At 40.6% G+C, this 72,089-nt stretch overlaps 1 protein-coding gene across 1 annotated transcript in view; it reads right to left on the bottom strand.

Annotated features, from left to right (window-relative positions):
- Positions 1-1,066, bottom strand: part of LOC111920429 (uncharacterized) — a 1,802-nt gene extending 736 nt beyond the window's left edge. The window contains exon 1 of the mRNA XM_042898409.1: positions 1-1,066. This exon is cut by the window's left edge and continues 624 nt beyond it. Coding sequence (XP_042754343.1) covers positions 1-1,066 — 1,066 coding nt within the window.
- Between the last annotated feature and the right edge of the window lie 71,023 nt (positions 1,067-72,089).

The following is a 72,089-nucleotide window of genomic DNA, read 5'->3' as shown; positions in this document are numbered from 1 at the left end:
TGCCTCTCTTATAGGTCTCCTCTAGCCAATAAAATTCCTTCGCCAAGTCCTTAAAAATGAGATTTAAGGTGTGCACGCAACATGGGGACCAAAAAATATGTTTGTGTATCCTTTCGATCTCCCGCCCGGCAGCCTTGCAATTAGCCGCGTTATCGGTTACAACTTGTAATACATTACTTGGTCCAATATTATCGATGGCTCCAACTAGAAACTTTGAAATTTCTACCCCCGATTTTTCAACCCCCGAAAAGTCTTCCGCGTACATGAATGTTGCACCACGGGAATTAACCGTAAGGACATTGATGAGTGGATTATGTTTCACATTAGACCACCCATCTGAGACTATTGAGACTCTTTGTGTGATCCACGTGTCCTTAATCGGTGTAAGCTCCTTCTCAACGTCCCTAACACATTCATCAAGTAATACAGTTCTCGCTTTTTCACACGATGGGGGTTTGTATCCATCCGGTGCATTCTTGATGGCGCTAATCATTTCAAGGAATTGCGGGTTACGTAAAATATTGAAAGGGATTCCATTGGCACATAATCCTCGAACTATCTTCAAGTCCACCACGTTCCTCTCTAATATTCCAAATGATTCTTCAATGCGTTTCCTTGAAGATGCATTTTTAGAGAGAACGGAATTCTTCAAACACTTTGCAACTCCACTGTTTTCTGCTTCTGTAACCTTCTTCCTAAGACTTTCTCTTTTCCGTTGATCTTTAACCATGATAGGACATCTTCTAATATCGGCGGTTTTCCCTACAGCAGGTCCAAAAAAATGGACATGGATTCGGGTGTACGAGCTGGTAAACTTGCCTTTACAATGGTTACAAACCCACTGTTTAGAACCTCTAGCATTTTTACTGTTTCCTGCACCACAGAATGTAACTTCTTCTAAAAGTGGTCTGCTTGCATCCTTTCCTTCAGGGATTGTTGATCTTTGTTGTGTTTGCTGTACTTCATCATCAACATTAATATTGTAATCTGCTTGTGTTTCACTGATGTGGGTGTTGCCTTGTGTTTCACTGTCTGCTGGAGTATTGGCATTTCTTCCAAACGCCATTTTTTCTCAATCGGTGAAACAGTAGAGAAATTGGAGAAGAAGACAAATTGGAGATGAAGAGAAATTGGAACAGATTTTGGATGAGATAATAGAAATCGAGTATCATAATATATTTATATCCATAAATTTGATATCTTGGTACAGAGGATTTGGTTGGAGATCGAGGAGACTTACGACTTTTTCCAAGCGTTTCGTTAATTCCCGCCAAATTAAAGGTTGGCATTGACTTGGCGTCCCAATCGACATCCCAATTGAAGCGATTCACAAAATTCATCGTACCATACGCGAATTGAAGATCGATCGGCCCTTTGCCAAGCATCGATTTGGTACACTGCAATCCCGATTCTGCTCCCGTTCCCAGACCGATTTGGTACGCCTTCGTACCCCGATTCGGTACACAGCGAACCGGTACGAGGTACGCAGCCTTAGGGGCGAATTAGGTAACTATGATCTTGACTATACCATACCATACCATAGTTGGTGCTACTATTTAATTTAACATTTTCTTTTTGGATCCATTCCTTGCAAAAAATCCACTTGCAAAGCAACTTTGAAGAAAGCCGATCACAATGTCGGAGTAGTTGGAAAGGTAAAGCCTATTTCTATTAATTTATTTATTGTCATTTTTATGTTGACCGAAGTATTAGTTTGTTGAACCTTTTAGTCATCTCAAGTGATCTGAAACGCTAATTACCAGATTATTTGTCATTTTTATGCTAGAACTTAAGTTTTTCAATCACAACACAAATTAAATGCACCAGAAATATGAAAGAGATGTAAAGAGAAGATTAGATAGGAACGTATTATTCAAATGTTGTATAGATAAGGTTTATTTGTTTAAGCTTATCTTTGTGTGTGTGTGTGTGTATATATATATATATATATATATATATATATATATATATATATATATCAGATAATAGCCTACGAGTTTTGTATGGCAAATACATATTTTAACTTGGTATCAGAGCTTATTCTAGGGCTCTCGTTTCTATCTCTCTTTCTTTCATCATTGGCCACTGGTTTCCCCTTCCGTTCTCGCCATGTCTACTTCTGCTTCAAACATCAATTCCTCTAAGATCGCCACAACTATCACATGTAAGCTTAACCGATCGAACTTTCTGCTTTGGAAAGCACAGGTGGTGCCCATTCTTAAGGGTGTTCAGCTGTTCGGCTATCTCGATGGTTCAATTGAATCTCCCACTGACAAAGTAACCACATGGGCTGGCGCTGAAGCACGGGAAATAGTCAATCCTGAGTATAACTCATGGATGGTGCAAGACCAAGCGATTATTGGTGGTCTTCTGTCTTTTATGACAGAAGAAGTGTTGGCTCAACTTACCCGATGCACAGATACTTCAAGTCAACTGTGGACTGCTCTCCATACTATGTTCTCAACACAACATAGAGGTAACTCTATACAAATACGCACTCAACTATCAACAACCAGGAAAAGAGATTTAAGTGCAGCTGAATATTATCAAAAAATGACAACACTTGCTGACACGATGGCGAACATTGGCCATCCCATGACTGATGAGGATGTTATTGGCTACATACTAGCCGGCCTAGGACCAGGTCACGGTGATCTTTTCACTGCCATCACAGTCCTCAGTGATCAGCATAAGGTAACTCTACCTGAGTTTTACTCATATCTAATAGCTCATGAAACGCAGGCCACTGCCACTAACAGCATGACTGAGTTCACCTCTTCAGCAAATAGCGTGACTCACCAAGGTTCAAATCAACCGCGACGAACCTCAAATAATCCCAACAATAACCAGCGGTCCAACTACCGTGGAGCAGGATCAAACAGAGGTCGAGGACGTGGCTAAGGCAGGAGTAACGGTAGCCCAAGATGTCAAGTCTGTTTCATACCTGGTCACAGTGCACTCAACTGTCGAAACAGGTTTAATCACGCTTATCAAGCTGATGATTATCGTGGGGGTAATAGTGTCACTACAAGTCCTTACAATGGAGATCCAAATTGGTACATTGACACTGGTGCTACGACATAGTTATCGATAACGAATAGCGGTAAATAGCGACGGGCCACCTATAAGCTACGTAGCGAATAACGGTAAATAGCGACCGCTATTTCATATTTAGCGATAGGTATAAAAGTATTAAAAAATATTTATTATATACCTATTAGACGTATTTAGCAACGTTTATACGTATTTAGGAGGTGGACGCAAGGATTCAGAGCAGAGCAAGTCCAAAGCATAGAGGCGGGAGACGAACGAGACTGGATGTTAGTTAGCGCCAACCCTAATACGTTTATTCCAGTTCTTTTTTTTTTAAAAAAAAAAAACCCTATCGCTAAAAGCCTCGCTTTCTGTCGCTATTTAGTCCATAGCGGTCGATGACCACTTCGCCACGTTATTCGCTATAGTGACCGCTATGGTCGCTATTGACAACTATGGGCTATGGATCATCTCACCAGTGATTTAGATCGACTTTCTGTCCAAGAACATTAAAATGGCAAGGATCAAGTACAGGTTGCAAATGGCATAGGTGTGAACATTTCTCATATTGGTCATTCTAAAGTATCCGGTTTAGGAAAACCTCTTATTCTCAAAAATGTCTTATGTGTCCCAAATATAAACAAACATCTTCTTTCTGCATACAAGCTTGCTTATGATAACAATGTTTTTATTGAATTTCACAACAATGGTTTCTTTGTTAAGGACAAACTCACGAAGAAAATCCTTCTAGTCGGTAAAATCAAGGCTGGTCTCTATCTAGTGCCATTCGAGCAATCTTCAACACCTCATCGTGCTTCATCTAGTGTTCGTGTTTCATCTTCTCAGTGGAACCGGCGGCTTGGTCATCCGTCTTCAGTAGTAGTCAAGTCTATTTTGAGGTCTAATAATTTAGGGTGTTCTTTTGATAGTAATTTCTCTGTTTGTGATGCTTGTCAAAAAGGGAAGAGTCATCAACTCTCGTACAATAATTCTATTCGTGTTACTTCTTTTCCACTTGAGTTGGTTCACACGGATGTTTAGGGACCTGCTCAACTGTCTAGTGGTGGTTTTAAGTATTATGTGAGTTTTGTCGATGATTACAGTCATTATACCTGGATATATTGTAACATCCGGATTCTTAGGGTTATTATGGTGTAGATTAATCTTGTGATTAAAGGAGAGACTCGACGAGTTGAGGATCCAACGCGCCGAGTCGAGTCGGGCTTCTCACGCGGATTTAATGAGTGGAATCAACGAGTCATAGGAGGGACTCACCGAGTAGGTGCTGGACAGAGAAACCCTAATTTCTCGGGTTTGGAACCTATTTAAAGGTCCTTATGGTCTTCATTTGCGGCCATTACACCCTGAGAAACCCTAGAGAGCAGAGAGAAAGCATGTGGTGCAAGAGGAGGGCTAATCCATCATCTTTTAGCGTGTCTTAGCAAAGGGAAGGATGGATTTCGAGCTAGGATGTCCTGTGGGACTCAAATCTTCCATCATTTCATTCAGAGCTGATGTGAGAGGTAAGGATTCATGTCCATCTTCGTTTGGGTGATAGATTTCATGAAGCTAGGGTTTCTTCTCTTCTTTTGGTAAGAGATCTAGAGTATGTGATGCCCTCTTGTGTCTATATCTTTAGATTTGGACCTTAAGAGGTCCAGAGAGTCCCTATACCCTAGCTTTATGCAGTCCTTTATGAATTTGGAGCTAAGGTTATCATTTTAAAGGTTATTTATCCATTTATGGCTATATGTGGGTTGTATGAACGTAAAGTTTGAACCTTTAAGTGTTTATTGAGCTTGGGAAGGTTGGATCTATGGATTAGAGGAACAGATCTGACCTCAGAAGGTTGTTTGAGTATGATCATGAAAGCAACTCGCTGAGTTCATAATTGGACTCGACGAGTCGAGTCAGGTTGCCCAGCGATTCGAATTCAATGGAAACCCTTCTGATGAGTTATTAAACAAACTTGAAGATCGATTAGATCTTTGTAACAGGTAGTGCGAAGAGCATAAAACAATAAACAAGACAAGATTGAATCACAATGTGTCGAATGATTAATTCAAACAATCCTCAGCAGAGCTCGACTAAGAACTTCCGTTGTAGAGGATTTAGGGTTACAAGAACGATAATAAAACTTCTTTGATCAATCTATTCTATTTTTTCTATCGTTAACCTAAGATGCATGCAAGCACCTATATTTATAATAAACCCTACTATACTCACGGATGGTTAGGCCCATACCGGAAATACAAAAACGGACTAACAAACGAGCCCAATAGACGCAACATACAAAACATGACCCAACAATCTCCCCCTTTGCGTCAAATTGGAACGAGACTACTTCTTCTTCTTGCTTGGGCCAGCAGCGAGAACTTTATTTGTGGTGTCAAACAAACGAGTGATTAGCGAAAGAATCGTTTGTCTGAACCGAATGTACCAGTGTATCATGTCATCGAAGTACTTGACATCATCCGCTGAGTTTTGCTTGCATCTGTGGATGATCCCCAAAACATGCTCTAAGCAAGCAGTAGTGTACAGATGTTTGTCAGCCAAGGCAAAAAAACATTTCTGCCCTTCGTTCCTGGTGAACATGACCGAATTCCTTCTCGAGTCAATTTTTCCCATCTGCATTTGGTTCAGATCACTGGTAGAGCCAACAGGAGATATTGTTGGTTTCTTCTTAAATACGCTTGCTATCTCCTGATCCATCAGCGCAACTTCCATGATGTAGCACACGAGCATCCTCTTGAAATGGTCGATGATCGGACCGTATTCAACTTCATTGGTTAGAAGGATGTTGTGCAATATTATCCAATCATGGGGATTGAGGTTCGGAAGATCTGCAAGAGAAATGGCATGTTCAGTTTTGGCAGATCCCCGAAGTACCTTGAACCGAATGTTGATGAAGTTCCCTTCACTGTACGGCTTCAAGACCCGAACGTTTACAATTTTCTGAGCGCTCCAAGTCTGATATTGAGGATGAGCGGCCTTCAGATAAAAATTGATCAAGTCCCGATCAACCTGTGGATAAGGATGAGGGAACTTTGAAACGTTGGCGAAGGCGTGAAAGATGAACGCCTTTCGGGTCAGAGGCATGTCGAATTGAGAGTCGACAGTGTTGGAACAATCAAGTGATATTACAGGTTCCAGCCACAAGATACTTGGAGTGTCGATGGCTTCTTTTATCATCCTCTCGAGAGTCCAAGCAGGAAAAAGAGTTTTCCTACTCTCAAGAAGGTCGTGGGCTTCCTTCTGTTTTCTTTCTGCTTCTTCAGCTTCTCTAGCCACACGAGCACTGATATCAGCATCATCAATTCGACGTTTTCGCTTTAAAAGATCAGCGATAGTCTCTTCATCTTCATCTTCTTCCTCAGCAATGTTCTTGCCTTTATCTTTCACACCGGAACCGGAGGCTTGGCCTACTGGAGGAGGTTCGGTTGTGTGAGTTGCCTTTGAGGATGGAGGTGGTTGAGACATGGAGTCCTTCTCTCCCCCTTGTTTCGGAATGGACACGAAATCAAGTAACCCTTCAAGTTTGCTTAGCAGGTCAAGGGCTGGAGCGGGTTTCTCTACAAGGTCACACCTCACAGTGTAGTTAAGGATGGGATCATGTGCTTCGAGGATGTTGGAGATGGCAGAGTGGACATCCGAAACACACGACTTTATCACCTCCCTTTCAGACCGAAGAGAGTCAATCTCTTGCTGAGAGTGAGAGAGTTGAACACTCTTGACCTTTAGAGCAGTGGTCTTCTTGGCCAGAACATCCATTAAAGAGTTCTCAGTAGCCAAATCTTCTTGTAGCTTCGATAGACGCTCGTCAATGGTTGCACAAAATGCTGAGTTGTCGTTGGAAAGCATTTGACGAAATGAAGCGAAGGACTTCAACTCAGTTGAGACAGACGTTGTCAACTGTTGAACAATTGGTTCCAACGTAGTCTTAGCAACATTTGCACTCTCCTGTAAAGACTGTAACAGGACGGAGGCATCAGAAAATAGTTTATCGACTTTTTCGGTCGCATCCTGACAAGCTTTTGTTGAGTCGTCGATGGCGGAGGTTGCATAAGCAATGGAATCTTGCTGAGCCTTTGAGAAAGCATCAACAATCTTCTGAACTACATCTTCAGAAAGGGATGACTGAGTAGTGGAAGAGGAGGCGATGAGCAAGTCAATCTTATCATGAAGCTCCTTGAGATGTCGCTTGGTTACGGGAGCATCGTCATCGTCATCACTCTGAACTTGAAACAGATTGTAGTAGACCGAGTCAAACATCATATCCTCTCTTCCAAGGAGTAGTTCTTCTCCTTCTGAAGCATGATCAGGAGAGGGTGGGGGTGGTGAAGCTGGTGGAGCTGAAGTGTGAGTAGGTTCGGGGTGGGTTGTTTTGGGCTTTGGTGTAGGTTCGGGTGCTTTTGTGGTTTCGGGTGCTGGAGTAGGTTCGGGTGCATCAGTATGAACCCCCGTATCAGATACGTTGGCTCTAACATCTGTAGTGGATGTTGTGGTTGCTTCGGTGAATATTGGTGTTGGTATGGGGATCGAAGTGGATGGTATTGAAGTAGTGGAAGTTATTGGGGGAATAGAAAAAGGAATGGTTCTAGGTGGAGAATTAATGGGAGAAGTAGAGACATGAACTTCTGGTGTAGGAGATCTGGGTGGAGTGTTGCCACGTGGAGATTCGTCAGAATCCAAACTCTCACCCTCAGACTCGCTTGAGGAGGAAGCGATGATCAGCTTTCGCTTGGGCTGAGTTTTTCGGCGCTTTTGCTGCGGAGACTGAGCAGCCTTGGTTGGTTTCCTCTTCTTTGGAGAAGGGCCTTTAGCCCTTTTCGCCACCTGTTTCCCTTTATCAGCCTTCTTGCCTCTTGGAGCAGGCTTGTCGGCGTCATGAATGGACTTCAACATCTCCGAAGTGAGATCCCTCGGACCAGAACGCTTGAATTCTTTGTATGTTCTGATAATCCGACTATCAGCAGGAACGTCGCCATACATAGTTTACGGAATTGAACCGTTGAATGGAAACTTGGAAGCATCCGAGACAATGATCTTCGTGGTATGGAATGTACCAATCGAAGACATTGGAGCACTAGCGACAATGGGGACGTGGTACTTGTCCATCACTCATTTCGTGATCAAGGTCCAAAACCTAGCGTAAGAAACCTCTGAATGCCTGGAAGTAGAGGAGAGACTCTGGATGAGCTGTTGCCATAGAACAGACCCATAATCTACATTGATGCCATTGTAGATTCCATACATTATTGATAAAAATAACCGACTGGCACCATCAGATCCAGCACTTCTTTCAGAAAGCCCTTTGAATAGAACAGTGAACATCCCGTTCCACTGTGGAGGTAGGGACGACTTCTTGAACTTTGCGACTGAAGTAAGCACCTCCGTATAACCCATATTGTAAAACATGTTGAACAAGTGCCCCAGTGGAATCGTCTCAGGGTTAACCCTCGTAGAATCAGCTTCAAACCCTAACAGGGAGCAAAACCTTTGCTTTGAAATTGAGGCTTTGTGCTGAAAAACATCAAAGAAGATTCTGTCAACAGCCTTGTCATAATGAGCAGTCGCAAAGATTTGCGACAAGAACTCCATCAGAACAGATTCAGCCCTTGTAAGTGCAGGAGCGATCGGAGAAAACTTCAAGCACTCGATAATGGGGAACATGAAGGCATCGTAAGCTTGAGGAGTTAAATCAATGATGAGGCTTTGTTGTGGGCGAATGGATAGTATGTGGGATGTTGCGTGAACAGAAGAAGAATCTGCCATTGCTTGAATAGAGTGGAGAAGATGATGAACATGCAAGTATTAAGGAATTTTTGCTCTCTGGAAATTTTGATTGCGGTAAATAGGTAAATGAAGTATTATGTTGCCTTTTATACTGGGGATTTAGGAGAGAGAAAGATCTTCCCAAATCTTCAATTGAAAATCGAAGAGTTTTCCGGAGTTGACTGATGCGTGACAGTTGGGGTAGCCGATGATCACGCATGAGAGAGAGTGTCAGACCCCTAAAAACACGCCTCCCATCAAGCGCCGTTTGGATATGAACCGTTTCCGATTCACACGCGCCCCTTCTGCGCCATTTGGAGATGAGACGGTTCCAATTCGCACGCTTTCCCTTTTGCGCCGTTTGAAATCAAATCGATTAGACTCCCGCCTGAGTCAGCAAGGCTTCATCTTATCCCTTTAAATTGTAACAACATCTTTTGAAAAATCCCCCACGTGGATTAAAATCAACCACAACCTTTAATCAACCATTAATCCAATGAAAATGCCTGTAATTATTAGAACATGAATTTTGGAAAATCAAAGATTTTCGTGCTAAGAGTGTAAAAGAAAAGAAATAAAGCAATACTTTTTAGGAAAAAATGTGATGTCAATAAAGACACGAAACAAATGATCCCGGGCACGAATCTCTTCCTCCAAAGTCAAGAGAGACCTTAAAGTGTTTGTTTGGTTTCCCGTTGAATAACGATCAAACACTTATTAAGAAGTGTTGAAAGGCTCCTTTTAACTAGGCTTATAAGGGTGGCTTTCGCTTCGATTCAACATTCCTAATCTTGATATAAGATAGAAAGTGAACGAAGTACTTGTGAGACCGGTGTAGTCTGTTGAACAAGTAGGTTGAGAATAATTTAAACTGGCTAGGAATATAAAATCTCAAAAAAAATTAAAACTGGATCCCAAGGGAAGAAATGTTATTGGTTGTAACAATTTCATAGGAATCACACAAAAGAAAAATTTGAGATAGCATTAAGATACGTCCGTCAATTCAATGGTGAAAACTAGAGCAAATTAATTGGTCACCGTCAATTCGTATTGGGTATTGAATTTTGGGTTTCACTTAGCTCGTAGTGGCACGAAACTAAGATCATGAACACAGTTATTGTGTAACCATAAACCTCAGTGGTAATTTCTGAGAGTCTCAAGGGTTACGTTTGTGAAACGAGTGTGATGGAGAAATGAAATGTAGATGGTGTAAGAAATCAAAGTACCTCTGCTGCGAAAAATAGGACCAAGTAGAAAACTCTTATCTTATGTGAGAAGAGAGTTAGGTAGCTCATGATTAGAATAAATATGATAGCCTAATTGGGAAGACAAGGTTTGTGTATACCAAGTCATTAAGGCTATTATTCAGAATCAGGTGAGGCTTTGGACACATACAACAGTATGCTTCTAGGGACACTTAGCTAATGTCAACAATTTCCCCATAAACGAACACACAAATAAAATTAAAGCCAAAAAGAAAATAAAGAATAAAATATTTTTGGAGTTTTTGATAATAATAATAAAAAAAAAGAAATTTATTTTTTTGGAACCGAACCCGAGCGTTCGGTCTATTTCGGTTGTGAAAAACTTTGGAACTAAACCCGAGCGTTCGGTCTATTTCGGGTGAGAAAAATTTTGAAACCGAACCCGAACGTTCGGTCTATTTCGGTTACCAAAGAAAATAGATTTTCAAAAAGAGAATAGTTTTGACAATAAGAGAAATGCATTTGGAACAATGATACAAAAGATTTACAACCAAGAAAACTATCTTTGATTGAGGAGCGAAAACCAGATGATTCAACCGAACCCGAGCGTTCGGTTCATTTCGGTACATTAGTGCAAGAGCCGAACCCGAACGTTCGGTCGATTTCGCTTTTTACGTTTGAGTATGAGTGGTAATTTTTGGTACGGACTCCGATTCCATCATGCCTAGCCCTTGTAGAATTTTGTTAAACGATGCTTCAGGAAGAGCTTTGGTGAAGATGTCAGCCAGTTGATCAGTGGTTCGAACAAAATGAATTTCGACGTTCCCATCTTCCACATGATCTTTAGTGAAGTGATACCTCAGTGCTATGTGCTTGGTCTTGGAGTGTTGCACTGGGTTATGACAGATCCTAATTGCACTTTCAGAGTCACAATATAGTGGGATCTTTTTCATATTGAGTCCATAGTCCCGGAATTGACTTTGGATCCAAATCACTTGAGAAGTACACGAGGCAGCTGCAATGTATTCCGCTTCAGCTGTAGACAAAGACACACAAGTTTGTTTCTTTGATTGCCAGCTAACCAACTTCCCGTCAAGGAATTGGCAGCCTCCCGTGGTGCTTTTCCTGTCTAGTCCACAACCTCCAAGGTCTGCATCTGGGTAGGCTTGAACGAAGAAGCCTGAGTTGGATGGATACCATAGGCCTAAAGAGGTAGTTCGCTTGAGATAACGGAGTATGTTCTTCACTGCAAGCATATGAGGTTCACGTGGATTCGCTTGAAATCTAGCACAATAGCATACAGAGAACATTATATCAGGCCTGCTAGCAGTAAGATACATCAGAGAGCCGATTATCTGGCGATATAGCGTAATATCAACTGCTGGCTTATCCAAGGATGGAGTGAGCTTGGTGCCGAACGCCATTGGAACTTTAACCTTCGAATCTCCCATCATGCCAAATTTTGCAAGGAGAGTCTTTGTGTAAGCCTCCTGATTAATAAAGATGCCTTCGGGTCCCTATCTAATATTTAAACCAAGGAAAAAGTTAATTGGACCCATTGAGCTCATTTCAAATTTAGTCTCCATCAGCTTTTTGAATTCAGCCGTTAAGCTAGGATTCGTTGAGCCAAAGATGATATCATTGACGTAAATTTGAACAATCATAAGGTGGTTACCTTCCTTCTTACGAAAGAAGGTTGGGTCAACCGAACCTTGTTTGAATTTGGACATCTTTAAAAACTTGGTAAGCGTTTCATACCAGGCTCTCGGAGCTTGTTGCAGTCCATATACGGCTTTGTCCAAAATGTAACAATGATTAGGGTACCTTTCATTTATGAATCCAGGAGGTTGCTCCACGTACACGGTTTATTCAAGTTCTCCATTTAGAAATGCACACTTGACATCCATTTGGTAGACTTCAAAGTTTTTATGTACAGCATAGACAAGAAATATTCTAACAGATTCCAGCCTAGCTACAGGAGCAAAAGTTTCTTCATAGTCAATTCCTTCCTCCTGACAGTATCCTTTCACCACCAAACGCGCTTTGTTTCGTATCACGTTGCCTTCCTTGTCCATTTTATTTCTGAAGACCCATTTGAGACCAACAACTGAGGCATCTTGAGGAGTTGGAATGAGGCGCCAAACTTTATTCCTTTCGAATTCATTCAATTCGTCTTGCATAGCTTGAACCCAATCGGAGTGCTCAAGAGCAGTGTTAACTGTCTTTGGTTCAACTTTTGAGACGAAGGAGTTAAACATACAGAATTCTACTTTTGAAAATAAGGAAGTTTGTTTTGCCTTAAGTTGTGATCGGGTCAGAACCTTTTCAGAGACATTACCGACAACCTGGGAGACATGATGATTTCTGGTCCATTTGACAAGAGGAGGGTAATTTGGATCATAGGATGGATCCAATTCAGCGTTTACCAACTCTTCTAGTTCAGGTTGACTGTCATCGTCATAAAGCATATCAACATTCTCCCCCTCAACAGATAAGCTTTCAGATATGTCTTGAGTTTCTTGAGCTACAGGGGTTTTGGGCGGTATCGAGATTTCGGGTGTTGACGCACCTTCGGGTGATGTAGCACTTTCGGGTGTTGTAACACTTTCGGGTATTGTAGCACCTTCGGGTACTGCTGATCGTTCGGGAGTAGCTTGAGAACTGTCCTCCCCCTCAACATGTGAACTGTTCTGTAATGAAGAAGATGGCTCCTCCCCCTCGATTGAAGCATTGTGCTGTAGAGGTTCATTGGAACAAGATCCTCCTTCATTCATTTGTTTGGCAGCATCTTCGATGAGTTGCTTCAAATGATCTACTTTATTGTCTGCTGCACTGACTTCCGAGAGAGTAGCCTTTTCTGGTTCATCAAATAACTCGACAAACTTCTCAAATAGATTTGCGATCGAGGCTGTGACTTGGCCTGTTTGAGGAAAGATTTCTCCAACTGCGTCTTCGTTGGCCTTTAGCTTTTTGACATAGCTATCATCAAAAGTCACGTAATAAGTCTCTTCTATTTTTCTTGATCGCTTGTTTAATACCTTGTACGCTTTAGAAGTGAGAGAATATCCCAGAAATATCCCTTCATCGGCTTTGACATCGAACTTGTTACGGTGTTCTTTAGAATTGAAGATGAAGCACCGTGAGCCGAACACGTGGAAAAATTTGACATTTGGCTTCCTGTTGTTGATGATCTCATAAGGAGTGAGAGTGAATCGCTTATTGAGATATGACCTGTTCTGCGTAAAACAAGCTGCAACAATAGCATCAGCCCAAAAATATAAAGGTAAATAAGCAAATCTTAGCATGGTTCGGGCCGTCTCACACAAAGATCGGTTTCGTCTTTCGACAATCCCGTTTTGTTGAGGAGTGTAGGGAGCTGAGAAGTTATGACTGGTTCCTTTGTCGGCCAAGAATTCTTCGAATTCTTTGTTTTTGAACTCCAGTCCATTGTCGCTCCGGATGTTGCGAACGACTTTCTTCAGCTGTACTTCAACCTGCTTGATGAACACCTTTAGCTTGAGAGTCGCTTCAGATTTATGCTTTAGAAAGAACACCCATGTAAAACGCGAGAAGTCATCAACAATGACAAGAATGTACTTGCTACCGCCGATGCTTTCGATAGATGATGGACCATACAGATCAATGTGAATTAACTCTAGTGGTTCAACAACTTTGGTGTTTATAATAGATGGATGACTTTGACGACTCTGCTTCCCCATTTCACATGCAGCACACAAATGTTCTCTATCGAACTTGAGCAATGGAAGACCTCGAACATGACCTCCAGTGACAAGTTTGTTGATGTCCTTAAAGTTGAGATGAGAGAGCCTTCGGTGCCACAACCAGCTTTCGTCAGATTGTGCTTTGGATAACAGGCAGATAGCTGGATTCCCTTTGATGGGTTTGAGGTTCAGGGGAAACATTTCGCCTTTGCGCTCCGATTTGAGAATGACTCTTTTCGTTTTCTTCTCAATTATTTCCGAACCCTCATCATCGAATGAAACCTTGAGACCGGTACCTCCAACAAGCTGAGATACACTGATGAGGCTGTGCTGTAGTCCTTCAACGTATGCAACCTTCCTAATCGTAAAATCACCATTTGTAATCATTCGATAGCCTTTTATGGTGCCGAAGGAGTTGTTCCCAAACTTGACATTTCCACCGTTTGAAAGAGACCGAAATTCCCTCAGCTCTTCCTTCCTTCCTGTCATGTGACGTGAGCAGCCACTGTCAATGTACCATTCTTCGTCAAACTGCTTGTCACTAATAACCTGCAAAAATTAAGCAAATTTAGGAACCCAAAGTTTCTTGGGTCCACGTGAGCCTTTCACAGGAACAGGAATAGTAAGAGAATTGTCAACAAGATATGTTCTTTTTATTAACGTTGTTTCATCTTTCTTTTTAATGGTGAAAACCTTAATTTTATTGGGATTTGTTTCTTTCGGTTTGGATTCTGGTTTAGGTATTTGGACTCTGGGATTTGTTTGATTTGTTTCAACTGATGAAAACTTTGATTTTCCTTTCATATCTGTTGATGATTTAGGTTTTTGAGTGCGAACAGAGTTGAATTTAGAAAGAGGTTGAGAGGAATTAGAAGAATTAGAAGAAGAGGAACGAGAGAAGTTAGACTGAGATGATTTCTTGGCTTGAGATTCTAAGTGACCCTTTTGTTTTTTATCATTAGTGGGACCGAACCTAGATCTTTGGTCTCTTTTGCTCTCGGAACCGAACCTCTACTTTCGGTAGATAGTGTTTTCTGAACCGAACCTTTGCTTTCGGTTGTCAAATTTTTCAGAACCGAACGTATCCTTTTGGTTGTTTTGACCTACATAACCGAACCTCTCTCTTCGGTTGTTATGACTCTCTTGTGACCTAACAGTGTTTTTCTCTGACTTTAAATTTCTGTCATGATAAGAGAAATGAGCATTTTGAGATTTCCATAACTGTTTTCTTTCAGAGAGATTCTTCTTGTATCTCTGATTCCTTTGCTGTTTTTGATTTCTCACCTGCTTCGGCTAACAATGGACATTCGCTTTTTGTTTTTGCTTTCTTTCAGCTGATTCACTTTGAACTGATGATGTGTCACTTGACGGAGTGACTTCTTTTGCTGATACTCCTTTTTCTTCAGGAACATTTTTTGTACCACTCGTACTTGGCACGTCGAAGCTATCAAGCTTGTTCAAAGGTTCTGGCACATATCTGCCTTTGGTTTTCCATGAAGTCCTTTCTGACAGACCAACTGTTTCGTTAGCATTGTCAATAGGAGCAGACCAAAAGAACTCATCACAACCATCAACATTATCTTCGTTTACAATAGCTATGAGTTCGGCTGTCTGATGTTCTGTTACGCCTGTGACTTTATACACCTGATTTGGAGTTGTTCTCACTTTTTGGTATACAACAACCTTTTCTTCAAGGATCGGGGACTTTTGTTGGGACAGACGAGCAAACTCCACAGAATTTTCTGAAATAAGATTTTTGTGGTTTTTGGGTTCGCTCTTGACAAACTCTGAACAGTCAACTGTGTCTTCAACAGAAATTTCACTCATATCATCGTCCTCATTGAGCTCAGATGCATTTTCAACATCAATTTTATTTTCTGAGCTCAGGTTGGCATTCAATGAGTCAAACTTTTGTATGGTTTCGGTTCTTAGTTTTAGTTTATCATTTTCATCCAAAAGATTTTTCAGCATGTCTTTATGGTCCTTGTTCTTTATGAAAGATTCGATTTTGTCTAGACCATACATATATGTCGGATTAACATCCTTAGACGAAACAACACTTTCACAGTTATATGCTTCAGCGTCAATTTCATCCTCCTTAAACTCAAGGAAGGGCAAAATCATGCGATGAATTTTCTGCCCTATTTCACAGTTTAAATGAAGTTGAGTGATATTAGTGTAAAGACGCTTAGCAATTAAACAAAAGACATTTCTCTGTTTTAAAAGTTTTAAATTGTCTCTTTGTAAATAAATGTTTTCATCCTTGGATTTGATTAACTCCGACTCCTTTAGCTCGATCCACATCCTCCGTTCCTCACTCTTTGAAGATACCCTGCTTATTTGGTCAGTTAGGTTAGAATTGGTGACCCGTGTTTGAGTTAAACTGCTGTCTAGATGAGAGATTCTTGAATTAACATTTTTTAATTCCTTTTCATATGAACTTTGTGGGACTTTGAATGAAACAAAAACTGATTGTACCTTCTTGATTAATTCATCAAGCTCGTTAAACTGCACGCTGAGAGGTTTTGCTGTGAAGCACAAGTCCTCTCGCTCCTTTGTGTCTTCATTCCCACCATCTGTGTTGTATCCCCTCATCTGAGACACGTCTGACACCATTAAACACTTTCCACCGCTCCCTTCACCTTTTGCAACATAGGCCTTTCCATGAGATGGCTTCCTGACTTCATCGTCCTCAGAATCGGTTGACCAGACCTCCACGCCACTGAACTCATCATCCGCTACCGAACCCTGCACAATTAAAGCATTCATAGAAGGGTTAGCAGTGGATTTCTTTCTTTTGATCTCTTCCAGCTTTTTCAACAACACAGTTTCTTCGTCTTTCTCCTCATCCTTTTCTGTCATTTTCTTGAGAACACAATCTTTGGCATAGTGGTTCTTTCCTCCACAATAATAGCAGCTCACACCCGAATCTCCTTTAGCTTTCGGTTCCTTCTTTGGTTCTTCTGCCTTCGGTTCTTCCCTAAACTTTTCAGAACTGTAACTTCCCTGCCCGTTTCGGTTCTTATTTGCAGGGAACCTTTTGTTGATGAACCTCTTTGGGTTTGACACCATCATTGCATAGTCTTCAGAGGTAAGGTCATAATCCTCTAGGTTGAGGTCTTCATCTTCCATCACAGCTTTGCTTTTGGACAGAAGGGCCAATGATCCCAAGCTTGAAACCACATTTTTCTCCTGTAACACAATCTTTTCTTGGGATTTCAAAATCCCTACCAGTTTCGCCAAAGAGTAAGATTTGAATTGCTCATGCGCTTTAACAGTGGACACAACCGCTCTCCACTCAGATCTGAGACCGTTTAAAAATGTAACCTTTTGTTCAATCAACTTCCTTTCAATATCATGTTTAATCATCTTACTAAGAAGATGATTGAAGCGATCGAACGTCTGAGTTACAGTTTCTTCAGGACTCTGCTTGAATTCACCAAATTCGGACAAAAGCAAGGTTTGAATGGAATGCTCGAGATCTTCATCCGTAGAATATAACTCTCGCAGCCTATCCCATATTTCTTTGGCAGTGCTGCATGAACTCACCAGCCTGAAAGTGTCAGATTGAAGAGCGAATCTGATTAGTCTCAATGCTTTAATATTGCATTGAAATTTATCTTTTTCGTCTTGAGCAATATCTTTAACATCTTTCAAAAGATCATTATACTCCTTCTAAGTTTTAATAATTCTTGAAGTTGCTGAATGAGCGAATGGTCCAGATACGATTGCTTCCCAGATGAGATATCCATTGTCCTCAGATCCGATGACATAATCTTCAAAGTGATGTGTCTAGACCTCGTAATCCTGGGTGTAAAGGATGGGAATTTTTGTCGTTGATCCAATGCTGTTTGAGATGTTAATGGGATTAGATTGCGACTCGTCCATGCTTGATCCAATGCTGTTTGAGTTACGTCAATTATAGGATGACGGCTCAATAAATATCAGTAAATGCGGAATAACCCTAATCGCAACCTTTTTCACAAAAAAGAAGTGTATGAATTACACAGCCTCCTTCTCTGATACCAATTGATGAGTTATTAAACAAACTTGAAGATCGATTAGATCTTTGTAACAAGTAGTGCGAAGAACATAAAACAATAAACAAGACAAGATTGAATCACAATGTGTCGAATGATTAATTCAAACAATCCTCAGCAGAGCTCGACTAAGAACTTCTGCTGTAGAGGATTTAGGGTTACAAGAACGATAATAAAACTTCTTTGATCAATCTATTCTATTTTTTCTATCGTTAACCTAAGATGCATGCAAGCACCTTTATTTATAATAAGCCCTACTATACTCACGGATGGTTAGGCCCATACCGGAGATACAAAAACGGACTAACAAACGAGCCCAATAGACGCAACATACAAAACATGACCCAACACCTTCGAGTGGAAGGTTCACTCGACGATTCGAGTGAGGCATTGGAAGAGTCAGAAGACACGCATGGACTCGCCGAGTCATCCCTATGTACTCGCCGAGTCTGGTCAGAGTTGACCGTTGACTTGAGTTGACTTTTGTTGACTTTGGGGTTTGGTCAACATAGGTAATAGAGGCCATGGAGGGGTAAAATGGTCTTTTAACCACTATTTGATTAGAAAGGGAAAAAGTAATCGCCGGTTTAATTAGATTTGAGACTTCGAGTGTTAATTAGAGATATTGGCCTTATGTGTTAGGCGGTGGTGAGTTCGAGATTCAAGTGTGAGGATATCTGCTTTCTGCTTGCCAGGTGAGTCTTCTCATTATACTTTACCTAGAGTGGTAATAGAGTTATGCGACAGAGTTATTGTATGCTATCTATGCGATGTGTGGCACTGCATTATTTCTATGTGATTTATGCTGTGTGTATATCAGAGTTAGGACTGGAAGGTCCACAGAGCTAGGACCAGAGGGTCCACAGAGTTAGGTTTAGAGTTATGTGCCAGTGTATTTGTATGCTATTTATTTTATGAGATGTATTGTGATATGTGATATGATATGCATGATTCAGAGTTATTAGAATTAGGACCTTTGGGTCCATAGAGTTAGGGCCAGAGGGTCCACAGAGAGTTGGGACTGGAGGGTCCCACTGAGACACACTGACCAGAGGGTTAACAGAGTTATAGCCTTGAGTGGCTAATATGTGTTAGAGTGGTATTTTGGGGAACTCACTAAGCTTCGTGCTTACAATGTTTTGTGTTATATGTTTCAGGTTTTCTCAGGATCACGGGACGACACCGGCTCGATTGTACACACCTGAAGAAGCATTTGTTTTGAGGATCTTGGTCTATTAATTGATTGAACAAAAGATTCATGTATTGTAATTTAAACAAAAAGGGAAATTTTTTATGAAAAGTGATAAAGGGATAAATGATGTTAAACGAAAAATTTGTTTTAAAAATTTCGGTGTTACAAGTTGGTATCAGAGCCTTGCTTTGAGGGACTCGGATGCACCTTCGGGTAAATCTGGACTCAAACTGAGGAAGTAAGAAAAGTTTTCAAAGAAATGATTTTATAAAAGTGAATAAGAGTTCAAAGAGAAAGCGAGAAAGAGCAGTGTGTACAATCAGCCAGAGCCCGAACGGTGATTTCCCAAAATACCCTTACTTTTGTGTTATGAGATATTTATGATACATTTTATGAGATATTATGCATGCTAGAGACAGGCTAGGTATTTCATATCTTAGGACTAGAGTGGCCTGATTTGTGATGCCTTAGCCTAGGAGTTGTTGTTATATGTGATGTGCTTTTGAGTATGAGTGAGAGTATTCAGTTGGAATCCTTTTAGGGGATTTGAGTAGAGGAGTAATCTAGGAGAGACGCCTAGATGAGTATTGTGGTGCTTATCGAAAGAATAGTTAGAACCCGTGAGGGGTAGAGTTGCAGAGTTCGGTGGTACTTTTGAGAATGAGCAGAGCAAGCGGAGTTATCACCCAGAGTGAGTTCTATGTATTCTTCGATGCTCGAATGTTGCTTGCTTCGTGCTTTGTGGAACTCTCGATGATGGGAGTTAGCTACCAAGTGAATATGACGATATTCAGGAGGTAGATGGTTGGCATCATTAGGAGCTCTTCAGCAGTTGATGGCGGAGAAGTGGGAGGACCAAGGAAGAGCCTGGGGAGTGACCTTAGTCAGATGAGTACACTGGCGGAGTAGAGCATTTTGCTGAGGAGCGAGCACGTGTGTCGGAATTAGTGAACGAGAAGGTTGAGCAGCTACTTAGGAGCTCTGTAATGGTCCGTGTGGAAAGTATGGGTAGATGTGGCAGGTAGTATTGGCCCGTACTACCGAAAGCAGAGGACCCATATTCAATACAGGGAGTATTCTGAAGGTTCTAAGTAGCAGATTGAGGAGTGATGTTATGGTTCGAGTACCATACATCGGAGCAGATTGAGGAGTGATGTTATGGTTCGAGTACCATACATCGGAGCAGATTGAGGATGTAACAACGTAATTTTCAAAACAAAATTTTTAATTTTCATCAACCAAGCTCACATAAAAATGTTCTAAAAAACATCCAACAGTAGTTATTGAAACATAACATATCCCAAGATCATAAAAATCAAATCCTCTCTCTAGTGTGTACGGGTCACGCCGGCGCCTTTCCTCGGTACTCGCTAGTACCTAAAACACATAACACAACAACTGTAAGCATAAATGCTTAGTGGGTTCCCCAAAATACCGCATACAACACATACGCCACTCGAAGCTATATTAAGACCCTCCGGTCAATGTGTCTCAGCGGGACCCTCCAGTCCCGTAGCTCTTTGGACCCTCTGGTCCGGTCATAGCTCGTTGGACCCTCCGGCCCGGTCTGTATCGTTGGACCCTCCGGTCCAGTCTATAACATCATACAACATACATATAACATATAGCACATAATCTCATACGTAACACATAAGACCCTTTGGTCAACATATAATACCACTCTAGGTAACGTATAGTGAGAAGACTCACCTCGTGTAACTCGGTAACATGAAATCCTCGAACTCAGCGAAATAAGACCTAGCCTCCGCCTAATCATATGAAATAATCTCATGTCATCAATATAATTCCCAGGGATAGACCTTTTCCTCAAATCACTCTCAAGGGAGGTAAAAGACCATTTTACCCCTTACTAGACTCAATTGCACTAAAGTTGACCAAACCCTAAAAGTCAACAGCAAGCAGTACGCGGGACGTACCAGCTCCTGTACGCGGGGCGTACTCTTGCATTCCAGAAACGGGGTACGCAGCCCCTTACGCGGTGCATACTGGGATTACGCCCAGTGTAATGCCCAGTTTGCACATCCAACTCATTTAGGTCTTAAACGGTTAAGACTCTCATCCAAAATTCAGATCTGACCCTTCTAATATGACTTAATCCATAAAGTTGAAGCCTTTAAGCCTTTGCATGGCTGTAAAGGTCACTTTGAGCTCAAAACACCTTTCCTCTTTCCATAATGAGACTATAACTCATGCATGCCACAAGATCCACATCCAAGACTTGATTTTTATGACTCCTCAGCATATAATACACTAGAAAAGGTCAGATCTAAGCTTATGGAGACTCTTTGCACAAAAAGTCTCCAACTTTGAACCAAAAACCCTAAAATGGTCCAAAAAGCAAAACTCATGAAGAACAAGGAAAGCTTTGAGCTTTTTACCTCAGGAAGGATCTCCAACCACAGAAGAACTCGGATCTACACTTGCTCTTCAACTTCTAGCTCCAACAATGGCTCCTTCTTCTCCTTCTTCACCTTGAAAGGACAACCTCAAGCTCAAAAACTCACACACAAGCTTAAGCACGAATCTCAGCTCTTCAAGGACTCTCTCAAGGGTGTATGGTGGCTAGGGCAAAGGACTACATGTTCCTTTTATAGTGCAAGGCCACCGATTAGGGTTTTGCATCTGGGTCGGTTACGCCCGGCGTAACCTTGGGTACGCCCAGCGTACCCGGATGACCCGCATACAAATTAAGCGCGCGAGTACGCGCGGCGTAACACCAGTACGCCCAGCGTACTCACCCAATACACGTTCCACTTTAAGGGACTAACTAGCCAATTCTCCAAAATAGAAGGGTTATAATGCTAACCTGGATTTTGGGCTGTTACAATTCTTCCCCACTAGAACCAGACTTCGCCCTCGAAGTCTTATGCTGTGAACAACTCCGGATGCTGCCCCCCGCATCTCCGACTCCGGCTCCCAGGTCAGCTCGGACCCTTTCCGATGTTGCAACTGGACTTGAACCAGAGGCACTTCCTTGTTCCTCAAAAGCCTAATCCTCCGATCCAAGATTGCGATCGGCTTCTCGGCATAATTCAGACTTGCGTCCACCAGGATATCCTCTAACGGTACCACTGCCGACTCATCAGCAATACACTTCCTCAGCTGCGACATGTGGAAGGTATCATGAATCTGGTCCAATTCTGTAGGTAGCTCCAAGCGGTACGCTACCTTGCCCAGCCTTGCGATCACCCTAAACGGCCCAATATACCGGGGTCCCAGCTTGCCCCTCTTCCTGAATCGGATCACTCCTTTCCAAGGAGATACCTTCAGGAGCACGAAATTTCCAACTTGGAACTCGAGCTGAGATCGTCGCCTATCCGCATAACTCTTTTGGCGACTCTGAGCGGACAACAACCTCTGTTTGACCTGCTGGATCTGCTCTGTCATCTGAAGTATAATCTCCGTACTACCCATCACGCGTTGCCCTACTTCTCCCCAGCATATGGGGGTTCGACGCCTCCTCCCATACAATAGCTCAAAAGGTGGCATACCAATGCTTAAATGATGGCTGTTGTTGTAGGGGAAAGGGTTTCGGAGGATCATCAGCGTGTTCTGAAGCGTTAGCACTTTCTTTGTATTCCAATTGAGTGTTTGGATACACTGAAGTTGCGCATTGGGTAAAATGAAGAATTATTTATGGGGTTCAAAGGAAATGTATTGTTGTATCTGTATGGTGCTGGGGGTAGGAGGCAATGGTTGAGGCAGGACATTGTGATGTTCTGCAATGGTGTTTCGTGGTACCCGGGTATATTGTCCCGATTTTAGAGTTATTTAGAATCTTGAGTTTGAGACGACTAGTGGTGTATCATGTATCTACGGTTCCAGTGGGAGCCCTTCGGGTATTGACATCAAGAGGGATTATATAAGAAAGTGGATCTCCGTAGAGGTAGGTATTTTGTTATAGCGGTTGCCGCCTGAGTCTGTGATGCATATTTGGGACAAGTGTGTGTAGCTATCTATGATAGTCTACGGAGCATGAGTTAGTGGACGTAGTGTGGCGTTGTAATGAGAATGAGAGTATGGGGTGTTGTGATGCTACGAGGAGCCGTAGTACTCACAAGTTAGAGAGAGGGAGTCGTGATACTACGGGGAGCCGTAGTATTCACTAGTTAGAGGGTGTTGTGATGCTACGGGGAGCCGTAGTACTCACAAGTCAGTGAGAGGGAGTCGTGGTACTACGGGGAGCCGTAGTACTCACTAGTCAGTTGGTGTTGTGGTGCTACGGGGAGCCGTATTACTCACTAGTCAGAGGCTGTCGTGATGTTGCAGGGAGCCATAGTACTCACTAGACGGCAAGAGAGTGTGATGATGGAGTGTTCTCCGATCAGTGTATGATGCAGAAGATTTTTAGGCTTGAGTAGCCCTAGTATTAAGTTTTGGAGCCTGGTGGTTGAACCAGGGGCGAGATTGGGGTCTCCGTATCTGTCAGGGCTAAGTCAATTTTCGGTCGGGTTGTAGTTTTCGTTTGAGAATTTTGTGACTTGTGTGTTACAGGGCCGAGATAGTTGATGCAAAGAGGAAGTCAGTGAGAGCTCTTCTGTGGAGAGCCAGGCAGAGTTGTACGTGAGGGAGGTGGTATCGCGGCACGGAGTACCGATCTCGATTGTCTCAGATCGAGATGTACGTTTCACTTCCAAATTCTGGAAGAAATTCCATGAGGAGTTGGGCACGAGGTTGCATTTTAATACCGCCTACCTCCCACAGATTGACGGGCAGAGCGAGCGGACGATTCAGACGCTCTAGGACATGCTTCGAGCATGTGTATTAGATTTCGGAGGGAGTTGGGACACGTACTTACCCTTGGCTGAGATTTCCTATAACAACAGCCATCATTCGAGCATTGGTATGCCACCCTTTGAGTTGTTGTATGGGAGGAGGTGTCGGACTCCCATTTGCTGGGACCCCGATATATTGGCCCATTCCGAGTGATTGCGAGGGTAGGCAGGGTAGCCTACTGGTTGGAGCTACCTACAGAGTTGGGCTAGATTCATGACACCTTTCACGTACTGCGGCTGAGGAAGTGTATAGCTGACAAGTTGGCAGTGGTACCATTAGAGGATATTCAGGTGGATGCGAGCCTGAACTATGTTGAGAGACCGGTCGCGATTATGGATCGGAAGATCAAGGTTCGGAGGAACAAGGAAGTGCCCCTGGTGCAGGTCCAGTGGCAACATCGAAAGGGGTCCGAGTTGACTTGGGAGCTGGAGCGAGAGATGCGTGAGCAGTATTCAGAGTTGTGTACGGAGGAATGATTTCGAGGGCGAAATCTAATTCAAGTGGGGGAGAATTGTAACATCCAGATTCTTAGGGTTATTATGGTGTAGATTAATCTTGTGATTAAAGGAGAGACTCGACGAGTTGTGGATCCAACTTGCCGAGTCGAGTTGGGCTTCTCACGCGGATTTAACGAGTGGACTCGACGAGTCACAGGAGGGACTCGCCGAGTAGGTGCTGGGCAGAGAAACCCTAATTTCTCGGGTTTGGGACCTATTTAGAGGTCCTTATGGCCTTCATTTGTGGCCATTACACCCTGAGAAACCCTAGAGAGCAGAGAGAAAGCATGTGGTGCAAGAGGAGGGCTAATCCATCATCTTTTGGTGTGTCTTAGCAAAGGGAAGGATGGATTTCGAGCTAGGATGTCCTGTGGGACTCAAATCTTCCATCATTTCATTCAGAGCTGATGTGAGAGGTAAGGATTCATGTCCATCTTCGTTTGGGTAATAGATTTCATGAACCTAGGGTTTCTTCTCTTCTTTTGGTAAGAGATCTAGAGTATGTGATGCCCTCTTGTGTCTATATCTTCAGACCTGGACCTTGAGAGGTCCAGAGAGTCCCTATTCCCCAGCTTTATGCAGTCCTTTATGAATTTGCAGCTAAGGTTATCATTTTAAGGGTTATTTATCCATTTATGGCTATATGTGGGTTGTATGAACATAAAGTTTGAACCTTTAAGTGTTTATTGAGATTGGGAAGGTCGGATCTATGGATTAGAGGAACAGATCTGACCTCAAAAGGTCGTTTGAGTATGATCATGAAAGCAACTCACCGAGTTCATAATTGGACTCGACGAGTCGAGTCAGGTTGCCCAACGATTTGAATTCAATGGAAACCCTTCGAGTGGAAGGTTCACTCGACGAGTCGAGTGAGGCCTTGGAAGAGTCAGAAGACACGCATGGACTCGCCGAGTCATCCCTGTGTACTCGACGAGTCTGGTCAGAGTTGACCGTTGACTTGAGTTGACTTTTGTTGACTTTGGGGTTTGGTCAACATAGGTAATAGAGGCCATGGAGGGGTAAAATGGTCTTTTAACCACTATTTGATTAGAAAGGGAAAAAGTAATCGCTGGTTTAATTAGATTTGAGACTTCGAGTGTTAATTAGAGATATTGGCCTTATGTGTTAGGCGGTGGTGAGTTCGAGATTCAAGTGTGAGGATATCTGCTTTCTGCTTGCCAGGTGAGTCTTCTCATTATACTTTACCTAGAGTGGTAATAGAGTTATGCGACAGAGTTATTGTATGCTATCTATGCGATGTGTGGCACTGCATTATTTCTATGTGATTTATGCTGTGTGTATATCAGAGTTAGGACTGGAAGGTCCACAGAGCTAGGACCAGAGGGTCCACAGAGTTAGGTTTAGAGTTATGTGCCAGTGTATTTGTATGCTATTTATTTTATGAGATGTATTGTGATATGTGATATGATATGCATGATTCAGAGTTATTAGAATTAGGACCTTTGGGTCCATAGAGTTAGGGCCAGAGGGTCCACAGAGAGTTGGGACTGGAGGGTCCCACTGAGACACACTGACCAGAGGCTCAACAGAGTAATAGTGGTATTTTGGGGAACTCACTAAGCTTCGTGCTTACAGTGTTTTGTGTTATATGTTTCAGGTTTTCTCAGGATCACGGGACGGCACCGGCTCGATTGTACACACCGGAAGAAGCGTTTGTTTTGAGGATCCTGGTCTATTAATTGATTGAACAAAAGAGTCGTGTATTGTAATTTAAACAAAAAGGGAGATTTTTATGAAAAGTGTTAAAGGGATAAACGATATTAAACGAAAATTTTGTTTTAAAAATTTTGGTGTTACATATATCTCATTAAAAGAAAATATGATGTTGAGCAAATTTTCTATAATTTTCAAAACCATGTTGAAAAACTTTTAAATGCTAAAATTCGTGCTATATAATCCGATTGGGGAGGTGAATATCACAAACTCCATCAATATTTTTAAAGAATAGGTATATCGCATCGTGTGTCTTGCCCGCATACGCCTCAACAAAATTGTATACCCGAGAGAAAACATCGACATATTGTCGAAACTGGTTTGGCTCTCTTAGCCCACTCTTCTCTTCCCTTGCGTTTTGGGGTCGAAGCATTCTTGACTGCCTGTTATTTGATAAATCGCTTACCTAATCGTGTCACAAACAATCTTGCACCCATTACCCGATTGCTCAAAATCACTCCCGACTACTCATTTCTTCGGAACTTTAGGTGTGCATGCTGGCCAAGTTTACGTAAATATAACACGCGAAAACTTGAATTTAGATCACAACTTTGCGTGTTTCTAGGTTAAAGCTCAATGCACAAAGGCTACAAGTGTTTGGATAGAAGCACAGGTCGCATCTACATTTCTCGTGATGTTTTTGATGAATCATTTTTTCCATTTGCTGATTCATCTAATAAATCTGCTTATCTTGCAAACTCATGTGTTGTGTCGTTTCCTCAATCTGAACCGGCTGTTTAAATGATCATATGACTAACCATGATTTATCTATGCTGTCCACTAATAACGACAATGCATCTACAACTCCATTACCGTCGATCCAAGGCTTTCAAACCAATGAAAACGTTGTTCCAACTCAGCCAAATATGACACAAGATACCTCGACGCCACCAGAAACACCAACCACCTCACCAGCAACATCACTTGAACCGGTCTCTCCTGAACCGGTTTCTCCTGCGCAGTCATCACCAACAGCTCCAGTTATTGTTTCGTTCCCAACAGCTGCTCCTTCAGGTGCTATTACCCGTGGTCAAGTGGGTAAATTGTTTCCTAAACAATATAATGATGGCACTATCCTATATAATCCTAACAGGAGAGCGTTTTTCACTACTCCCACTTCTCATAAATGAGCTCTGTCTGATCCAGCTTGGTACGAAGCAATGAAAACAGAATACGATGCTCTGCATGCAAACAAAACATGGGTTCTTGTTCCCAGACCCTCTGGTGTAAATATAGTTGGATGTAAATGGATTTTCAAAGTTAAACAAAATCCCGACGGTTCCATTGACAAGCACAAAGCACGTTTGGTTGCTCGTGGCTTTACTCAGCGGTATGGTATTTACTATCAAGAAACGTTTATTCCTGTTGTAAAACCAGCAACGGTAAGACTAATTCTTTCTTTAGCTGTTTCTCGCAAGTGGCATCTGCGACAAGTCGACATCAACAATGCGTTTCTTCATGGTCTTCTACATGAAGACGTATACATGAGTCAACCCCCTGGTTTTGAAGATTCCAATCGACCTCACTATGTGTGTAAGCTTCAAAAGGCTATCTACGGTCTTAAACAATCGCCTCGTGCCTAGTTCTCCCGTCTCAATGAAAAACTACATTATCTTGGTTTTCAATCCTCCAAGGCTGATACTTCCCTATTTCTCTTCAATCATGGTGGAGTTGTTATTTACCTGTTGGTCTATGTCGACGATATAATCATTTCCGGTTCATCGAAACAGGTGGTAGATAAGCTTGTCTGCGCATTGTCTTCCTCTTTTCCACTTAAAGATCTCGGTCGTTTGAATTATTTTCTAGGGATTGAAGTGGTTCACAATTCAGGGGACATCACATTACTTCAACACAAGTATGCTACTGATTTACTATATTGTGCCCACATGGAGAATTGTAAAACAATTTCAACCCTATGTCTGTCACAGAAAAATTGCTAGTAACCATGGAAGACCACTTATTGAAGAAGATGCAGTCAAATATAGAAGTATGGTTGGGGGTTTACAGTATCTCACGCTAACTCGACCTGACATTTCATTTGCAATAAACAAGGTATGCCAATACCTTTCCAAACTTACTGATCTACACTGGGAAGCTGTCAAAAGAATTCTGAGATATGTTAAAGGGACTGTATCTACCGGGTTAAGAATTAGACAATAAAACTCCACGTTATTAAGTGTGTTCACGGATGCAGACTGGGCAGGATGTTTAGATAATCGCAGGTCTACCGGAGGGTATGCTATATTTTTAGGTCCAAACTTGATATCGTGGAGCTCTCGTAAACAGCCAGCTGTATCTCGGTCTAGCACAGAGGCCGAGTACAAAGTTGTGGCAAACGGAACAGCTGAAGCGATTTGGATAGAATCATTACTTAAAGAATTGGAAGTTCATCAGCCAAAGCACCAATGTTATGGTGTGATAATTTAGGCGCAACATATTTGACAGTCAATCCAGTATTTCATATAAGAACCAAGCACATAGAGGTTGATTTTCATTTTTTCCGAGAGAAGGTAGCTATGGGTGCACTGGATGTCAGGTTCATTTCTTCTGGAGATCAAGTAGCTGATGGGTTTACTAAGCCAGCCACTAGAAACCTGTTGGAAAAATTAAAATACAATATAAACCTTGAAATGGTTGCGATTGAGGGGGAATGTAAAGAGAAGAAGATTAGATAGGAACGTATTATTCAAATGTTATATAGATAAGGTTTATTTGTTTAAGCTTATATGTGTATATCTCATACTTATATATATATATATATATGTATATATATATATATATATATATATATATATATATATATATATATATATATATATATATATACATACAAGGTTCTAAAAGACATGAGGCGTGACGTGGCGGCAAGGCCAAGCCTCAAACTTAATGAGTTATGGTGAGCCATGGCGTTTTTCAAGGCGTGATGTAAGGCGACGATTTTGTATTAATTTATAGTTATATTACCGCATAAATATAAATTTATATGAAATATACCTAGTTTTTAGACGTGTTATATCAACAACTAATAACAGAAAGTTAATAAAAAACACAATACTTGTATATCCGACTAGAAAAGGTACAAAAAAGAGCAAAAAAACATGTCTCAAACGAAAAACACGCGCCATAACACGCCATAATGTGCCATGGCACGTCATATCACGACTTGCCACGCGCCTCGCCTAATAGCAACGTTATGAAGCTTTTCATAACGGCGACGCCGCGCCTCACGCCATGGCGCGCCTTTTAGAACACTGTATATATATATATATATATATATATATATATATATATATATATATATATATATATATATATATATATGTATATATATGGGATTTTCTAATATGTGCCCTAAGGGCACACACAAGAAGTATTAATTATGAAAAATATTACCATAATTAAATTCGAAATACATTTATTATGGAAATTATTAATGCACTTCATATTTAATTATGGTAACATTTATTATAATTAATGTATTTTATAATTAATTATGGTAATATATATCATCAATTAATGCTTCTTATATGTGCCCTTAGGACACATATTAGAAAATCCCTATATGTATATATATATATATATATATATATATATATATATATATATATATATATATATATATATATATATATATATATATATCAGATAATAACCTACGGGTTTTGTGTGGCAAATACATATTTTAACTAGAGAGCCAAATGATTTCTGCTTGAATTCAAAGAAAACGAGAACAAAACATGGATAGAGCTGGTAATTCGAGAAGCCAGGGTCTCCAAGGATTACAAATCCATACACACCAAAAAGATACCTTACACTCCACTACTACTGACATAAATAACAAACTTGCATAATTTAAATTACTAAACTACCCTCCAGTACTAATGACCATGTTGGTGATCTAAATTCCTACTTTTGCCCTTTCTTTTGTAAGTGAATGTTATGGGTGGTTTAGCAATACCCCACCCCCCACAGACTTCTAAGATCTTACTTGTTGTAATTAATCAAACAGAATATCAAGATGGAATACAAAAAATTATGGATTCAACAAACTAACTTCATATTACTGCTAATCAAAAGATTGCATAAAAAGATAGAAATTCTGGCGGTTCGAGATGCCAGGGATCTCCCAAAGAAAATAAACTACAACTTAACTGCCTGATCCCCTCACAACTGCTCCTGACTATATAAAGAACATAACTGAAAAAATAAATTAAGTTTACTTTCCTTTCTTGTCATTTCTTGAATAAGTGAGTAATGGTTTATTTCCTTTCTTGCCCTTCCTTGAGTAAGTAAACATGATTGGTGGTTTAGCAATACTCCCTCCCCAAACAGCCACCTTGTCCTCAAGGTGAAATGACGGAAATAAATGATTTATTGTAGTCAGGTCCTCCCAAGTTGCTTCAGTGGGTGGTAATTTCTGCCATTTAATTAACACTTCCTGTTGATTGCCATCTGGTTGTTCCCTGATTCGCACTTCTAACAACTCTTCTGGTTCCACCAGCAAGTCTTAGTTTCCTCAATCGTAACAAGTAACTTTTGAAGTTGAGAGTGATCCTCTACAACAAGCTTCAGCTATGACACTTGAAAAACAGGGTGTATTTGAGTTCGCACGGGAAGATCCAATTGATAGGCAATTGCTCCAATCCTTTGACTAACAGTAAATAGGCCATAAAAATGTGGAGCTAACTTCTCGCAAGCACGGTTCATCACTGATTTTTGTCGGTAAGGTTGTAATTTGAGATACACCTTATCTCCTACCTTGTACTCCACCTCTTTTATTTGTTTGTCCTCTACAGTTTTCATGCGCTGTTGAGCACGCAATAAGTTAAATTTGAGATCATTTAGGATTGCATCTCGCTCCAATAATCGGTCTTCAAGGGAAGCTACAACGGTTTGTCCCATTTCATATTTGATAACTTTAGGCGGATCCCTGCCATACAAGGCTTTAAATGGTGTACATTGGATACATACATGGTAAGATGTATTGTACCAATACTCTGCCCAAGATAACCAACGGGCCCATTGCTTGGGGCTGCCATTAATGAAACAACGTAAGTAAGTCTCCAATGTCTTATTCACAACTTCTGATTGTCTATCAGTTTGCGGGTGGTAGGAGGTACTTCGTTTAAGTGTAGTACCCTGCAAACGAAACAATTCTCGCCAAAACTTACTAAGAAAAATGCAGTCTCTATCTGACACAATAGATGTAGGAAAACCATGGAGTTTCACAATGTCTTTGACAAATAATCGGGCTACTGTTTCAGCACTAAAGGGGTGTTTCAGGCTAAAAAAAGGGGCGTATTTAGACAAATGATCTACCACAACGAGTATTACATAAGCCCCATGGGATTTTGGGTAATGCCTCAGTAAAATCCATTGCAACCGCATCCCAAACTTGATTAGGTAAATCAAGAGGTTGTAACAAGCTGGAGGGACGTGTAGTAGAATGTTTTTGTTGCTGACATAGCGCACATTCTTGTACATATCGCTGCACATCCTTGCGCATTCCCATCCAATACCACTCGCGGGCTAAACGGTGATAAGTTTTCAAATCACCTGAATGGCCTCCCATAACAAAATCATTATATTCTTGCAGCAACTTTGTAACATAAGTCGAGGTTTTAGGAATAACCAAACGATTTTGATAGAACAACTTGCCATGCTACACTCGAAACCCTGTTATTGTTTTGCCCGGTGTTTGAACTTGGGAGATAGTTTGTTGGATGAACTGATCCTACTCTATTTCTTTAAATAAATCTTCTAAAGAAAATAGATTAGTAGAGGAAAGGGAATGAAGCTCGATTTTTGCTTCATCTTTCCACGACAATGCATCTGCAGTGACATTAGTTGTCCCTTTTCTATATTGTATGTCAAAATCATACCCCATAAGTTTGCAAACCTACTTTTGGTATTGATTTCCTATCACCCGCTATTCAAGTAGAAACTTGAGACTCTTCTGATCCATTTTTATTATAAAATGTCTGCCAATAAGATAATGTCTCCATTTTTGGACTGTCCATACAATTGCAATCAACTCTCTCTCATATATGGGTTTCAATCGGTTCTTGAGTCCTAAAACTTGATTGTGATAAGCAATGGGATGGGAATCCTGCATGAGAACAGCACCAATTCCGTATCCTGAAGCGTCAGCCTCAATAATGAAATCTCTTGTGAAATCTGGCATCGCCAAAACTGGAGCTTTTGTCATGATCCGTTTTAACTGCTGAAATGTCAATTCAGCTGTTGTTGACCAGTTGAAATTTCCTTTCTTTAATAATTCTGTCATTGGTGTTGCCACAGAAGCATATCTCCATATAAATTTCCGATAATAACCAATAAGCCTAAGAAACCCCCTTAATTCTCTCACATTCTGTGGTGAAGTCCAGTTAATAATCACTTGTATTTTATCCGGGTCAACGACTACCCCTGAGCTGGAGATGACATGCCCCAAGTAGGTAACTGCCTCCTGACCAAAATTACATTTCTCGCGATTGACATACAATTGATTTTCCTTGAGTATGCTAAAAACACATTGGACATGCTCCAAATGTTGATCTTTTGACTGGCTATAAATCAAAATGTCATCAAAAAAGACCAACACAAATTTACGTAAAAATGGTCGAAAAACATTGTTCATCAATGATTGGAACGTGGCTGGAGCGTTAGTTAAGCCAAAAGGCATTACCAAAAACTCGTAATGACCTTCATGAGTACGGAATGCTGTTTTTGGGACATCCTCCATATTGACTCTATCTGATGATACCTCGACTTAAGGTCAAGTTTTGTGAAAATCTTGGCTCCGTGCAACTCATCTAATAATTCATCGATAATGGGAATCAGATATTTATCTACCACTGTAGCCTTATTCAAGGCTCTATAGTCCACACAAAAATGCCATGCCCCATTCTCTTTCTTAACTAGTAAGACCGGACTCGAGAATAGACTAATTGATGGTTGTATGATACCAGCTTGAAGCATTTCTCCTGTCAGTTTACTAATTTCTTCTTTTTAACTTTGAGGATAACGATAGGGTCTGACACTCACAGGATTAGTACCTGTTTGCAGCCGAATGGCATGTTCTCGACCTCTTGATGGTGGTAACCCCTTGGGCATTTCAAAAAGATCCTGATGCCTGTGCAATAATTCAGTCATGAATTTTGGAATTTGTATCCTTTCATTGTTATCTAGTTTTTCCACTTGGTTCAATTGGATAAGATATCCTTCTTTAATGTTGCGTAAAGTCTTCATCATGTTTTTTAAAGCCACCTAGGAACATTCTAATGAATGATCTCCTTAAAGAGTTGTTGTTCTACCATCCACCTTGAATTGCATGATTTGAGTCATAATAGGTCCTAACTTTTCTAGCCATTGGACCCCTAGGATGACATTTGAGTTTCCAAGTGTTAGGGGTAAAAAAATATTCAATGATAGTCAACTCTTGAAGCTGTATAGTTACTCCTTAGCATACTCCTTGCCCTTGAACCGCAACCCTCCATCCCTAAATCCACTCCGAATCCTCCGGTGTTTGTTATAGGAATCTGCAATCGTTCAATAGTCTTGAGAGTAATGAACTTGTGAGTTGCTCCTAGGTCTATCATGATCACCACTTCCTTGTTTTGTATTATCCCTTTTAGCTTCATAGTTTTAGGTTTAGTGATACCTAAGACAAAATTTAAACATACTTTTGTGGTGCTATTTATTTCTGCCTCTTCTTCGTGGTTTTCCTCATCCTCATCATCATCTAGGGCTAAAATGATATTGAGTTCCTTCTTTTTACATTGATGAGCTAACCGCCATTTTTCATCACATTTGAAGCAGAGCCCTTTATCCTTATTTTCTTGTAACTCTTTCTCCGATAGTCGTTTCATCTCTCTCCCAAATTTAGGGTATGAAGCTACAATAACAGGTTTTGCTGCTGTAATTGCACCGCCAGGAGTTGATGAAGACACAAAAGTTTGATTTTGAGGATTAGACCATAATTGAGTGTTTTTGGTATATGAAGACGTAGATGATTTGGTGTACAAAGGATTGAATTTATCTTCGATGTTAATTGCCAATTCCATAGCCTGATCCAAACTTCTGGGGCCCAATATTCTAACTTCAGCCCGTAATTCATGTTTCAGCTCATTAATAAACTGACCCATTGCTACATCTTTTGTTACTCCAATTAACAGTGTTGAGTATTCGATGAACTTCTGTTGATATTCTAGAACATATACTGTTTGAGTGACGGATAACCACTGCTCGTACAACGTTCCTGCTTTCACTTGTAACATCCCAAAAACACAGTCTGAAAATTTCGTTTAATTTAATAATAAAAACCATAGTCGATAAACCTCATATAAAAATCATAAGCAATGTATCTTAAAATATGATAAAAACTGTCAAGTATATCAGAGTATAAACATCCCAAGTTGAACAAATGGTGTGTGCACTGCAATCTTCCCGAACTCCTCTTTTGAAAACTGAGTACCTGAAACCAAAACTGAAAACTGTAAACCCGAAGCTTAGTGAGTCTCCCCAAACTACCACATACCATACAATAACATATATAGCACATACTGGGCCTTGCCCACTGCATCAGACCGAAGTCTAGAAACTGCATCGGACCGAAGTCTAGAAACTGCATCGGACCGAAGTCTGGAACTAACTAGGGCCTTGCCCTCTGCATCGGACTGAAGTTCGGAACTGCATCGGACCGAAGTCCGAAAACTAACCAGGGCCTTGCCCTCTGCATCGGACCGAAGTCCGGAAACTGCATCAGACCGAAGTCCGAAACTAACTGCATCGGACCGAAATCCGGAACTGACTGCATCGGATCGAAGTTCGGAACTGACTGAACATAACATAGCATAAACATATCAACTAGCATGAACACATATACTGCATACTGCATCGAACCAGGGTCCGGAACGCATAACACAAAACATGCTTGAATCACAAAGACATCAAGCAATCAAACTACTGCATCAGACCGAGGTCCGGGACTACTGCTAACTAAACGGCCGACATTGTGGCCGTAGAACCCTTCCTACTGGAAGGAAACTCACCTCACACTGCTGAAGTCTCGTAGACTCAATCCCACACTGCTGAAGTCCCACAGACTTGACCCCAACTGCTAGATGACAGATTGCCGATCTATCAACATCAAAACAACACCCAATTAATAATTGAGTTCCACTACATAGCTATAATTACATACTTTAGATAATTACTACATTACCCCAAGCTTGGCTTACCCAAGCCCAAGGTCCAATCCATAAGCCCAAAGTCAACTAGGGATTAAAGCCCAACATATGACCCAATTTTCCAAATTGGGCCCAAACCTCTACATGGGCTTCCCTTAAGGTCCAATTGTCTAGTCCAGTCCAGTCCAACATATGACCCAATTTTCCAAATTGGGCCTAATATTCCATTTGGGCCTTACCCTAAAGCCCAATTAATTACCCTAGTCCACTTGATTATTCTTGTATGGCCGCCCATTAACAACCCAATCATTAAGGCCCAATAATATACCCAAGTGAAATTAGGGTTTCTCATAAAATGACGATTAGGGTTAAGTGTTTCTCACTTAACCCATTAAGGGCTTAACCCACTAAGGACTTAATTCATTAAGTCCATTATTGCTTAGATTAATTTCTGCCAATGATTATCATTTAATGTTTCACTTATTAAATAATTCTCGTGTGTGTCCTAATAAATTCTCAAATATTAGGATTTTCTCAATTAGCCCATTAAGGACTTGATCCATATTATCCTTTACTATACTAGATTAATGGCATGGAATAATTTGGGCTTAATTCACAATCCAATTCCAATGGCCCCCAAGTGGGCCCAATAAGTCTAAGGCCCAATACTCATAATTAGGGTTTTCCATCCAAAATGGCCCAATATGCCCAAAACCAATATCTAAGCCCATTAGGGTTTGCTAGCGGGGCACCACCCACTACCACCTCGGGTAGTGGTGGTCAATGGCGGCTCATGGCAGCGGCCACCACCTTACGGTGGTGGTTATTATTATTTTTTATTATTAACCAAAGCTAATTACAATTACAATGTTTAATCCAAACATAAACACACACACACACATACTAACTAACACACCATGGTGGCCGGCAACGGTAGATTACTTCTTTTTGTGAAGTCCGACCAAGCACCAGTACACACAACACTTCTTTGTCCGGAAAAATGACACAAGCACCCACCTAGTGGCACATGGAGACAACAGCGTCCCGAGATGGCGGCAACAACAACGGCTGAGGGGGCAGAAGGAAGCGGTAGCCACCATTTCCAATGGTGGTGTTGGTTCCTGCCCACAGATTGCATCAATAACTTCACACATAAAATATATATATACATACAACCACCTCTTACGATGACAGGTGGCGGAATTGGATGGTAGAACACGGTGGCAGCCACCACTTTGAGGTGTTGGCGGTGGGTTTCAAGCCAAAACTGTACAAACAGCCCCACGAGCACATCAACCAACATGTATATTCAAACACACATCCAAACAACCACCTCCTAGGTGGAAGGCGTCACCGGAAAAGAATAAAACGACGGCCCAAGGGCCACTGACGGCAGAAATGGCGATTCCAACATCAATTTTACGAGAAGGTGATGAACAGTGAATTGCGGTCGACTTACCTTGCAGATCCGACGATTCACAACCCTCCCACGACAATGGCGCAGCTCCCCCCCTCCGTCATCAGCGACCTTCTGGCAATTCTCGACGTCTTTGGTGGTTCCTCGGTTGTGCATCGCATCTCCGGCAGCAGCAAATAGGTGGTACTCGTCGGCGCTTCAACGATGAGGCAGCAGACGGTCGACGACATGGTGACGAAGGAGGCGGCTGAGGAAGCTCTTGTTGGTGGCGGCTGCTGAAGTGAATGGAAGTAGGGTTTGGGTTGCATTTGCTCATGAGAGGGAAAGGGGGGTCGGCTATATCCCGTAACTCCAAACAAACTTCAATTCATTGATGCAATAATAGTCCCTCCCCACAATAATTGTTTTCAATCATAGCCCATAATTTACCTTTTCAACCCAACCCTTTGAAATTCTTTTCAAATCAAGCCTAAAACTTACACTTTATCCCCTAGCCCCTAAAATCTTCTTAACTTTAATCCAATATTTACCAAACAATTCCTGACTTCGAAAATCCCTTTCATAATAAGTCCTAATAATTACCAAACATACCCTTGCTTCTAAGATTCTTCTCAAATCAACTCTGTAATTTACTAAACAACCCCCAACTATCAAAATTCTTCACAAATTAGTCTGGGACTCACATTTAATAATTTATTTAAATAAACGGGGTGTTACATCACTGATCGAAATTGTCGGATAACCACCGTCTTCAAGTCTTCCCAGTCACGGATTGGTCTTCTACGATGTTCCCACTGGTACCAAAGCAATGTGTCGCCCTCTAATGCTACTACTGCTGCTTCAATTTTCTCTTCTTCTCGTAATCCATAAAACTGGAAATACCTTTCCGCTCTAAGGATCCAACCATCGGGGTCGGTGCCGTCAAACAAGGGCATATCAAGTTTCCTAAAACACCAATTGGATCCGCCTTGACCATTTTTCGGAGGGGGAGATGGCCGATTACCACTATGATAACCGGATTCATCTCTTATTGGTGATTTCCCTCTATTCTCAAATGACCTCCTCAATTTTCCGTATTCCTCTGTCATTTTCGTTGTCAATGTTGTGAACTGACTGGAAAGTTGTTGTTGCAATTCTTCAATGTTGTTCTTCATGCCTTCCAAATTCACTTCTACTTCTTCGATTCTCTGGGTATTGCTGGGTCCAGGAGCCATTTTCTCTGATACCACTTTGCTAAGATCTTACTTGTTGTAATTAATCAAACAGAATATCAAGATGGAATACAGAAAATTATGGATTCAACAAACTCACTTCATATTACTGATAATCAAAAGATTGCATAAAAAGATAGAAATTCTGGCAGTTCGAGATGCTAGGGGTCTCCTCCCAAAGAAAATAAACTACAACTTACCTGCCAGATCTGCTCACAACTGCTCCTGACTATATAAAGAACATAACTGAAAAAATAAATTACTTAATTGCCCCTGCTTCTCACGAATTGGTTATTCACATTTACTTTCCTTTCTTGCCCTTTCTTGAATAAGTGAGTAATGGTTTATTTCCTTTCTTGCCCTTCCTTGAGTAAGTAAACATGATTGATGGTTTAGCACATACCCACCTTGTCCTCAAGGTGGAAAGAAGGAAAAAGGTGTTGGATAGTGACCATATCCTCCTAAGTGGCCTCAATTGATTGTCCCTTCCACTTAATCATCACTTCATGGACCGGACCTGTGACCAAATTCTTGATTCTCACTCCCAACAATTCATCCGGTTCCTCAGTCATCTCCATGTAACTTTGCAATTGTTCAGGTAAGGGCAACGGACGAAACTGGCTACATCTGGCTAGTTTCTGCTGTGACTTATGGATGACCGAATGCAATTTCAAAGTCTCTGGCAACTGTAGACGATAGGCTACTGCTCCTATCTTTTCAAGGATAGGAAATAGACATCTTCTCCTACCTCAAAACTGATGTCTTTCCTCCTTCTATCTTCCATCTTCTTCGTGCATTGCTGGGCACGGAGGAGGTTAAATTTCAGCTCATCTAACACTGCGTCCCGTTCAATCAGTTGCTCATCAAGGCTTTCAATCTAAGTTTGGCCGGGGTTATGTCTAACGATCTTTGGTGGATCCCTTCCGTACAACACCTTAAATGGGATGTATTATACCAAAATTCTGCCGAGGGCGGCCAACGTGCCCAATCTTTTGGTTTTCCCTGTATAAAGCATCGTAAATATGTTTCCACACTTTTGTTAACCACCTCCGACCACCCGTCCGTTTGGGGGTGGTAGGCTGTACTTCTTTTTAACTTGGTCCAATGCAACTTGAATATTTCTCACCAAAATAGGCTCATAAAGATCCTATCCCTATCTGATACTATTGATCTCGGAAATCCTTGCAACCAAACCACTTCTTTTATGAATAAATTTGTCACTTTTTGCGTCGTGAATGGGTGTTTAAGGGCCAAGAAATGGGCAAACTTTGACAACTGATCGACCACAACTAATATTGTATCAACACCTTGTGACTTTGGAAGTCCTTCAATGAAGTCCATGGTGACCTCGTCCCATGGCTGGTTTGGAAGGGACAATGGTTGTAAGAGTCCGGAGGGGTGTGTGGTGGACTGTTTTTGTTGCTGGCACACTGGGCAATCACGAACATATTGACTAACTTCATCCCGCATTCCCAACCAGAACCACTCTCGGGCTATGCGCATATAAGTTTTTAATTCCCCCGAGTGTCCCCCACTCATTGACTCATGATGTTAATGCAACAACTGTGGAATGAACAATGACTTTTGTGGAATTACTAGTCTGCCCTTATAATATAAATGCCCTTGTACAACTTGAAAACCTGTCGATGGTTTGTCTTGGTCATGAATTTGCTTTATAATTTTCTGAATAAAGGCGTCCCCGTCAATCTCCCTGTACAAATCATCTAACGGAAAAATCACAGAAGAGGTAATTGCCATGAGATCTGGTTCTCCTGTTGCCTTCTGAGATAGGACATCAACCACTTGATTTGAGGATCCTTTTTTGTACTGGATCTCAAAATCGAAGCCCAACAACTTACACACCCAATTCTGGTATTCATGCCCAATTTCCCGTTGTTCCAGTAGAAATTTCAGACTTTTCTGGTTCGTTCGTATGATGAAGTGTCTACCCAGTAGATAGTGTCACCATTTTTGCACCGCCATTACTATGGCCATTAACTCTTTTTCATAGATCGGCTTCAACCGATTTTTGGGTCCTAAACTTGGCTAAAAAACGCAATTGGGTGTGCATCTTGTAGAAGAACTGCTCCCAACCCATATCCAGACACATCTTTCTCCACCACAAAAAGTTTGTTAAAATTAGGCATAGCTAATATAAGGGTCGTGGTAATTCGTTCCTTAAGGCAATTGAAAGCCAATTCAACATCATTTGACCACACAAATTGACCTTTCTTTAAAAGGTCTGTCATTGGTGCTGCCACGGTAGCAAAACCAGTGATAAATCTTCGGTAGTACCCGATAAGCCCTAAAAATCCACGCAAGTGAAGAAAAATCCCTCAATGTCAGACAGCCACATCAATGCTATGATCGAGTCCTGGACTCCATCAAATGTCAGGGGCTTCGTATTATCGAAGTCCCGATAATGGAAGACTCTCCCAGCACCAACCCAAGCAGCGACAACGGATACGGTGGCTGCAGCACCAACAGCACCAGTCGAATATATGATCCTACCCTAAGCCCTTCATCAAACAAGAATAGGAAATAAGGCCAAAACAAACATTCTCAGGCCTATAGAATCTTAGTTATGTATAACTATGATGCATAAACTAAGCAACTACAGTAATGATGCCAATTTCATATAAGGAAGAATCCTACTCTATCTGGCATGATATAATTAGGCAATTCTATCATGCAATTCTTGAAGATCCCTAGCCTATCACTAGCATGTTGTTCTAACATATCACAAGATCAAATAATAGTGTGGTAATTTGGTGTCTACTTACTGGTTCTGCCTGATTGTACACATTGCATCCTCTTTGATTATTTTGAAAACACTTTTCCTTAGTTTGAGACTAGATTCACACGAGTGTTCCTCTAATTTACTCAAATTAAGGCTCTGATACCAACTTGTAACACTCATAAAAATCATGATAAATTTAAACTTTTTAAAACCAACTAAATTCACGAATTGTTTACAAACATAGTTTTCAAAAGCATTTCGACATCAGAGCTCCCAAAATCATAAGTCCAAAACATGAGGATGTGTATGGTCACGCCTTCGCCTTCCCGCTCTCATCTGAAGTACCTGAAACATAACCCAAAACTGTAAGCCAACGTTTAGTGAGTTCCTCCAAAGTACCAACACATAACCAAATAACATATATACAATAACAGCATGTCGGGTCCAATTAACCATCAGGTTGGAATACCCCATGCCCCTCAACCATTGGGTTGGAATGCCAATACACTATGGGTCCAGTCAACCATCGGGTTGGAATGCCAATACACAACAGGTCCTGTCATCCTCGAGATGAAATACCCTTGGGCCCACTTAACCGTCGTGTTGGAATGCCCCCGGTCTGTTGGCTTACACGCAAAGCAGTAAAGCCTCAACCATCAACCAAATATTTGCACGTATACATAATAGATAAAAGTATAGTCAGCCAACAGACAACAGACAGATCAACTGATCACTAAGCATATCAACACCCTATATACTAGGATTCCGATCTAACAGATCACTACAACACAATAGCGTGCATAACAGGATATCAAATCCAAAGGGCCGATATTGGTGCCTTCGACCCGCAAGTACCATGAGGAAAACTCACCTTGCAAACTAAACAGAAGTTGATATGGTCCCAACTCTGAATCTCAGCTCTCTAACCGATACATTCCCACTAAATGACCAATTTCCATCAAAACACCAAAAATACCCTCAAGGTTAAACTTTGTCAAAGTCAACTAGTCAAACTAACTAGGTCAACTAAGTCAACCCACCCAATTCAACTCGACCGACTCAACTCAGGGTGCGTATGCGGGTCGTACTCCTGAGGTACACTGGGTGTACATGAGGCCTCGCACGTTAACCACCATCGGAGTGGGTGAACTCTTACGCGAGGCGTACCCTCGCAAACTTAAAAACCTCATTCAGAGCTTAATGGCTTAATCTCTTACATCCCAACTTCAAATTCGTGGATAAAATACACCCTAGAGTCATAAAGTTTCCAACTTTATGACTTTACATGCCCAATAAGGGCTTAACTCAAGGTCTTAATCCATTAAGACCTTCTACAAGATGCATGGAGCAACACTAACCATTAGGACTTCATTTTTATGGCTTAGGACCCCCTCTAGGGTCTGAAAGGACAACTCAAATCTTCTAGAACATGCCATGCTCAAGATAAGACATTTGGGACCAAAAAGTATCACTTAAACACCCAGTTCTAGATTGTCACACCCTCAAACCAGACGGCGGAAACGTCTGAGGGCTCGTGTGACTATAAATTGAAATATTATCACAATGAATATACATGAAACATAACACAATCATCACCAAACATTACTTAATACAACTGGTATTGTTCACATCAAGTACATGGTTTTACATTCCATATTCCAAAACATAAATTGTACGAAGATTGACATTTCATAAAAAAATCCCATAAATACTCTTGATGATTCTTCAACTTAACGATTACCTGAGAATACAAGTTATTTTGAAAATGGTCAACGTATATAATGTTGGTGAGTTCATAAGCATGTTTGATTGAATGATTTCGTATTGTTCGTGTAACCAGAAAATCCGATATTTTCTGTAAATTCTCTGAAAATGATGTAATGATCAAGTATAAATGTATGTGTGATTTCCATTGTAAAAACATGTATAAGTGAGCGATCCAAAAATTTCCTTGTATTATATTTGTTGTAAGTAGAAGGTAATGAATAGTAGTATTTCCCCAGAAAATCCGATATTTTCTGATTTATAAAACTGTTATGGTCCTTGCATTATCGTATGATTTGTTTTGTATCAATATGATTTATGAGTTTTGATTTCCGCAATGTTGTGATGGTAATGGATCTCTATGTGAGTCGTTATAACCATGCATGATAGTGACTAATTCGCCTGTCTTGGCATTTTTCCAAACGCCGGTTCTGATCAAGGTTTTGTCACCCTAGACTGGCCTAGTCTAACTGTAGCGAACAACTCAGGTGTGGGGGAGTCACCCCTGTATAGATCTATACACAAACTCTCGCTCTCCCTCCAGGAGACTCTGATTATAACTACATGCTACGGCCATACACTCAATGGTGTCAACCGACAAGTCTCAATAGATCCCAATTATTACCACATGAATATGTATAATGTTATATGTATTTAGATTTTACAACACCATATGACACGTGAATGTGAAAGGATAAAGCCCAACAAACATGAAAAAGCACAACTGTGGCCCATTAGACATGTAAGTTATTTCCAGGCTTGTTAGGTATGCAAAATGACACTTAAGGCCCATTAAGCATATAATGAATAGTCCAGGCCCAATTGTCATGTAAATGGACCACTAAGGCCCAATAAACATGTAAAGGATAATTTAGGCACGTTAGGCACGTAATTTGATCACTAAGGCCCAATAGACATGTAATGAATGTATTGGGTCCAATAGTCGTACTGTAACACCCAGAATCAGAAAGACCAAGAAAAGAAAGGAAAGGCTCTAAGTCAAGAGTCAACTCGTCGAGTCTAGGGAGGAACTTGACGAGTCGGAGCGGGATCCGGGGGATAGAGTAAGTGTCCGACTCGGTGAGTCGGCTAGTGGACTCAACGATTCTGTTCTGGATGAGAAAAACCCTAATCCCGGGGTTGTGTCATATTTAAAGAACATTACATCCCTTCCCCAGCCTCTTTGCTACCCTTTTGAGATCCAGAAACCCTAAATCGTGAGTGAGAGTCCTTGGAAGCAATTTGGAGCTTAGATAAGTGGTTTTTGTTAGGAGATCTTGAAGATCAAGAAGCTTGGATCAAGGGGGTTTACAGAGATTTAAATTATTCTTTAGTAGGAGGTCATCTTGGAGGTAATAAACTGTTACCTTCACCCTTTTTGCATCTAGATCTATTCTTGAATGAGATTTAGGGCTATTTTGGTAAGATTAAGGTCTATTTCGGGTTTAGGGCTTAGATCTGAGGTTGCTACTTCAGATCTAGGGTTGTGATGGTCTAGAATGTCTTAAAGCAGCAGTCAATGAGTCAGTGGTGAAGCCCCTTTTAAACCCTAGCCCTAGAGTGTTTTGGGCATATATCTCCTTGGTTTCACGTAAAGTTTGCAACTTTATGTGGGGGTTAGACTGTAGAAGAGTGGATCTATGGATTGGAGCCCCTACATGGCTTGAAAAGCCACTATATGGATTGAGAACTAGAGAGACTCGGCGAGTCACATGGGTGTACTCGACGGGTTGTATAAATATGTGCATGGACTCGGTGAGTCTGTTGAAGATTGCCTAGGACTCGGCGAGTCTGTTCTTGGCCTCGACGGGTCAGGTCGTAGAACTCCCCAACCTCTTCTGGTTAGACGCAGATCAGTGAGTTGAGTGGTGACTTAGTGAGTTTGACAGGATGGGACTCAGAGATCGTTGAACTCGACGAGTCCTGGGGTGACTCGGCGAGTTGGGTCGTATTTTGAGAGCTTCTAAGTTTAAGGACTCGGCGAGTCTACGGGTTGACTCAGTGAGTTGAGTCAACTGGAAGGTTGAATTTGACCAGGACTTTGACTTTAACCAGAGTTGACTTAGTTTGACTTCTAGAGTTCAGTTTGGAACTAAGTGTTATATTGATATTAGTAGTTCGGGGAGCTAGTGGAGCAGCGATTCAGAGAGTTGTCGGACAACAGCCAGAGGATTATCAGCAAAGTTCAGCAGTGTGAGGTGAGTCTCCTCACTATTTTTATGGGTCTACGGCCACAATGCTGGCCCATTTAGTTATCATGTATGATAGGAAGATCCGGGGGTTAGCCCTAGGCATTATGTATGAAAGACTAGGAGGCGGCTCCTGGCACACAGTATGTTATGTATGATAGGAAGACCTGGGGGTTAGCCCTAGGCATAATGCATGAAAGACCAGGAGGCGGCTCCTGGCGCACAGTATGTTATTATGTATGATAGGAAGACCCGGGGGTTATCCCTAGGCAATATGTATGAAGGACCAGGAGGTGGCTCCTGGCGCACTGTATGTCATTGTGTATGAAAGAATAGGAGGTGGCTCCTGGCACACTATATGCAAAGTAGCCTAGTAGAGTATTATATATAGTTGTCTTTGTGATACTTGCATGAAAGAGTAGGGGGTGGCCCTTGGCATTTGTGTGTAAGACCCAGGGAGTGGCCCCAGGCTTGACCAGGAAGACCACGTGCGGCCAGTGGCATAACCACAAGACTATGTTTGGCACATAGCACCTTAGCAAGACTATGTTTGGCACATAGCACCTTACTTGATTATGGATATGTTGGTTATGTATGGCTCTTGGCTATGTATGGCATGTATGGATCAGTTGGTTTGTATGGTATGTAGTATCTAGGGAACTCACTAAGCTTCGTGCTTACGGTTTTCAATTTTGGTTTCAAGTACTTTGTTTTCAAGGAAAGGAGTTGACTCGATCGCAGCGCATCACACTATGTTTTCCGCACATGAAATCTTTGGGATTACACTCTGATATGGTTTTATGATAATATGTTTTGATTACCGATACTTTGGTTTGTCACAAGATATATAATGAATGTTTTTATGCTGATGGTTTTATGTAATAACATATTTAAAAATGAAATTTTTGGCCTTGAATTTTGGGATGTTACACGTACTGTTGTTTTATTTCATTTGTTCATTACAGTATAGTTCTTTAGTTGAAACATTTATACATAATGTTATAAAAAGTCCAGTGTTTTGTTATAATGATACTTTTAGTTCACTACGTCAAAATTCTATAATTTGAACTCATTTTTAATAAGATTACACTTTGGGTCCCTTAAGAACTAATTTGAACATTTAAAGGCTTATTTTTACATAAAATGTCATTTTTGGTCTATTTTAATAAAAAATAACATTTTAGCCCATTAATTTATAAAAGATTATATTTTCGGCCCAAATGTTTAGTAATTGACGGATTTGGCCCAAAATAAATATATTGACATTTTCAGCCGATCTTTGCAGAAAATTACATTTTCAGCCCTTTTTGAATAAAATGACATTTTCGGCCCAATTTTTATAAAATTAACATTTTTGGCCCAACTTTCAAAATAAGTCATTTTCAGCCCTTATTTTTGTTTATATTCATTTTTGGCTCAAGTTTTGATTAAATAATATTTTAATCCCTAAAAATTGATATTTTTGCAAATTTGGGCCCAAAAGGCCGTAAGGCCCAAATTGAGGCCCATAATGCTAAATTTTACACTTTTGGCCCTTTGAAAATTATGATTACTATAAAAACTCATTATTATACAAATGTGACCTTTTTGATCCTTATAAAACCGAAAGTGTCACAATTGTCTCAAACTTTTGTTTATTTGTCAAAAATGATCCTTATACAAGATTTTGTTTTGTTTTTCACATCTTAAGCATGTATAACACTTTTATTCTTTGTAGTATGATGACTAGAGTATTTTAGTTTATGAATCTCACCCATTTTATTTAAAGTTTTCGAGATTTATGAAGTTTTATCACATAGTAACAACATAAACCAATAAAATCACACATAACATGCATAAATACATAGATCTACACATAAACACTTGTATTCTCCCCCAAAAACATGTAAAAACCGAAAACAATGGGGTATGAACTCACCTTGCTTGTTGCTTTCGGTTTTGGTAAAGAAAAGAGAGACGTTTCGGCTCTAACAAGCTTTCCTTGAGAAGATCTTGAGCTTATGAGGTTTCTAAGAGTATGTTCACAAAAAAATGTTTAGGAGGAGTGTTCTAACATAAGAATGAAGTTATATAACTTGGATATGTATGGACTTATCGATGAATGATGATTTTTGGTGAAACTCCTCTTGATCACACTCTAAATCTTCAAAAATTTGGAGGATGAAGGAGGTTTTCTAGAGGGAGTTTCCTTGAAAGATTTTTGAAAGAAAATGAGGTGGTGAGAGTGAGGTTCGGTCGAGAAGAAGAAGGGAGAAGAGAGAGAGAGTGTGAAGTGATGTTGCATGGAGATCCTCCATGCAATAGTGATGTGTCTCATGCTCATTAGTCCTCTTATTTATTTATTTATTTTACATTGGGCCAAGAATGGGCCCAATGGAATGAAGGAAAAATGGTTTTGGTCTCAATTTATTGGTTTCGTTCGAATTTCATAGGCCCAATAATATTTTTCGGCACATTGGGCCCTTAGGATGGCTCACGGCCCAATGAAAGTCCATTAGGTGGTTCACGGCCCATTAGAACTAAAGAAATGGGGTTTATGGCTCATTAGGGCTATTAGAGTTATTATGGCCCAATATGTTAAGTTTTATGAATATGGGCCTGTTTAGAACCCAATTAGGGTTTCTAGGCCCAAAATAGTCGAACTGAATACTTATTGGTCCATTAGGTCCAATAGGAGTATCCTAGTTCATCATGAACTTGAACCGGGATTTTTAAAGTTTTCAACTCATTATTTGATTATTTTATACACTTTGTATAGAGTTTTGAACTTCAATTGTGAATCTTGACTAAGTTTGTTGTCATTAAAATGAACATAATACATATCATCAAGTTAGAGTTACAAGTATCATCAAAGATAGTGTTTACATGAGCATAGAATTTCTTAGCAAATTGCTAGTTGTGACATAGATCTGCGTGATTGAAAGACAAAGATGCAGGCTTTATACCATAGAAAGGTTACAAATGAAGAATAATTCTCAGAGCCAAAGTGCTTCACTCCTTCAAGATGAGCTTGACTTCCTTCCTTCCTTCTTCTATGCACATAAACACACACTTTAAGGCTTGCAATGGCTTCACAAGGAGGTTCTAGGGTTACAACAAGAATGAGAGGGTGGAGGTTGATAAAGTGAATGTAAATGAGGCCATAAGGATGCTTAAATACCAACCATACCCTAAAATTAGGGTTTCCACATTTAACAAGTACACCCAACGTACACTGATATACGCCCAGCGTATTAGGGCGAGCCTTAGTTCGCCCAGCGTATTAGGGCGAGCCCTAGTACGCTCAACGTACACCACGTATGCATGGCGTACTCCGGAGGTCCCAAATTACAACAATGTCCCTTAAGGCCCTTTTACATACAATACTTAAACTTGGGGACCAAATGCAATATAAATGAATTAAAGGGATTTAATTTAGAAATACCTCACATCGGGATGTTGCATTGAGCCTTTTATACTTACAAAGGTCCAGACACAATGAGAGATGTTGATGGTGTTGCTTCCTTGCAAAAACCAATAATAGAGCACCTTCTTCTTCACCTTTTTCTCTTCTTCTCCAAGCTCAGAAAGCTCCAAAAAGCTCAAGAATCAGACAAGGGATGAAGGCTAGGGTTTTCTAAGGTGAAATAAGGCGTGGAGGTTGATAATGAACCCAAAAATGGGTTTAGAGAGGTTTAAATATGAAAGGAACCCTAAAAGAATGATATGTTTAGGCCAAAACAAGTGCCACACCATGGCAACTCTTAGCCACGCCACAACAGTTTAATAAAATGTGTGTGTCATTTATTCAATGTCATGCTGTCGGCATCCTTGCTCTACACCGTAGCACATAATTTTTCCCCAAAACTCAATCTTTAGCCCTAGTGAATAAAAGCTAAACAATACTGGAACACGGGTGTTACATGAAATTCTAATTTTTTTTACACCAATATGAATCTATGTTTAAAGAGTACCAAAAAATATGAATTTTAATATATTTATTAGTTTTTTTTCGTTAAAAAATAGACCTTAACTTTTCAAAAAACAAAGAAAATAAAGTGTTTTTCTTAAAGTTTATTGTTTGTATATCAATATTGATTTCTATGAAAAGATAACGGAAAATAATGAATAATGATATATTCGATTTTTTTTCGATAAAAATCATGGCTTAAAAAGGTAAACTAAAATTCCGACGTTGATCGCTTTAAAAGTCTATAACCATTTTTTTTACCCTTGATCGCTTTAAAAATTACGACGTTGATTGTTTTTTTTTTCTTTATTAAATATTAATTTTTTTATATTATTTAATAAAATATAGTATGTGTTTAAAAAGAACTAATTAAACGATGTTTATAGAACATATATTAGATAGATAAGATATATTGGTCGTATTTATAAAAAGAAAAAAGGCTATTGAAAAAAGATAGCCGTTGTAAAAATCACTTGTTAAAATTAACAAAATGATAAATTTATAATAATTTTGAATTATACAATATTTACCAAGATGCTCTTATAATTGTTACCTAAAGTTTCTGGTTTTATAATTTTTTATTTAACTGTAATCTGAATATTTTTTGAATTATCTTATAGATTAAATAATATATATTCTCAATGGATAGAAATAGTTTTGAGTTTGCCCGTTTAACATTCTATAAAGTCAAGGTCGTCTCTGATGAGACCCCGTCCTTCCTTGATTCCATCCACTCAAAATGCACCGTCTTGGTTAAGCTGAAAACGACCCGACCGGATTATGTGAGGCTTTCCGTTGATGAAACGTGGTGAATGTGGTGATATACAATTTCAATTCTAAAATGCCTTAATTTTTTTTAATGTTTAAAAATAAAAATATGAATTAACTGAGTTTGGCACCCCTAGCTAGTAAGCTAACCCAATTTTTAAATTTTTTTAAGTTGTCATGGCAAGTCAAAAAATAAGTTATAACCTGACTTCTTAAAAAGCTATTTCTACTAACTCTTTAGGATTTTTTAGTTTTATATATATACACCTCTTAATTAATTATAAAATCACATTCATTTAAATGTTTTTATGTCAGTTATATTTTTCAACTAGCTTTTTCAGCTCTCTTAATCAAATTTCATTTTTTATTAGCTAGCTTTTTAGTTATCAACTAGTTTTTTTGTTTAACAAATAATTTTTCAGCTATCAGCCAACTTTTCAACTAACAACTAACATTTCAGCTAATACATCAAACATAACCTAAAAGATAAATTTTTTGTATTTACATATGCTTTTCTAATGTTTTGTATACAGTTATGTTTGTTAACTTAGAATTTATTTTGTAAAACGATCAACCAATAAGATTAAAATATTAACGTGCCAACAAATTGTTAAAATAACATATACTGATCATCAAAATTTATACTATTAATTTTAATAGTTAATAGTATTAAAGACTATGCTAAAATGATAAAAATACGATATCATAAAATAATCCTAGATTTTACTAAGGTTTTTGAGCTTATTATAAATATCATTAGATACTTATTATCTCATGTAATACTTTTAGCAAAACCAAATTCACAAAATTCTTTAAATCTGTCAAATAGTTCATATGGTTTGTTGTGTTTTTTGTGTACTATGTTAAAAGAGTTTATTGTTGTGAAAATATCGTTTTGGCATCCTTCATTATAACATCGTTAAATTTAGTTTGTCCTGCAAAAATACATGCTTCCTCCATTTTGCATCTTCCATCAATTATTATCCATAATTATCGTTCTTATTACTTAAGTCATACCCGACCCTGATACCCATCCATCACCACAAGTTGTAACTAATAGTGGTCATAAAACTTTATGTTTCTTTCATGTTCTTCACGGTTTAAGTGTAGGTATGGACAATCCAAATCTCATTCACTTAAATTATGGCTCTGATAACAATTTGTAACACATACATTTTAAAAAAAAATGCTATGGTTTTAAAACAAATTCTAGTATTAAATCATATTGATCAAAATATGGTCCTAAAAAAATCCCTTTACAAAAACATTTTGTAAACTATAAATTGGACGTTACAACTGATACAAATAAAATCATAATAAATCAGAGAAAATATATACGTTGTAGAAACTAGATTCACTTTCTATCCTTTCAAGCTTACTGCTATTCATACAATCGCAATATTCTAGCCGTTCATATATGGACCAGAAAATAGATAACATTTAAACAAAAAACATGCATAAGACAATCATGAGTAACATGAGTTTTGGAACAAAAAAATTTAAACTTTTAATAAAACTTTCATATATGTTCATATACTATTAATTTGTAATACATGATCAATTTTAGTTCCTTCACTTCCAATCATCTCGCATGGACTCGTACACATTCCATGACCGCATGTACATCTTCATGTATGGACTCAGTCACCTTGCGTGACCGTAGGTACATCGTCCAGTATGGACTCGATTACCTTGTGTGACCGCATGTACAACATCTGTTATGAACTCGATCGTAATGTGTGTCCGCTTTACAAATAATTCATAATATCAATCGATGAGCAATTTTATATAAAAACATATACCTTTTCAAAACATAAATCATAAGTTCATAAAAAACTTTTTACTTTTAATTCATTTCAAAATACCTCTCATTCCTTCACTAATATACTCTATTAAAAAGAGATCATAACCATAAATATCGATAATGTAAGCACCATTTAACACACACACACACACACATATATATATATATATATATATATATATATATATATATATATATATATATATATATATATATATATATATATATATATATATATATATATATATATATATATGATTAATTTCAAATGAGACCATGAGATTTTGTGAGACCCCTCATGAAATCATAGCCAAATATTTTGAAGATCAAAAAACATATATTCTAAAATGCAAAATAAATGAAAAATACGAAAAAAAAAATTAAGATATTATTTTGTATTTTTTAATTATAAAAAATAAAAATAGTATTGCATTTTAAATTATATAGATTTTTTAAAATATTCTAATATTCTACTACATATTACAATACAAATATTCAAATAGAACTCTTATAATATTCTAATAATCTATTAGAATTATTTGAATATTTTAATAATCTACTAGAATTGTTAAAATATGCTATATATTCTACTAGAATATTACACGTAAAATCCTTTTAGAACGTTTCATATATATATATATATATATATATATATATATATATATATATATATATATATATATATATATATAAAATGGTATTTTTTTAAACTTTTTTTTGATATAAAATATGACGAAATTAATATTAAAAAATTCAAAAATTTTCATTTATTTACATTTTATAATTTTTTATTTTTTTTCATCCTTAAAATAAGTGGCTACGATTATCAGTTGTCATGAGGCTTAGTGCCTTGGGGAAGAAAGGATTTGGCCCTCTTTTGATGTGGGTGTTATGTTTTTAGCGATCTAAGAGTTCAATTGTGTTTCAGATCCCAAGGGTATAATCGTAATTTGGGTAGTTCGGGTCTTCATAAATTTTGGGTTATTGTTCGGGAGGTTTTAAGGCGTGGGTGAGTTGTTAGAAGTGTAGGGCTTCTCATCACATTTATGTGGATATAAAGTTCATCGGAAACGGACTTAGAACGAAGAAGTCAGATCCAAGAGATGTTTAGGGTTTTAGAGGTTCAATGAGTACACGGGGCGTAGTCATTATGAACACGGGGCGTACTCATTATGAACGCAGGGCGTAGTGGGTTGAATGGTCACGGATGGTCTTAGAGTACGTTGGGCATACTAAGGGGTACGCAGGGCATATTCCCTTTAGAGCAAAACCTTAATTTTGGGGTTCCTGCCCTATATAAGCATCATTATGGCCTTCCTTTGGGTCTTTTAAGTTAGCCTCCACCCCTTTCATCTACCTTGAAACCCTAGAGTGCCTTAACTGAGTCTTGGAGCTTGGAAGAGTGTTTTTGGTGGCTTATGCAAGAGAAGGAGAAGGTTAAGAATCACTATTTTGAAAGGAGCTTAGATATCTAGAAGTTACATCACCATTTTGTGATCTTGATGGTATAATGTCTCTATCTTGCTCACTCTTTGGTTAGATCTTCTTTTGAGTTTGGTCTTAGTTATTTTAGCCTCTTTTGGTGGTTCTTGTGAGCTATAGTTATTTCAAAGGCTTGATCTTGTGGATCTAGACGTTTTAGGTGTCCCAAAGGCATAAAAATGTGATCTTTATGGTTTATTTGGACTCATGCATGTGTTAAGACCTTTTATTAAGCTCTTTTGAGCTCTAGAGACCCATTAAGCCATGTATGCATGTAAAGTTACCAACTTTACGTAATAAGTCATCTTTGGGAATCAGATCTGAGAGTTTGGAGCAAGGACTTAAGCGATAAAGTGCTTAATGGAGGATATTGGGGTTCAGGGGAGTATGTTGGGTGTACCCATCTAGTACGTTGCGTGTACTGGCCCCAAAGGGTGTACGTTGTGCGTACCAGCTGAGTACGCAAGGCATACTTAGCCTGTTTGAGCTTTTTTGTTTTGTTGACTTTTTGGGCATTTAACATTTGACCTGAAGTGGACTAGGGTGGACCATTCGATCTTTTGGGCCTTTTTGAGATAGGTACATGATAGATTATGGCCTAATTAGGATATTTGGGCCTTATTGTGTAACGACCCAATTTTCAAGGCCAAAAATTTTGTTTTTTTTTTAATTAACACATTTAGCAAACGTTTTACCAAAACATTGTCAATAAACGTTCATTACAAAATCATAATGTTGTATTTCAAACCATAACATCAAAAGTATAGAAAATCAGAGTACAGTCCCAAAAATTTCTTGCAGAAACATATGTGTGTGTGATGCGCTGCTACACCGCCGACTCTTTCCCCTTCGACGAAGAGGTACCTGAAACCAAAACCAAAACTGTAAGCACAAAGCTTAGTGAGTTCCCCCATCATACCACATGCCACACAATATCGTCGGCATCTTTCAACCGGTAACCTTCATCGGTATCTTTCAACCGGTAACCATCATCGGTATCTTTCAACAGGTAAGTGGGGACTATTTCACCCCCTGCTACTAACATACAATCAACAGATATAAGCATACAGTCAGGCATATCCGGGTACTGACCTACCCTTGGGTCCTAAGGACCATTGTCAGGGAAACTAATCCCTACCATACACATAGCATACTACCAACACATAACCAGACCAAGATAATTATCACAAAGACCATTATCTTCTAAATACCCCTTTTTTGGTGGGCCGGCATTGTGGCCTTAGACCCACCCCTACTGGAAGGTAACTCACCTCAATGTCGTGTAGTGTCTGAACTATCCCCGGCGGACAAGTCGACTCCCTACGACTCCTCGATCCCTACATGACAACCTTCAAGTCAACACATATCACTTATAACCCTAAACAGGGTCGATCCAAATTCAGTCAAAGTCAACATTGGTCAAAGTCAACATTCAGTTGACCTGACTCGCCGATTTGGCCTACCAACTCGTCGAGTCCATGCTCCTCTAATCTCACACAAACCCCGTCTCCACTCGTCGAGTCTAGCAAAACTCGACGAGTTCTCCTTCAATCATAACATCGGGACCATCTTCATCTGACTCGCCGAGTTCCTTCTTGAACTCGTCGAGTTCATCTATAACTTAAAAACTTGTCCAGTTTATGACTCGCCGAGTTGTATGAACAACTCATCAAGTCCATCTTCAAAGATTGGGAGATTGCTATGGACTCGCCGAGTTGCTCATACCACTCGCCGAGTCCCATGACTTCCAAGTCCCTTTTCATGTCTAAACCCACAAGGGACTTCCCTCCTAACATTTACCCATTCACAGGAAGGGTTTGGTGCACAATGGTCACCGACTCGTCGAGTGCCAAGAACAACTCGCCGAGTCCACCCTTGACGAATTCCATACAGTCGATTTAAATGAGGTCTAACACACCAAAACCATAGATCTGGCCTCCTAATGTCCATTTTATACGTAAAGTTCCAAACTTGATGCACATGCATGGGGTTTTTAGCTCAAAAACCCATATAAATGGTCCTACAATGTGCATGGGGCTCTCATGGCCCTAAAGTTGGCACCTTTATGCCATGAGACCCCTCTTAAGGCCCAGATCTGAAGCTAGAGTCCATATAACACTCCCTAAATCTGAAAATGGCTTGAAAAGCCCTAAATGCACCCAAGATCTACAATCTAAAGATGAACCACCAAAAGAAAGACCAAAACAGGGGAATATTACCTTGATTAAGCTGAAGATGAAATGATATTTCTGGATCTTCAAGCCCCAAGTCGAATACTCAAGCTCTCCTTCTTCCCTCCAAGCTTCACAAGTCCATAAAACACCAAATTGACCTTAACACACACAAACGGCTAGGGTTTTGATATGCAGCTCTAAGAGAGTGTTTAGGGATGAGGGAGGCCGAGTTAAGGTGTTTATATTGGGTCCAGACAGCACGGACTCGTCGAGTCCGGTCACTGACTCGCCGAGTCAGTCACTTAACTCACGGGTCCAATTCGCTTCTACTCGACGAGTTAGGCCACCAGCTCGCTGAGTCTCGGGTCAAAATGCCAAGATGCTTTATTTAAAAATACGTACTAGGAACCAGGTGTTACAAATCTCCCCTACTTATTTTAGACTTCGTCCTCGAAGTCTGCTGCTTGTTCCTGGAAAAGCTCTGGGTAAAGCTCCATCATCTCATCCATCGGCTCCCAAATCCACTCCGAGCCCTTTTGGTGCTGGCGCTGAACCTTTACCAACTCCACTAACTTGTTCCTCAGATCCTTTGAATTCCTGTCAAGGATCGCCACTGGCCGCTCGATGTAGTTCAGGCTGTCATCAACCTGAATGTCCTCTAAAGGCACTGCCGCCGAATTGTCCACCAAACATTTCCGCAATTGGGAATCGTGAAAGGTGCTATGAATCTGACTGAGTTCGACTGACAGATCCAGCCTATATCCCACCTTGCCCACCCGGACTACAACCCTGAAAGGTCCAATATACCTAGGGCCCAACTTGCCTCACTTCCTGAATCGAATGACACCCTTCCAAGGTGACACCTTTAGGAGGACCATATCCCCGACCTGGAATTTCACTTCGAATCGGCGCTTGTCGGCATAACTTTTCTGCCGACTCTGAGCAGTCTGAAGCCTGCTCTGGACCTGCTGGATCCTCTCCGTAGTCTGGAGTACTAGTTCGGTACTCCCCATAACCCTCTAACCAACCTCACCCCAACATATCGGGGTCCTGCACTTCCTCCCGTACAACATCTCGAAGGGAGGACGGTCAATACTCTCTTGATAACTGTTGTTGTACGAGAACTCAGCCAAAGGAAGGTAAGTATCCCAACTACCTCCGAAGTCTAAGACACACGCCCGCAACATATCCTCCAAAGTCCGGATGGTCTGCTCACTCTGTCCGTCTGTCTGCGGGTGAAAGGCGGTGCTAAAATGTAGACGAGTACCCAACTCGTCATGAAACTTCCTCCAAAACCTGGAAGTGAACCGCACATCCCTGTCTGGAATCACAGAAACTGGCACACCGTGCCGCGCCACCACCTACCGGATATAGATGTCGGCCAACTTCTCGGCCAAGATGCTCTCCTGAATCGGGATGAAATGGGCGCTCTTGGTCAATTGATCGACGATGACCCAGATCGAATCCACTCCCCGCGTAGTCATGAGAAGCTTAGTGATAAAATCCATCGTGATGTCTTCCCATTTCCACATCGGAATATCCAACGGCTGCATCTTGCCGTGAGGTCTCTGATGCTTGGCCTTGACCTTCCTGCAGGTCAAGCACCGCTCTACGTACCATGCCACATCCCGCTTCATGTAGGGCCACCAATAGTCCAGACGAAGATCCCTATACATCTTTGTCACCCCGGGGTGAATGGAGAATCGAGATTTGTGCGCCTCTTCCATCAATACCTGGCGCACAACCCCATGATACGGGACCCACACCCGACGGTGCAGAGTCAACAACCCCCGATTGTCATAGTCAAAGGAGGAAACCTGATCCACAATCCTCTCGCTCTTTCGATGTTCCTCCTTCATGGCCTCTTGTTGAGCCTACCGAATCTGCTCCAACAGTGGAGTCACCACCGTCATCCTCAGGTAGATATCCTTGATCAGCGCTGCCTTGCGGCTAATTGCGTCGGCCACCACATTGGCCTTACCTGGGTGATAAAGGATCTCGCAATCGTAATCCTTTACCACATCCATCCACTGACGCCGCCTCATGTTTAGATTCGGCTGATCCATGAGGTATCTCAGACTCTTATGGTCCGTGTAGATAATACAGCGAGCCCCATAGAGGTAATGACGCCAAATCTTGAGGGCGAAAACAACATCCCTAACTCCAAATCGTGCGTCGGGTAATTCGCCTCATGAGGCTTCAGCTGCCTCGACACGTAGGCGATGACATGACATCTCTGCATTAGAACTGCTCCCAAACCTAAGATGGACGCATCGCAATACACAACAAAATCCTCCATGCCCTCTGGCAGGGCTAAGATTGGCGCCTCGTACAATCTCTGTCTCAGTGTCTCGAATGCGGCCTGTTGCTCAGGCCCCCAACGAAAGACCATGGCTTTCCTTGTTGGCCTGGTCAGGGGTACGACTATCTTGGAGAAATCCTGGATGAACCTCCGATAGTAGCTGGCTAATCCTAGGAAACTCCGAATCTCGGATGGAGACTTCGGAACCCCCCCATCTCATCACGGCCTCCACTTTGGCCGAGTCCACTGAGATCCCGTTCTGGTTGACGAGATGCCCAAGGAACTGCACCTCGCGTAACTAGAACTCACACTTGGAGAACTTAGCATACAAGTTCTCCTTCCTCAAAGTCTACAGAACCTCTCGCAGGTGCTCCTCGTGCTCCTCCTGCGTCTTGGAGTAAACCAAGATGTCATCAATAAAAACTATCACAGAACGGTCTAACATCGGTCTACACACGCGGTTCATGAGGTCCATGAATGCGGCAGGAGCATTGGTGAGCCCGAAGGGCATCACCACAAACTCGTAGTGTCCATAGCGTGTCCGAAACGCAGTCTTCTGCACATCCTCCTCTCTGACCCTCATCTGATGGTATCCGGACCGCATATCAATATTGGAGAACCAAGATGCTCCCTGTAGCTGGTCAAAGAGGTCATCAATCCTCAGGAGTGGGTAACGGTTCTTCACCGTTACCTTGTTCAGCTCCCGATAATCTATACACATCCGATATGACCCATCATTCTTCTTCACAAATAGAATCGGGGCTCCCCAGGGAGAACTACTCGGTCTAATGAATCCCTTGTCTAACAGCTCCTGCATCTGTGTAGACAACTCCTGCATCTCAGTAGGAGCCAACCGATATGGTGCCTTTGCTATCGGAGCCGCACCAGGGACTAGGTCGATCCTGAATTCCACCTGCCTCTCCGGAGGTATCCCAGGCAACTCCTCGGGGAATACGTCCGTAAACTCACGCACCACGGGCATATCGCCCACCATCGCCTTACCCGCCTCCTGGGTGTCCATAACATAGGCAACATATCCTGCGCAACCCTGCTGAAGGTAACGCCTAGCTCTCGCTGTTGAACATACCGCTGGTCCTCGCTGCGGCTTCTCGCCCTGAACTACCAACTCTCCCCCACTTGGGGTTCTGATTCGTACCAGCTGATGTGCACAATCTATCACTGCCTCATTGGGGCTTAACCAATCCATGCCTATGATCACTTTGTTCCCCCTCAGTGGGATGGGAACCAGGTCTACCAGGCAACGCTCCTCGAACAACCTTAAAACATAGTCCCGATAGACCTCCGACGCTAGCACCGATTGGTCGTCCGCAATCTCGACCTCTAGAGGGCAATCTAACGTGCCCGAAGACTCCAAAAACTTCTTGCTAAGTGCAAGAGAGACAAATGATCAGGTGGCACCCGAATCAAACAACACTTGAACTGGGATTCCATTCACATGGAACGATCCTAAACAAGGCACATGATATATCAAAATCACAACGACATAATATAAAATCATAAGGATAAGAAATCATACCCGTCACCACATTTCATGCAGCGCGTGCCTCCTCGGCTGTCAGCTGAAATGCTCGCCTCCAAACCACTGGAGCCTCCATCTTGACCTTTCGGCCATCCACAACCTGACCTATTGCTGGAGTCGGCGCCACTGCGGTGCCGCTGCTACTGCCAATCTAGGGCAATTGTTCTGATTGCAATGAAAGCAAATCAGGTCAGATATCTGAATCGCAGGGGTAGGGGCAGTACAATCCCTGCCAAAATGCCCAACCTTGCCACACTTATAGCAGCCTGAACCCGGCCTAGTGCGACAAGCCCCCTCATGTGACCGACCGCATTTTCCACAGCTGTGCCGCCCTGACTAGCCCTTCGGCCTACCATCGGATCCCTTGGGCTTCTTCCCCGAAGCCCCCATCATCTGCCCCTCCTCTGCCTTCCTCTTCCGGATGTGCTCCAAATCAATCTCCCTCTCCCTAGCCCTGACAATCCTGGAATCCAGGGTAGGGCAAGCTGAAAAACTAATATGCTCCCGGATGTCAGCTCATAGCATGTCATGGTAGCGGGTCCTCTTCATGTCCTCATCACCCGCATACTGGGGAACCAACAAAGCCCTCTACCAGAACTTGGCGGTGATCTCCGCCATAGTCTCTGTAGTCTGTCTCATATCCAAGAACTCCTTGGCCAGCTGTTGAAGCTCTACAGCTGGCGCAAACTCTGCTCTAAACCGGGTCACAAAATCCAACCATGTCATAGCCTCAACAACTGAGGCTCCCAAAGAGTCACCAACCGACTCCCACCAGTCCCTAGCCCGGTCCCTCAAACACCCTGCTGCAAATCGTACCTTCGACCCTTTAGGGCAGAAGCTGGTTAGCTGTGCAGACTCAATGTCCGCAATCCATCGTCTGGCAGCAATGGGGTCCTTCGCCCCGTGGAAATCTGGCGCACCACTCCCTCTGAAGTCCTTAAAGGACAGTGTGCGCGGCCTGGACTGGCTAGCTGCCATGTCACTCCAGAATTCCCTGATGCAATCCTCCATCAGCTCAATGATCCCCTCCTTAATCGACCCGAAGATAACCGGCGTCGCATCATGGATACCCCTCGTGATCTCGGACATAATGAACTCGCGTAACCCATCATCCACATGCTCGGATCCCGCCCCCGAGCCCGATCTTGACCCAGATCCTGAACCTCCTGCTCCATGTCGCGTGACCACCATTCTCAAAATAAACATACGAATGTCAGGGCCACATATACTTTCCAAGTTTCCTGGTTCCATCTAGGCCCTCCTTGGTTCGAGTACGAATCCTCTACTTCCAATAGTACGGGCCCATACTACCTTCCACATCTATCCGTACTTTCCTCAAGAATTGCTTCGACTTCACCAGGTCCCTTTTACCGATACCCTTTTCACTGACCTCATCCTAGGCTTCCCTAGGTCATTCTATGACCTACTCTCAGCCATCGACTGCACTAGGAGTCCCCACCCCCTCCCCCTAACTAGCTTGCGGATGCTGTTACATATCCACTCCTTAGTTAGTTGGAGCTGGTCAGAACCCCCATAGCACAAAGAAAGCGGCATTCGTGCTTTGAGTAACCAAACCATGCATAACCTACACAAGCCATCCTACTATTGACTAAACAGTCCTAACATACAGCTCATATAACAGGCACATAAGGCATCCTTCCTAGATCCTTAGCCCTATCTAGCATGCAATTCTCATAATCATATATCAGGCACACAAGGCATCCTCCTAGATCCTTAGTCCTATTCTAGCATGCAATTCTCTGAATCAAAACCACATAACATAACATAACAGGTATGGGTATCTTGGGGAAAACTTACTTGAGCCCGCCCGGTCGCATGCATTACACACTTCGTCTTTCTTAAAAAATTTCTCAGTTTAAACTTTAGAAAAACCATTTTTTCCTTGAAAGACCTTTTAGTCCCTCGGTTTGAGTCCAGACACCCCCGAGGGTGTCTCCGAATCCCTCAAACCAGGGCTCTGATACCAACTTGAAAAGACCCAATTTTCAAGGCCAAAAGTTTCGTTTTTTTGAATTAAACCGTTTAGCAAACGTTTTACCAAAACATTGTTAATAAACATTCATTAATAAATCGTAATGTTGTATTTCAAACCATAACATCAAAAGTATAGAAAATCAGAGTACAATCCCAAAAACTTCTTGCGGAAACATGTGTGTGTGTGATGCGTTGCTACGCCGTCGGCTCTTTCCCCTTCGACGAAGAGGTACCTAAAACCAAAACCAAAACTGTAAGCACAAAGCTTAGTGAGTTCCCCCATCATACCACATGCCACACAATATCATCAGTATCTTTCAACCGGTAACCTTCATCGGTATCTTTCAACCGGTAACCATCATCGGTATCTTTCAATGGGTAAGTGGGGACTATTTCACCCCTGCTACTAACATACAATCAACAAATATAAGCATACAGTCAGGTATATCCGGGTACCGACGTACCTTTGGGTCCTAAGGACCACTGTCAGGGAAACTAATCCCTACCATACACATAGCATACTACCAACACATAACCAGACCAAGATAATTATCACAAAGACCATTATCTTCTAAATACCCCTTTTTTGGTGGGCCGGCATTGTGGCCTTAGACCCACCCCTACTGGAAGGTAACTCACCTCAATGTCGTGCAGTGTCTGAACTATCCCCGGCACACAAGTCGACTCCCTACAACTCCTCGATCCCTACACGACAACCTGCAAGTCAACACATATCGCTTACAACCCTAAACAAGGTGATCCAAATTCAGTCAAAGTGAACATTGGTTAAAGTCAACATTCAGTCAAAGTGAACATTGCATGCTAGTTGTCTTTTTGATGCTCGCATGGAAGACCAGGAGGTGGCTCCTGGCACTTGTCTGTAAGACCCAGGTTTGGACCCTAGCCTAGCAAGGCAGACCATGATACGGCCCGTGGCATAATGGCAAGACTATGGTTGGCACATAACACTTTCTATTGATATTTGGATATGCATAATATGTATGGCTCGTATGATATGTATGGTATGTGGAATTTAGGGAACTCAGTAAGCTTTGTGCTTACAATTTTTGGATTATGGTTTCAGGTACTTCCGGTTCGAAAGGGAAGGGTCCGGCTTGATCGCAACGCATACACCCATGTTTTTCCACAATTTGTGATTTTGGGATTTTACTCTGATAATTGTTTTACTCTAGAATACTTTTAAATGTTTGAATATAGGTAAATGAGTGTTTGAATATATATTAAAAATGAAATTTGTACCCGATGATTTTCGGAACGTTACTAGTTGGTATCTGAGCCTTAGTTTGAGGGATTTGGGCCGAATCTCAGGTGTGCCTGCACTCAAACTCAGGTTTTGGTGAAAATTTTCAAATGTTTTATTAATAAGGGTTTTTAATCAAAGAAAGGGATGTGATGCGTGCAATCAACCGAGCTCAAGTAAGTGGTTCCCAGAATACAAATACATGTTTATTATGATATATGATATGATTATGTGAATTAAATGCTAGATTAGGGCTAAGGATCTGCTCAGGATTTCATGATAGGAGAGATTCCTTTGTATGCTAGATTGTATGATCTTTAGAATTGCATTCTAGTATGGATTTCTGATAAGTGGATATAATGGTCTGATTAGTGTGTGTTGGTTAGATTTCCCATTGCCTGAATGCTGATTGCTTTGTGTTTTGTGGGATTCTCAGTGATTTGGATAAGCTACTGAGTGAATATGTTAAGGCACATGTTGCACAAGTTAAATAATCTAAGAGTGATGGACTTGGCCCTATTGCGCAGCTCTCGTTTGAGTCCAACTGTTATATGATTGAGTCTTTTAATCGAAGGATTATTTGATCTTTGTTGCATGTGACTATATTCATGAGATAGCTAGGTGACATTAATGGGAATCCTTCAATAGCTGAGGGAAGGGTGAGGTCGGGAACCTAGGATGTGCATCAGTGGGTTTAATGGCACAGTTTAATGTGTTTTTGGTGCATCAGTTTGAGAGGGTGACTTAGAGGATTTAGAATGATTCCTGAGGAAAGTATGGATAGGTGTGGAAGCTAGTATTGGGCCCATACTACTGAAAGCACATGATCTATACTTGAACCGGGGAGAGTCTTGGAGAATCTAAGAAGCTTATGGGAGGAGGATTTTTGGATATGTTTTGATCTTTGACATGTCGTATTTTAGTTTGGTGATGAGAAATCGGGGAGGAGGTTCAAGTTCTGATTCCAGCTCAGGTGCAGGTACTGATTTGATTAACGAGCATATGCGGGAGTTCATATCATCGGAGATTACCCACGGTATTTTGGAGCAGACTCCTATGATCCTTGGTTCAGTCAAGGATGGAATTTTGCAGCTATTGGGTAGTCGTCTTGAGGAATTTCGGGTCGAGATTGTAGTAGGGCAGTTGGGGGCTCATTTAGAGCCCACAGTTTGTGGATCCCTAAGATCCTTCAGGAAGGAGGATCATATTGTTAACTTTTGTCATTTAGGATAGGAGGTAAGTTATGAACCATGTCTTCAGGAGAGTCAACCACATGATCGGATTGTCGCGGAGGTTTTGTGAGTTCCACATGAGGAGTTACCCGACATCATTGGGCGTGTCACGGATAGAGTGGTCGCCAGGTTCGAGGGTCGGGCCTCAGTTTTTTAGGTGGTTGATGGGGGTGGTCGGGGTAACCCGGGAGCAGGAGATTGGTTTAGATAGGCAGCTGGAGAAAAGGAAGCGAAGTCCAGGTCTGGCTCAATGATCTGAGCAGTTGGATGATGTCATAGTTGGTGTCAGAGACCCGAGGGGTCGTGGTGGTTGCACGAAGGATGAAGGGGAGCATGAAGAGGTGTGCAGTGGGTCTAGGTGTGGCAGGTGCAGATAGAAGGCTCAAAAACGTCAAGAATGCACAGTGGAAGTAGATTTATGCCAACGTTGTCATCAGCCTGGTCATATCAGAGCGAATTACCCCCGCTTAGTGGTTTAGACAGCTCAAGTTTCATCGCGGGTACTTTGGCAGGAAGAGGGATTCAAGGTTTCTATAGACGATATTTCGGGTATGTTATCTTTTACCTTCTTTGGTTGTTATTTATGTATATTGCTTGGTATTTTGTATCGGTCTGGGTAAGCGTTATCCTTGGTTTAGTGCTTTATTATTTTTGGAGTTGCATCATCAAGAATCATTATATGCCATTTGCATGCCATGAATCATTAGTGGGTTAGTGAGGGGTTGTATCTCGTGTAGCGGATTCCAAAGTGTTCGATTGTCCTTCTGGTTTTTGGTCGAGATTGGTTCAAGGGTATTGTGTGGAAGGTCTATGGCCAGGATTCAGCGGGTGAGTTCTCTAGTATCATCAGGGTTCAGTGGTTTTAGCAATCATGTTTGGTTGGATTTTGGGGGTGTCAAGGGAGGTGGTCTATTGCTGAGGTTTTGGTATGGGTGACAGTTCAGAGGGCTTCAAGATTTAGGTTTTGTATCATTAAAGTGTCTGAGGTTATCACATTTGCTGGGATTTTGGGGAATGTTCATCTGGTCTTCAAGTCAGTGCGGTCTTTGGGTTTGACCAGTAATGGAACACTAGCATTGGTAACAGCAGATTGTCAGCAGTTCGATCATTAGAGGGAAAGATGGATTGGGAATCCTTCAAACCTTGGGTGTTGTAAGATCTTTGTCGAATCAAAGTGATGGAGAACCGTTCAGATATCCAAGAGTAGATGTAGGTGTGAAACTAGGATGAGTTTCACATCCCTGTTGGGAAAAAAAGGAGGCCCAAGTTGCCGTCTGGATTGAGGATTGTGCGAGTTGGGAGTTTGAGAAACTTCATAACAGTTGGTTAGCGCCTTCTTGGTGATGGTTAGCAGGTTTTTGATGGACCCAGGTTCGGGATTCCAGTCATGTATTGAGTTCAGTTTGGGTGCTTGGTCGAATGTATGTTCGACTCTAGGTGTGTTCGGATTGATTGGTGAGTGGTAAGACCATGGGCGGTGGTTATGGCAAAGTAGAAGTGTTGTAAGACTGCGGGGTGGCCCATGGCATCTACTAGTAGGGTGGCCCATAGCAATCACTAATTGGAAGTTAGTATGAGAGTGTTGTAAGACTGCGGGGTGACTCGTAGCATTCACCGGCACCTGTGCAACGGAGAGGGTGTGGCAATTCCATGATTGGTCATGGATTTCTTCAGATGGTTAGGACTAGTGTGGGCCAGCTCATAAGACTATGAGAAGGCCATAGCATGCCGGAATCAGGAAATGGTAGGTCGTTGGAGACCAGGTATGATATGAGACTACAGTTGGTTATGTAGGGTTCAACTTAGCTTCGGGTTTGTTCGTGAGATGGTTGGTTGATTATTGCTAGATGAGGCTTTCTTTTGGAAGTTGCATGGGGCGATTGTGTGGGTGTCTTTGGGCTCAACAACCGGGCAGGAATCCGGTATTTTAGATAGTTGGCAGATAAGCTGGGACCAGGAAGGTCTCAGCTGCTTTTGGAAAGTAGCTAGGAGGCCGCACGATGTTTTGGGCAGTATTAGGGATTTAGAATTTGGGTGTGTGGACTGTGGAGTAGCTTGTTGTTTGTGAAATTCTAAGTCATTTGCAGTTGGATTAAATAATCTCCGAGTAATGGATTTAACCCTGTTGCTCAGCTCTCGTTTGAGTCTAACCGTTGCAGGGATGAATCTTCTACTCGAAGGATTAAGCCTTCTATCAAGTATAAGTGTTTTGCAGCTATTTATGGTCAGTGACTTTGTTCCCAATGGTAGCATCAAGATAATCTGGGTTGGAAGTGTTTTGTTTAGTCTGGTATTCAATGTGGAATTGGCATGGTAATTGTTTAGTGTGGACGGTTTGTTTGGGGGTCAGACCGACTTGAGACTTCAGGCTTCGGAAAGGTATAAGTGGTTTTATGCATGGGCTTATGGATTCGTTTTCATCGGGTCGAAGGGTTCGGCCAGGGTTGGGTTCAATTGCTTTGGGAATGTTGTTGTATGCTCAGGGTATTCGGTTGCGTTCCTTGGGTTGCTTGGTATGATCTGAGTGTTAATAAGGAGCGATTTCAAGGACGAAATCTAATTTAAGTAGGGGAGTTGTAACACTCTGTTTTAGATTGCTTTATTATTCAGGACTGTGGCGTAATTATCAGTTGCCATGAGGCTTAGGGCCTTGCGGAAGAAAGGAATTGGCCCTTTTGGATGTGGGTGTTATGGTTTTAGTGATCCAAGAGTTCGATTGTGTTTCAGAGCCCAAGGGTATAATCATAATTTGGGCAGTTTGGGTCTTCATGAGTTTTGGGTTATAGTTTTAGAGGTTTTAAGGCGGGGGTGAGTTGTTAGAAGTGTAGGGCTTCTCGTCACCTTTCAGTGGATATAAAGTTCGTCAGAAACGGACATAGAACAAAGAAGTTAGAGCCAAGTGAAGTTTAGGGTTTTAGACTTTCAATGAGTATGTGGGGAGTACTCATTGTGAACGTCGGGTGTAGTGGGTTAAATGGTCGCAGATGGTCTTAGAGTATGCTGGGCGTACTAAGGGGTACGCGGGGCGTACTCCCTTCAGAGCAAAACTCTAATTTTGAGGTTCCTACCCTTTATAAGCATCATTATAGCCTTCCATTGGGGTTCCTACCCTATATAAACAAAACCCTATCATTATAGCTTCTATCCCCTTTCATCTATCTTGAAACCCTAGGGTTCTTTAAGTGAGTCTTGGAGCTTAGAAGAGTGTTTGTGGTGGCTTGTGCTAAAGAAAGAAAAGGTTAAAGACTCGCTATTTTGAAAGGAGCTTAGACATCCAGAAGTTACATCACTGTTTCATGATCTTGAAGTTATAAAGCCTCTATCTTGCTCACTCTTCAGTTAGATCTTCTTTTGGGTTTGTTCAAAGTCATTTTAGCCTCTTTTGGTGGTTCTTGTGAGCTATAGTTGTTTCAGAGGTTTGATCTTGTGGATCTGGATGTTTTAGGTGTCCCAAAGGCATAAAAATGTGATCTTAATGGTTTATTTGGACTCATGCATGTGTTAAGACCTTTCATTAAGCTCTTTTCTAGAATCCCATTAAGCCATGTATGCAAGTAAAGTTGCCAACTTTATGTAATAAGTCATCGATGGGAATCAGATATGAGATTTTGGAGCAAGGACATAAGCGATTAAGTGCCTAACGGGGAAGATTGGGGTTCAAGGGAGTATGTTGGGCGTACCCATCTGGTACGCTTCTCGTACTGGCCCCAAAGGGTGTATGCTAGGCATACCTCGACCTGTTTGACCTTTCTTGTTTTGTACACTTTTTGGGCATTTAACCTTTTACCAGAAGTGGACTAGGGTGGACCATTGGATCTTTTGGGCCGTTTTGGATATTGGGCCTTCTGGGGATAGGCCCATGATGGATTAGGGCCTAATTAGGATATTTGGGCCTTATTGGGCCTTATGGTGTCATTTTGGATTTGGGCTAGCGTTTGGGCTTGAATTGCTTGTGGTTTATTGGACTAGCTGTGAATATATGTTTTGGATTAGGAATAAGTTATTGGACTTTAGAGTAAGGCCAACATAAGGGTTGGGCCCAATTTGGAAAATTAGGCCATAAGTAGGCTTTGGATGACTTTTGGTTTGTGGGCATTTATGATAGGGAGTTTAGGCCTTAGTCTTGGACTAAACTAAGCAAAGGGTAAAATGGTATTTTACCATATTTATGGATTATTGGATTTGATTTGGATCCCAATTGTTAATTGGGTGTTATTTGTTTGATAGCGCGTAGATTCTAGCGGATCTGCAGTTAGAGATATTTTCGTGGGATCAGCTGTTGAGATGAGCCTCCTCACTATTATGTGGGTCGAAGGTACCAATGCCAGCCCATTTAGTTTATGTATTATAGGAAGACTAGGGATGGCCCTTGGCATTTTGTATGAAAGACCAGGAGGCGGATCCTGACAATCCGTATGCGGGACCAGAGTCTGAACTCTGGCAGTTCATTAGTTAAGTAGTTGTAGATTGTATGCTAGTTGTTTGTGTGATGCTCACTTGGAAGACCAGGAGATGGATCCTAGCACTTGTCTGTAAGACCCAAGGTTTTGGCCCCCAGCCTGGCAAGGAAGACTATGATACGGCTCATGGCATAATGGCAAGACTATGGTTGGCACATAAAACTTTCTATTGATTGTTGGATATGCATGATATGTATGGTATGTGGTATTTGGGAAACTCAGTAAGCTTTGTGCTTACAGTTTGTGGTTTATGGTTTCAGGTACTTCCGGTTCGAAAGGTCCCGACTTGATCGCAGCGCATACACCTGTGTTTTTCTGTAGTTCCTGATTTTGGGATTTTACTCTGATAATTGTTTTACTCTGGAATACTTTTAAATGTTTGAATAAAAATAAATGACTGTTTGAATATATATTAAGAAAAAAATCTGTACCATAATATATATATATATATATATATATATATCATATTTTTATTATTTGAAAATCATGAAAACATAAGCTATATTATCTTAAAAACATTTCACTTTAAACATTTCCGTAATTATTTGAACATTTAAATTTTCAAGACGTTCTCCCCTTTCATAACATGAGATGTTTTCATCTTTTTAAATATGGATGTTCTCCCCATTTAAAAGATGAGATGTATTCCCCTTTCATATTATAGGGTGCTCTCCCTTTATAATTTTTGGGTCTGTTAAGGGCCAAATCACACATATGATGCTTTAAAATTAAGTCATTACCAATCATTAGCAAAACTATATGTAACATCCTAAAATTTATAAGGTAAAGATTTCATTTTTAATTCATCCAGAAACACCAATTATCTTTTTTTGTTCTAGACAAAACTGCAAAGTTGGTCCCTATGGTTTACAAAAAACTTTGGATAGGATCCAAAAAGTTTTTCAGTTGCATAGAAGGTCCAAAATCAAGAATTTTCTTTGGTTTGGTCCTTGGTAAACTTGAAATGAAAATTTTACCCTTTTCATATCTTTTTTGTAATTTTACATTAAATTATTTTAAATACTTTATTTAAATAAAAAGAGAAAAAAAACGCCTATCCACTCTACCTCCACCAATGCCCTTCCCCTTATCTCTCTCTCTCTCTCTCTCTCTCTCTCCACGCCATTTTTATACTTCCAGTCCTCTCAAGCACAGATATTGTAATCAGACGGCATGGAAATGATAGGGATGAAACCTCAGTATGAATCACATCTCATCAAGATCCCTATTGTTGGTGGTTGTCTTATCAGAAAAGAACTCAGCCCAATGGTCACTTCACAATCACATCTGGGTTGTTTATCTTCATCATGATTAGTCTCTTGGAGATAATGGTGGCTGTTGTTTACCTGGAAATCTACGAAGAAGAAGAAGGACGGAGGTGGAAATTTCATTGAAATTTGATAGGTCTTGGGTCTTCATTCGTGTATAAAAGAGATACAGTTTTCATGTTTGATACAGTTTTCAGCGTTAAAATCCTCTTCACTAGCTCATATTCTTCTTTATCAGAGTTTTTGTTAATGGATCAATTTTGAAGATTTTCACAATAAATTTCATTTTTTATTTGGTATTGGCGATGTTACAAATATAAATGCCCAAATTTTTATCTGAAGTTCTTTGTGTTGATGAATGGTATTTGTTTATCGATTCTTGTGAGCTTCGAGAATAACTGCATCCAATCCTTTTGATTGCATTTTTGTCAACATGGAGGGTTGTCCAAAAATCACAATAGAAAGGTCACTATGGTGTTATCAGATCATAGATGTAACCTCAAAAGCAAATCGACAAGGGTAGTATAAGACTGGAGCTGTATGATACGGGGCAAAGGGACGGTGGCATGGGAATCAGATCAGGGTAAAGTTCCTCACTTTACCCATTGTTCTTGGGTTTATCAGATACAACAGCGATGCATTTACAACGAAGAAGAAGGATAAGTATTTTTTACGGTGGAAAACAGTAAATCTTGCCAAGGGTAAACCAGTAATTATAACATAAAATATAATGCAAAACAGTAATTAAAACTAATATAAATGATGCATAAGGTATCTAACAAATCTCGCCAAGGGTAAACCTTACTTTCCCTCAAGTAATAAAAAGATTAATCATTATAAACAAAATGGAAAGATGTAGACGACCTAAAAGGAACTTAGAATAAAACTTGAAAGAAACATAAGTAAACTAAAAACATAAACTTTAATAACTAAAAACAGATTTATATCATCATATTAAAACCTTGCTCACCAACATCACACAGAATAATCCAATTTGAATTTACCAATTATGTCTCACCTCAATGCATATATTTGTGTCTAAAATTTAAATTACTTCCCAAATATTAAATACTCACATTCCTCATAAACGTTTCCCACTTATTTTGATCAACATTCATTTATGCATCCATTCGAATACATCCGCATAACATTTTCTTGACCTCAAGGTATTTTTATTAAATCCCCAAGCATACATATGATAAAATAACCTAGAAAGAAAAATTAAAACTTGACTCACTAAACCTTTGGCTTTTGACAAATTTGCCTGATTTCTTCAATTTCTCATCATATTCATACTTTGCAAACTCTTATTCTCTAAAAAAAACTTTTAATAATTTTTTTTCCATTTTTTTCATAACTCACATTTTTTCTCTCAACTAAAAAACTAAAATAAAAATATATGCTTAAGCTTGGATATTTATGTTGGATTAGTCATTAGGTGTCTAAGCCCATAACTATAATTGGTATGTACTTGACCCGATAGTAACATGATCCTTTTGGGTTGCCTTCACCGGAGTAATTTGATAGGATGAATATTTGAGAAAGTGGTTATTTTTTATTTATTAATATATTATATGAATAATATATTAATTGAGAAATCATATTATTTAATTGGTATTGATCAAGAATTAATTTGGAATTAATTTAGTGATCAAAAAGAGACTGATTAAATTTATAGGGACTGATTAGGTAAATCAGTAATACTTATAGTTTGGGAAAATGATCCATGGTTATTAGGGATGGACAAAACCTATATGAGAGTCCATGAAGGCTTAGTCGAAAGGGCCTATCAAATGTGAAGAGTCGTGGTGAATTAGGGTTTACATGTAAGAAACCCTAGGAATTCCACACTATAAAAGTAACCCCTAACATCACTAAAATCGGATATAAGGGTTCCAAGGTGAAACCCTAGATGATTTGTGCTTCCTAACCTCTCTCTCACAAGCCTCCTCTTGCTTTTGGTGTTTGTGACTCATTTGAGGTATCACACTTGAGGTACTAAGCTCTTGAAAGGCCAAGAACTACAAGCTACAACTAAGAGGTATTCATCAAACTAGTTTTTATGTTGTATATCTCCAAATGCATGCTAGCTAGGGTATATGCTTTGGATAAAATGATATTGCATGTATAATTTGAGAAAACTTAGATCCAAAGCATTAGGGTTGTATGTGCACCATAGGGATATTATAGTGCTCAAAACCCATCAGTGGTATCAGAGCCTAGGATGTTTTCTGTTATATTGATGCAATTGTATTATTTGCAAAGCTGGAAAATTTTCATTTTTTTGCCTCTGACTGCTGGACTCGACGAGTCCCATGAGGGAACTCGACGAGTTGGATCATCTGTTTGCAGTTTTTCGAGCTTTTTGGCCACTTTTGGATTATGATCATTACCAAAAACTGTTTTGATTGGTGAAATTCGATTTTTCTGATAAGGTAATGATTATCCTCATCCAACTGAATGATGATTGTCAAAATTTAAGATAATTACTTTATTTTGTGAAAAACTAATTATTTGTAGAATTTGATTTGAATCATCTTGCTATATGAAATTAGATTAGGTTAATTTTGTGATATAGTTAATTATATGATTAATTTAATTGTTTTCAAATTGATCCAAGAGAGTTTTGAAAAGTTTCAAAATTTGCCCTCAAGTTTTGGAATTTAAAAGGTTTTAATTTTGAAATATTTAAATTCTAAACCCTATAGTTTTAAAAGTGTAAAATCAACCGTTGTACTATCATAATATTAAAAGCTTAATACTCGAGAGTGCCAAGCAAATTTGCATGGTTATCCACACGTTATTTGCGATCCTCGGTATCCCAGTCACAAACTTGAAGGGCATAATCAAAATTTAAAAGTGTCATTGAAAAGTTCAATGAATCTCAAAGAACTAGGAATTTCATAAAACACAATTCTTTAAAATTTTAGTTCTAGGTGGTGAAATTGGTAAATCGTCATTTACCTACCTTCAAATATTTTGCAATTGGATTACGACGTCCCTCTTCCGAATTGTGAAATATTGTGTTTGGTCCTAGCCTTAATATTTTATTTGGGTGTCATATTAAGGAATTCCTATCTAATGAAACTTGTCTTTATTTTTAGATGTCTACTTCAATCAATGCTTCAAACTCAAATGCTTCTGGCTCTTTCTCCCTCATTAACCTATGTGGGAGGGTCATTTTCGATAGGTCAAATTTCAATGAATGGATTCGAAACATTCGCATGGCCATTCTCTATGAGGAAAAGGAATATGTCCTCAAAAAAGAGCTAAAGGAGATTGAAGAAGAAAGTGCTACTCCTGAGCAACTGGCTGAGTATAGGGCTCATGAGAAGGAGGCGACAAAGGTG

The sequence above is a fragment of the Lactuca sativa genome, chromosome 9 (assembly GCF_002870075.4).
Source record: "Lactuca sativa cultivar Salinas chromosome 9, Lsat_Salinas_v11, whole genome shotgun sequence".
Classification (NCBI taxonomy): domain Eukaryota; kingdom Viridiplantae; phylum Streptophyta; class Magnoliopsida; order Asterales; family Asteraceae; genus Lactuca; species Lactuca sativa.
Note: the sequence above shows the minus strand (reverse complement) of the source record. Positions and strands in the feature narration are given on the sequence as shown.